At 38.3% G+C, this 72,089-nt stretch overlaps 1 protein-coding gene across 1 annotated transcript; it reads left to right on the top strand.

Moving 5' to 3' along the window:
- Positions 1 to 52,744: 52,744 nt before the first annotated feature.
- LOC147618576 (alpha/beta hydrolase domain-containing protein VTE7-like) lies at positions 52,745 to 57,736 on the top strand. The gene is made up of 10 exons (XM_086775270.1): positions 52,745 to 52,844; positions 53,023 to 53,314; positions 54,352 to 54,449; positions 54,759 to 54,808; positions 55,038 to 55,133; positions 55,249 to 55,338; positions 55,465 to 55,557; positions 55,802 to 55,897; positions 56,938 to 57,003; positions 57,364 to 57,736. The coding sequence occupies exons 1-10, from the start codon at positions 52,745 to 52,747 to the stop codon at positions 57,487 to 57,489; spliced, it is 1,107 nt and encodes a 368-aa protein (XP_086631396.1). The 3' UTR covers positions 57,490 to 57,736.
- Positions 57,737 to 72,089: the final 14,353 nt, after the last annotated feature.

Genomic DNA, 72,089 nt, shown 5'->3' with positions numbered 1-72,089 from the left:
GGTAGTATATACGAGTAAATCTAAGACCTTGAAATTATAAGCATAAATGCTATCTAGATGATGAATGTGAATGTGGTTGATAGGATTTTAAAATTCTGGTTGAGAACTGATGAGTTGATTTGGATTCTGATTGAAAAATAATGATTCCTGAATTTTGGTTGAAATGTAATAAGCTAAGCAAAAACCTCAATGAGGACATTGAATGGAAAGAGTCCCTGTGATGATATTCATAAGTGGAATGACGATAATGACTTCAGCAAATCACTATGAGATTAGTGAATTGTGTTGACAAATTGCTACTGTTAACACGTGACCCAATGGATTAAGTTAAGGGATGACAAATTAAAAATCTGTATAATTGAAATCCCCATGGAGGGCTGTTCAGATGGAAATTTTGGTCCAATAAACCATTATTTTGTTAAAGATATGAATGAGTGTTCTGAATGAATTTTTATCCGATAATGAGTTCTATATGAATAAATTTATTCGATGATTTTGTGAGGAACTGACCAATCTAAAGAACCCCAAAATCAGTTGAATCTAAAATCGAAATTGAATCATAAATAAAGGGACTTAACAAGAGTTTTCGTATGGATAGGAGTATGGGTCAAGGTCGAAGTGGCAGAAATGATAACCCCCAATTCGACGAGGAAGAGCTCCACTTAGATGTTCGTAAAACTCTTCATAGATCGTAGCCTAGACCTTTCAAGGGTGAAGGGAAAAACTTGGGTGAGGCTGTGGAAAAGTTGATCGAAGCAATGGAAGAGTACTTCGATGTCACTGGTTACAATGAGAAGAGCAAAATGGCTCTTGCAAGACTGAAGATAGTAGAAACAGCCAGAGTGGCATGTAGAAACCACTGCGAGAGAAACTGCCTGGAGCAGAATACTCAGACATGGAATGATCTCAAAATTTACCTAAGGACGAGGTTTTGTCCTCCCGGCTTTTTGGAAACAAAGATGAATGAATTCTTAGAGTTAACCCGGGGGAGCAGAACTATTGAATTATATCACCAAGCATTCTCTCTCCTTCTCAAATTCTCACCAACACCATTGGATGAAGAACAACTGATGGGGTGGCTAGGGTCATTCGGGGACTCAACGAACCTTTGAATATCGTGGTGAATAATGCCAAGCTAGTTTCCATGGTTGAAGCAGTGTGGATGGTGAAGGATTTCACCAAAGCCTTCGATGTCAAAGTCCCACCACGGAAGTCAGCACCATCACCTTTTAAAAGGTTTTTAATTCCAGAAGGTGATTCCAACCTTTCACCGCCTAAAAGATATCAGGGTCAAGCCCAAGATATGGGAAGTTCGAGAATGGAAGAAATGTCCTTTTTTGAAACTCAATCCCCTAGAATTCAACTTCATAAGTTCCACGCTTAAACAAGGGAGTTAAATGCTATAACTGTCAAGGATTTGAACATCACAGTATGGATTGCCCAACACCTTTTGGATCAAGGTTTTCAGGGCCGAGAAATCAGGGATCAAGATTCCAGACTCCAGCTCCTTCCTTCCAGAGTAATCAGGTTTCTTTTCGCCAAAATCAAGAAGATCCCAGAAGTAGAACCTCTAACCAACCAGTAGACCCTCTAACCAACCAGTAGTCTCAATCCAAAGTAATGCAAGACCTCCTTCTCAGAATAGGGGAAGACAAAAAGAGATATTTCCAAATCGGCCATCCACTTCCAAGGCAGTAATGCTAGAAGTAATTGAAGAAGAAGAAGAACATGAAAGAGATCATACTCCGCCTGCGAGATGAGGACATCTCGTGTTTTTCAAGTGGAAGAGAATGTAAGATTCCTTCCCAGCCCCTCAAGATGTCCAGTTTCTTCCCCTGCTGTAATCAATCCCCTTTTCAGAATAATAAAAGATCTTGTTTCTACATGTTTGGTCTAGATAGAGAAAATGATCTAGAGAGAGGTAACGCAGTTTTTAGATATTTTTGGACGAAAAAATATCCTTTCTTATTAAACTAAATTCTAGCAAAATAGAAGTTTAAAAAGAATTTCCTAAGGTGCATTAGAAATAAATTATAATCTCCTCAAAACGCCTTTAGTCTAAGGGTCTAGATTTTCTAAAAATTTTGGATTAAGGTTGTGAGGGACCAATTAGATTAATCCAAATGTAGGGAGGAGATAAATTGAAAAAATATTGAAAAACCCCCCAAAAATGAGTAAATACTCACATAAGATGAAGAGTGGACTAAGGACCAAGGAAAATAGTTTAAAAACTTATTTTTGACACCTCGAAATGGGCATTCCCCCTCATGAAGGAGGCACCTTTTTCTCATCATTGCTTTCTATTTTTAAATCAATAAAATGGGATATTTAATCTCTCCTCTCTCCTAATTCAAGTCTAGTTCCAAAAAGTAGGCTAAACTGACCCAAAAATAGTCAAAAATTGACCAAACTGATTAGGAAAATTCTAGAATCAGTTTGTTTGGTTTGAGACTCACTTTTTCCTATAAATAGAAGCCTCTCCCTTTGTAAAAGCTTAATAGTGTTTTATGCAATGTTACTCTACTCCTCCCTAGAGCCAAAAACATTGAACATAATTCACTTGTTTTTGACTAATTCCTCTACAAAGAATTGGTGGCCACTCTTGATCCAAGCAAGAGTAGAACCCTCAATCCCTCAAGCCAAAGAAAAGCTCACAAAACTCCATGTAAGTCAGAAATTCTACTTCTTTTTAATTATATTCTATGATTTTCTGATTTCTTATTTTTTTTAAACGTGAAATTGGATGTTATGCCTTGATGGAAAGGCTTCCCCCCTTCTCTTCATTAAGAATTTCAACCTTTCTTTATCCTAGAATGAGAAACAAACAAAATAAGTTAAACTTTTCCTATTGATTGCTCTTTAGAAGTGAAAATTGATTAGATTAGAGTGTTTTAATGCATCTTGGGGTAAATTCTAAGTAAATTTAGAATGTAAAACTTGAGAAATGGTCAGCCATACAAAGGAAGTTATGGCAAAATTTTCTTAAATTTTGTGGAAATAAGTTTTATCTTTATGTTATTCAAAAAGAGAAATCCCCTCCATTTGTGTATTCTAAAAGTGGTATTTTCATTCTATGCATAATAGAAAGATGCATATTGGAAATATTTTTATTATAAAAATATTATTTTCATTAGAAATAATTTCTATGCATAGAAAGATGCATATTGGAAATATTTTCATAAAAGTGCTATTTTCATTAGAATTAATTTCTATGCATAGAAAGATTGTAAGATTCCTCCCCCACCTCCTTTTTGATGTCTAGTATCTTTCCCTGTAATCAATCCCTCTTCAGAAATATAAAGACCTTGTTTCTATCTGTTTTATCCTAGAGAGAGAGAAATATTCTAGAGAGAGAATATTCAGATTTTGAATATTTTTGGATAGAAAAATATCTCTTCTAATTCAGATGAGTTTCCCTGAAACAGAAATTCAAAAAGAATTTTTCAATGTGCAATTAGAATTAATTGAAAATAGGTATAAAGAACCTTAGCCTAAGGGTCTAGATTTTCAGAAATCTTTAGACTATGGTCCAATTAAGGTTCCTATGGACCAATAGCATCAATCCATGTGTAGGGTGGAGATAAATCCAACTTGTAAAAAGAAAATACCCAAAAATGAGTAAATGCTCACATGAGGTGAAGAGTTGAAAATGTACAAGGTTTATTAGTAAAAAACTATGAGCAATATTAAAAATATGAGATATTTTGGGTATCCAAAAATGAGTAAATGCTCACATAAGATGAAGAGTTGAAAATGTACAAGGTTTATTAGTAAAAAAAACTATGAGCAATATTAAAATGATTCCATTATGACACATATGTAAGGAAGGGGAGTTCTTTAAAGGAGGTGCATATTTCACATAAGATGAAGAGTTGAAAATGTACAAGGTTTATTAGTAAAAAAACTATGAGCAATATTAAAATGATTCCATTATGACACATATGTAAGGAAGGGGAGTTCTTTAAAGGAGGTGCATATTTCACATGCTTGAATGAGTTTTAAACTCATAAAAATTGAGATATTTCATCTCTCCTCTCTCCTCATTCAAGTCTAGTTCCAAATAGTTAGCTTAACTGACCTAAAAATGGTCAAATATTGACCAAACTGATTTAGAAAATTCTAGAATCAGTTTGTTTGGTTAGGAGCTCAATTTTTCCTATAAATAGAAGCCTCCCCCTTGTTGAAAAATATATAGTGTTTATGCATCGTTACTCTACTCCACCTAAGCCAGAAACTGTGAATTCATTTAATAATTCACTAGTTTTTGGAGCTTCCCTCTTTCTTCAATTCCCATTAGTGGCTCCATCAACATACTTAACCAATTGATTGGTTGGGGGCCTCTACCGTGAACAAAGAATCAAGCAATTTGTAAGAAATGGTCGTACTCATGACCCATTCTCAATCCAAATGAAGCTTTTCATAAAGCTTTTCCTTAATCCAAGATTAAGCATGCTTGAGGCCAAATTAATGGCTTTTTTCTATGCTTTTAGTTTATGCATATTGATGATTCAATCCATTATAGATTAATGATCCAATTAGAGATCATTTTAATTATTTCCTTAATGATAAGCTTTATCCCTTAGAAAAAATTGAGATTTATCAGTCATAGCAGCGAAGCTATGGCAAAATTTTTATAAAAATTATGCATAAAATAATTTCATTCAAAGCATAAAAAGAGGACTTCCTACCATATTCTAGGAATTATCATCCTAGATTAATTGAAAGAATTTCATTATAATCATGGAGAAATTGAATTTTAATATCATGCATAAAGGATAATTTTTTTTATATCAAAAGTGTTACTTTTATCATTTTTTATTTTCATGCATAGAAGTATGCATAAAGGATAATTTTTTTATATTAAAAGTGTTACTTTTATCATTTTTAATTTTCATGCATAGAAGTATGCATAAAGAAAAATTTTTTATATCAAAAGTGTTACTTTTATCATTTTTAATTTTCATGCATAGAAGTATGCATAAAGGATAATTTTTTTATATCAAAAGTGTTACTTTTATCATATTGGATTTCATGCATAGAGGTATGCATAAAAGTTGAATATTTTATTATAAAAGTGTTACTTTTAGCATAATTGAATTTCATGCATAGAGGTATGCATAAAAGATATGGGAAGTGATAAGATATGATAAGATGCATGTGGATGTGGATGTGGATGTGGATGTATGAATGTGGATGTATGGATGTGAATGTGGATGTGGATGTGGATGTATGAATGTGGATGTATGGATGTGGATGTGTGGATGTGGATGTGGATGTATGAATGTGGATGTATGGATGTGAATGTGGATGTGGATGTGGATGTATGAATGTGGATGTATGGATGTATGAATGTAGATGTATGGATGTGAATGAGGATGTAGATGTGGATGCATGGATGTAAATGTGGATGTGGATGTATGGATGTATGCATGTAGATGTGGATGCATGAATGTGGATGTATGGATGTGAATGAGCATATAGATTTGGATGTATGGATGTGAATGTGCATGTAGATATGGATGTATATATGTGAATGGAAATGTGGATGTGGATGTATGTATGCATGTGGATGTGGATATGGATGTGTATGTATGAATGTGGATATGGGATGTGGATGTATAAATGAGGATGTGAAAATGGAGATAAGCATGTAGATGTGGATGCATGAATGTGGATGTATGGATGTGAATGAGGATATAGATGTGGATGTATGGATGTGAAGGTGCATGTAGATATGGATGTATATATGTGAATGGGAATGTGGATGTGGATGTATGTATGCATGTGGATGTGGATATGGATGTGTACGTATGAATGTGGATATGGGATGTGGATGTATAAATGAGGATGTGAAAATGGAGATAAGCTTTTAGATGTGGATGTATGGATGTGAATTTGGATGTGGATGTGGATGTATGAATGTGGATGTATGGATGTGAATGAGGATGTGGATGTGGATGCATGGATGTAAATGTGGATGTGTATGTATGGATGTAGGCATGTAGATGTGGATGCATGAATGTGGATGCATTGATGTGAATGATGATATAGATGTGGATGTATGGATGTGAATGTGCATGTAGATATGGATGTATAGATGTGAATAGGAATGTGGATGTGGATGTGGATGTGGATGTATGTATGTATGTATGTGGATGTGGATGTATGAATGAGGACGTGATAATGAATGTATGCATGTGGATGTGGATATGGATGTGTATGTATGAATGCGGATATGGATGTGGATATGGATGTGTATGTATGAATGTGGATATGGGAAAGAAAGTTCTGTTTAACAAAGGAAGACCCTTTTCCTAGAATACTTCTCAAGAGTCCCACCTGTTTTAAGGATTCAGAACAATGAGTTCAGAAGTGAGAATCGATGTTTTGGATATCAAGGTTTTGGTCTTCATTCGAGTACGGCCCAAAAGAAGTTCTTTATCTTTTGGGGAGTATATGAAGTTATCCCCCAGATATTGTGAGCCTTATATCTGAATTCAATGAAAGTAGGTGACTTAGCCTACAAGCTTCTTTTATCTCTTCATCTCAAAATTCTTAATGCCTTCTATAGAAAAATGTGTCAAACCCAAATCATGGAAAGACGGTAAAACTTCAGTGGCAAGTTACCGTTGGCTTCTAAGTTACGCTAGCTCCTTCCTTTATATAAGTCGTAACTTTTACTTGTCGCTCACAGTAATCTTACTTCCATCGATCTCCTTTCTTCTTAATCTCCTTCATGGCTTGGCAACAAGAACTAGTTTTATCCATAATGATTCCTCACCTTCAAGACGCAAGTGAATCTGTGAAGAAGGATTTTATAGAGCAGTATGAGCGCTCACTTTTCCCTCACTTGGGAACTTCTGTAGCGCAAACCAAATGGCGGACCTATCAAAACATAACTAGGGTAACACCCTGGGGTCAGCAGCACTTTCGTAACAATGTCCGCTTGGCCATGGTTATTGAAGCTTTAGGTTTGGGTCCCCGATATTACTGTGTCATGAGATCAAGGCATCTTGGGTTTTCTGAGCGGGTCTTCTTACTGGCATGTTTTCTTCCTCATGAGAAGATATGCCTTTATCCCGTTTTTGGCTTGCCTCTCAGAGGTCCTTTTGTTAGATCACCTCATACCACTGAGATAGGTGCAGCAATAACCAACAGAATTATTCCCATAGATGAGTTACCTTATACTTGTGCAGCTTGTGAGGACTGCTTTTGTGATCATATGATGGACGGGCTTATGGAAGTGTAAAGAGTTCTTCTATCTTTACTGTATAAGTTCCGAGAATGAATAAAGTTTAAATCTTGTTCTTATTTTGAATCTTGCTCTCTTTAAGACGTTTCTTGGTGGTTAATCTTGATTAAAATTTTTCTCTAAGTCTCATATTCGTGCATCTTGCGAAATTATCCCAGTTTGCGAGATGAGGACATCTCGCATTTTTTAAGTGGGGTAGAATGTAAGATTCCTTCCCCACCTCCTTTTTGATGTCTAGTATCTTTCCCTGTAATCAATCCCTCTTCAGAAATATAAAGACCTTGTTTCTATCTGTTTTATCCTAGAGAGAGAAAAATATTCTAGAGAGAGAATATTCAGATTTTGAATATTTTTGGATAGAAAAATATCTCTTCTAATTCAGATGAGTTTCCCTGAAACAGAAATTCAAAAAGAATTTTTCAATGTGCAATTAGAATTAATTGAAAATAGGTATAAAGAACCTTAGCCTAAGGGTCTAGATTTTCAGAAATCTTTAGACTATGGTCCAATTAAGGTTCCTATGGACCAATAGCATCAATCCATGTGTAGGGTGGAGATAAATCCAACTTGTAAAAAGAAAATACCCAAAAATGAGTAAATGCTCACATGAGGTGAAGAGTTGAAAATGTACAAGGTTTATTAGTAAAAAACTATGAGCAATATTAAAAATATGAGATATTTTGGGTATCCAAAAATGAGTAAATGCTCACATAAGATGAAGAGTTGAAAATGTACAAGGTTTATTAGTAAAAAAAACTATGAGCAATATTAAAATGATTCCATTATGACACATATGTAAGGAAGGGGAGTTCTTTAAAGGAGGTGCATATTTCACATAAGATGAAGAGTTGAAAATGTACAAGGTTTATTAGTAAAAAAACTATGAGCAATATTAAAATGATTCCATTATGACACATATGTAAGGAAGGGGAGTTCTTTAAAGGAGGTGCATATTTCACATGCTTGAATGAGTTTTAAACTCATAAAAATTGAGATATTTCATCTCTCCTCTCTCCTCATTCAAGTCTAGTTCCAAATAGTTAGCTTAACTGACCTAAAAATGGTCAAATATTGACCAAACTGATTTAGAAAATTCTAGAATCAGTTTGTTTGGTTAGGAGCTCAATTTTTCCTATAAATAGAAGCCTCCCCCTTGTTGAAAAATATATAGTGTTTATGCATCGTTACTCTACTCCACCTAAGCCAGAAACTGTGAATTCATTTAATAATTCACTAGTTTTTGGAGCTTCCCTCTTTCTTCAATTCCCATTAGTGGCTCCATCAACATACTTAACCAATTGATTGGTTGGGGGCCTCTACCGTGAACAAAGAATCAAGCAATTTGTAAGAAATGGTCGTACTCATGACCCATTCTCAATCCAAATGAAGCTTTTCATAAAGCTTTTCCTTAATCCAAGATTAAGCATGCTTGAGGCCAAATTAATGGCTTTTTTCTATGCTTTTAGTTTATGCATATTGATGATTCAATCCATTATAGATTAATGATCCAATTAGAGATCATTTTAATTATTTCCTTAATGATAAGCTTTATCCCTTAGAAAAAATTGAGATTTATCAGTCATAGCAGCGAAGCTATGGCAAAATTTTTATAAAAATTATGCATAAAATAATTTCATTCAAAGCATAAAAAGAGGACTTCCTACCATATTCTAGGAATTATCATCCTAGATTAATTGAAAGAATTTCATTATAATCATGGAGAAATTGAATTTAAATATCATGCATAAAGGATAATTTTTTTTATATCAAAAGTGTTACTTTTATCATTTTTTATTTTCATGCATAGAAGTATGCATAAAGGATAATTTTTTTATATTAAAAGTGTTACTTTTATCATTTTTAATTTTCATGCATAGAAGTATGCATAAAGAAAAATTTTTTATATCAAAAGTGTTACTTTTATCATTTTTAATTTTCATGCATAGAAGTATGCATAAAGGATAATTTTTTTATATCAAAAGTGTTACTTTTATCATATTGGATTTCATGCATAGAGGTATGCATAAAAGTTGAATATTTTATTATAAAAGTGTTACTTTTAGCATAATTGAATTTCATGCATAGAGGTATGCATAAAAGATATGGGAAGTGATAAGATATGATAAGATGCATGTGGATGTGGATGTGGATGTGGATGTATGAATGTGGATGTATGGATGTGAATGTGGATGTGGATGTGGATGTATGAATGTGGATGTATGGATGTGGATGTGTGGATGTGGATGTGGATGTATGAATGTGGATGTATGGATGTGAATGTGGATGTGGATGTGGATGTATGAATGTGGATGTATGGATGTATGAATGTAGATGTATGGATGTGAATGAGGATGTAGATGTGGATGCATGGATGTAAATGTGGATGTGGATGTATGGATGTATGCATGTAGATGTGGATGCATGAATGTGGATGTATGGATGTGAATGAGCATATAGATTTGGATGTATGGATGTGAATGTGCATGTAGATATGGATGTATATATGTGAATGGAAATGTGGATGTGGATGTATGTATGCATGTGGATGTGGATATGGATGTGTATGTATGAATGTGGATATGGGATGTGGATGTATAAATGAGGATGTGAAAATGGAGATAAGCATGTAGATGTGGATGCATGAATGTGGATGTATGGATGTGAATGAGGATATAGATGTGGATGTATGGATGTGAAGGTGCATGTAGATATGGATGTATATATGTGAATGGGAATGTGGATGTGGATGTATGTATGCATGTGGATGTGGATATGGATGTGTACGTATGAATGTGGATATGGGATGTGGATGTATAAATGAGGATGTGAAAATGGAGATAAGCTTTTAGATGTGGATGTATGGATGTGAATTTGGATGTGGATGTGGATGTATGAATGTGGATGTATGGATGTGAATGAGGATGTGGATGTGGATGCATGGATGTAAATGTGGATGTGTATGTATGGATGTAGGCATGTAGATGTGGATGCATGAATGTGGATGCATTGATGTGAATGATGATATAGATGTGGATGTATGGATGTGAATGTGCATGTAGATATGGATGTATAGATGTGAATAGGAATGTGGATGTGGATGTGGATGTGGATGTATGTATGTATGTATGTGGATGTGGATGTATGAATGAGGACGTGATAATGAATGTATGCATGTGGATGTGGATATGGATGTGTATGTATGAATGCGGATATGGATGTGGATATGGATGTGTATGTATGAATGTGGATATGGGAAAGAAAGTTCTGTTTAACAAAGGAAGACCCTTTTCCTAGAATACTTCTCAAGAGTCCCACCTGTTTTAAGGATTCAGAACAATGAGTTCAGAAGTGAGAATCGATGTTTTGGATATCAAGGTTTTGGTCTTCATTCGAGTACGGCCCAAAAGAAGTTCTTTATCTCTTGGGGAGTATATGAAGTTATCCCCCAGATATTGTGAGCCTTATATCTGAATTCAATGAAAGTAGGTGACTTAGCCTACAAGCTTCTTTTATCTCTTCATCTCAAAATTCTTAATGCCTTCTATAGAAAAATGTGTCAAACCCAAATCATGGAAAGACGGTAAAACTTCAGTGGCAAGTTACCGTTGGCTTCTAAGTTACGCTAGCTCCTTCCTTTATATAAGTCGTAACTTTTACTTGTCGCTCACAGTAATCTTACTTCCATCGATCTCCTTTCTTCTTAATCTCCTTCATGGCTTGGCAACAAGAACTAGTTTTATCCATAATGATTCCTCACCTTCAAGACGCAAGTGAATCTGTGAAGAAGGATTTTATAGAGCAGTATGAGCGCTCACTTTTCCCTCACTTGGGAACTTCTGTAGCGCAAACCAAATGGCGGACCTATCAAAACATAACTAGGGTAACACCCTGGGGTCAGCAGCACTTTCGTAACAATGTCCGCTTGGCCATGGTTATTGAAGCTTTAGGTTTGGGTCCCCGATATTACTGTGTCATGAGATCAAGGCATCTTGGGTTTTCTGAGCGGGTCTTCTTACTGGCATGTTTTCTTCCTCATGAGAAGATATGCCTTTATCCCGTTTTTGGCTTGCCTCTCAGAGGTCCTTTTGTTAGATCACCTCATACCACTGAGATAGGTGCAGCAATAACCAACAGAATTATTCCCATAGATGAGTTACCTTATACTTGTGCAGCTTGTGAGGACTGCTTTTGTGATCATATGATGGACGGGCTTATGGAAGTGTAAAGAGTTCTTCTATCTTTACTGTATAAGTTCCGAGAATGAATAAAGTTTAAATCTTGTTCTTATTTTGAATCTTGCTCTCTTTAAGACGTTTCTTGGTGGTTAATCTTGATTAAAATTTTTCTCTAAGTCTCATATTCGTGCATCTTGCGAAATTATCCCAGTTTGCGAGATGAGGACATCTCGCATTTTTTAAGTGGGGTAGAATGTAAGATTCCTCCCCCACCTCCTTTTTGATGTCTAGTATCTTTCCCTGTAATCAATCCCTCTTCAGAAATATAAAGACCTTGTTTCTATCTGTTTTATCCTAGAGAGAGAAAAATATTCTAGAGAGAGAATATTCAGATTTTGAATATTTTTGGATAGAAAAATATCTCTTCTAATTCAGATGAGTTTCCCTGAAACAGAAATTCAAAAAGAATTTTTCAATGTGCAATTAGAATTAATTGAAAATAGGTATAAAGAACCTTAGCCTAAGGGTCTAGATTTTCAGAAATCTTTAGACTATGGTCCAATTAAGGTTCCTATGGACCAATAGCATCAATCCATGTGTAGGGTGGAGATAAATCCAACTTGTAAAAAGAAAATACCCAAAAATGAGTAAATGCTCACATGAGGTGAAGAGTTGAAAATGTACAAGGTTTATTAGTAAAAAACTATGAGCAATATTAAAAATATGAGATATTTTGGGTATCCAAAAATGAGTAAATGCTCACATAAGATGAAGAGTTGAAAATGTACAAGGTTTATTAGTAAAAAAAACTATGAGCAATATTAAAATGATTCCATTATGACACATATGTAAGGAAGGGGAGTTCTTTAAAGGAGGTGCATATTTCACATAAGATGAAGAGTTGAAAATGTACAAGGTTTATTAGTAAAAAAACTATGAGCAATATTAAAATGATTCCATTATGACACATATGTAAGGAAGGGGAGTTCTTTAAAGGAGGTGCATATTTCACATGCTTGAATGAGTTTTAAACTCATAAAAATTGAGATATTTCATCTCTCCTCTCTCCTCATTCAAGTCTAGTTCCAAATAGTTAGCTTAACTGACCTAAAAATGGTCAAATATTGACCAAACTGATTTAGAAAATTCTAGAATCAGTTTGTTTGGTTAGGAGCTCAATTTTTCCTATAAATAGAAGCCTCCTCCTTGTTGAAAAATATATAGTGTTTATGCATCGTTACTCTACTCCACCTAAGCCAGAAACTGTGAATTCATTTAATAATTCACTAGTTTTTGGAGCTTCCCTCTTTCTTCAATTCCCATTAGTGGCTCCATCAACATACTTAACCAATTGATTGGTTGGGGGCCTCTACCGTGAACAAAGAATCAAGCAATTTGTAAGAAATGGTCGTACTCATGACCCATTCTCAATCCAAATGAAGCTTTTCATAAAGCTTTTCCTTAATCCAAGATTAAGCATGCTTGAGGCCAAATTAATGGCTTTTTTCTATTCTTTTAGTTTATGCATATTGATGATTCAATCCATTATAGATTAATGATCCAATTAGAGATCATTTTAATTATTTCCTTAATGATAAGCTTTATCCCTTAGAAAAAATTGAGATTTATCAGTCATAGCAGCGAAGCTATGGCAAAATTTTTATAAAAATTATGCATAAAATAATTTCATTCAAAGCATAAAAAGAGGACTTCCTACCATATTCTAGGAATTATCATCCTAGATTAATTGAAAGAATTTCATTATAATCATGGAGAAATTGAATTTTAATATCATGCATAAAGGATAATTTTTTTTATATCAAAAGTGTTACTTTTATCATTTTTTATTTTCATGCATAGAAGTATGCATAAAGGATAATTTTTTTATATTAAAAGTGTTACTTTTATCATTTTTAATTTTCATGCATAGAAGTATGCATAAAGAAAAAAATTTTATATCAAAAGTGTTACTTTTATCATTTTTAATTTTCATGCATAGAAGTATGCATAAAGGATAATTTTTTTATATCAAAAGTGTTACTTTTATCATATTGGATTTCATGCATAGAGGTATGCATAAAAGTTGAATATTTTATTATAAAAGTGTTACTTTTAGCATAATTGAATTTCATGCATAGAGGTATGCATAAAAGATATGGGAAGTGATAAGATATGATAAGATGCATGTGGATGTGGATGTGGATGTATGAATGTGGATGTATGAATGTGGATGTATGGATGTGAATGTGGATGTGGATGTGGATGTATGAATGTGGATGTATGGATGTGGATGTGTGGATGTGGATGTGGATGTATGAATGTGGATGTATGGATGTGAATGTGGATGTGGATGTGGATGTATGAATGTGGATGTATGGATGTATGAATGTAGATGTATGGATGTGAATGAGGATGTAGATGTGGATGCATGGATGTAAATGTGGATGTGGATGTATGGATGTATGCATGTAGATGTGGATGCATGAATGTGGATGTATGGATGTGAATGAGCATATAGATTTGGATGTATGGATGTGAATGTGCATGTAGATATGGATGTATATATGTGAATGGGAATGTGGATGTGGATGTATGTATGCATGTGGATGTGGATATGGATGTGTATGTATGAATGTGGATATGGGATGTGGATGTATAAATGAGGATGTGAAAATGGAGATAAGCATGTAGATGTGGATGCATGAATGTGGATGTATGGATGTGAATGAGGATATAGATGTGGATGTATGGATGTGAAGGTGCATGTAGATATGGATGTATATATGTGAATGGGAATGTGGATGTGGATGTATGTATGCATGTGGATGTGGATATGGATGTGTACGTATGAATGTGGATATGGGATGTGGATGTATAAATGAGGATGTGAAAATGGAGATAAGCATGTAGATGTGGATGTATGGATGTGAATTTGGTTGTGGATGTGGATGTATGAATGTGGATGTATGGATGTGAATGAGGATGTGGATGTGGATGCATGGATGTAAATGTGGATGTGTATGTATGGATGTAGGCATGTAGATGTGGATGCATGAATGTGGATGCATGGATGTGAATGATGATATAGATGTGGATGTATGGATGTGAATGTGCATGTAGATATGGATGTATAGATGTGAATAGGAATGTGGATGTGGATGTGGATGTGGATGTATGTATGTATGTATGTGGATGTGGATGTATGAATGAGGACGTGATAATGAATGTATGCATGTGGATGTGGATATGGATGTGTATGTATGAATGCGGATATGGATGTGGATATGGATGTGTATGTATGAATGTGGATATGGGAGTGGATGTATGGATGTGAATGTGGATGTGGATGTGGATGTGGATGTGGATGTATGGATGTGGATATGGATGTGAATATATGATATGTGATGTGAAGGAATCTGAAGTGAAGAGATGGAAAATAATATGATTGGATGAGTACACATATAAATGAAATGTGGAATAAGTAATGTGGATTGTATGAGGGATAATGTGGAAAAATGAGAGTTAATATAAAAATTGTATTTGTAAACTGTTTGTAAATGCTGTTTTATGTCAAGAATGCTGGGAAAGCATTTTGACCGTCTTGTGATTAAGGTCGTGGAGACCTAACTGTTAAAGTTGCAACTGCTGACGGAGAGTCAATGGAGGACATCTCGCGTAGCAAGGTCGGCCGAGGTCTTGACCAGCCTCGGTTCGATTAAAATGGTGAGCTTCCGGTACGGTGGATGAGGGACCAAGGAAGCGGCCTATGAGTGAAGCGCTAGGTCACCTGCGAAGGATCCTAGAGGGTGCTGACCATACGGTGCTCGGGCTCTGGGTCGCCCAGGATACCCACGCGTGCGTCGAGGAAGATATTGGAACAAGGAGTAAGAGTTGTTTTGTGAAACCGGGCATGGATCTGGTTGATTGACCTTGCTGGTCTTCAATGGATGAGTCCATGGCTCTTTATATGGATCTGTTGGTTGATCTTGCTGATCTTCAACGAGAGTCCATCTTGATTTTTATAAGTGATTATATTGCCGAGTATTATGGGCTAGGAACTATGAAAAGGCCCCTGTGTGGACAGGTGGTGAGCGTTCTAGTTGCCAATGATGCCATAGATACTCTGATGAAGGAATGATGGGAAATTATGATTCAACTGGATAAATTGGAAGATTGTGATCAGTGGTACCATGGTTTCATTAAAGGATTGTTTTAAAGTTAGCTGATGCTAAGAAAAAGGCAATTTTCATATTGGGTGTGTAAGTGGTGTGGCTAGTTTTATGTTTGCATGAACTTCCGGCTAGGGGGCCTTGGAACTCTTTTCCTTGGTACCCGGGACAAAACCTAACGAAATTCCAAATTGGATCCCATCACTACAGTGGTTGGGCGGTTGGCTAACCCATGGGATCGGATGGGGTTAGGCTGGACTGATGGATCCGTAAATCGAGACTCAAACTTTTGTTTTTACGATAGATAAAGTAAATCCCGGATAGTAATTGTTCTATGGATAGGAATCAACGGCTGTGCCTCCTTGGTGGGGAAAAAAGCGTTGATCCCAATGATCCAAGTGCAAGTTCTTCCTTAATCCGACCAAGTATCTATATAGATGCAGTCGGATCTGTTTCATCAGTAAGAGTTTTGACTACGTTAGAGTAAAATTTATCCTGGTGGAATCGCCCGTGCTTTCCAGGTAAAGAAAGTTTTTCCGGGTTCGGTTTTGGATAACCGACGGATTAGTCTCTTGTCCGGATATCCGTGGGCGAGGCCCCGAATGTGGGACCCCTGTCCCGCGCGAGAAGTGCTACTTCCGCTGCTAGTACCCCGAATTTGTTGCACGGTGGGAACAGGGATCTCACAAAGATGCATATTGGAATTTTTTTTTATAAGTGTTACTTTCATCAAAATCAATTTTTATGCATACAATGATGCATAAAAGAAATTTTTTTATTATAAAAGTGTTATTTTCATTAGATTCAATTTCTATGCATAGAAAGATGTATACTGGAAATCTTTTTATTTTAAAAGTGTTATTTCTATTAAATTAATTTTATGCATAAATAGATGCATAAAGAAATTTTATATCAAAATTAGATTCTCTTTAATTCCATGTTTAATTTCCATGAATATTTGATAAATGAATAAGTAAATACTCTGAGAGGAAAAATTCTATCATTTCATATTCACTCAGTTTGTAAAGAGAAAATTCAAGAAATCTATCGAAGTCAAAATATTCAGATAAATGATTAATTTGTCCCTTATCGACGGAATTCCTGATTAATTTTTATGCATAAAGAAATTTTATATCAAAATTAGATTCTCTTTAATTTGCATGTTTAATTTCCATGAATATTTGATAAATGAATATGTAAAGACTCTGAGAGGGAAAATTCTATCGTTTCATATTCACTTAGTTTGTAAAGAGAAAATTCAGGAAATCTATCGAAGTCGAAATATTCACATAAATGATTAATTTATCCCTCATCGGAATTCGTGATTAATTTAGAAATCAATTAAGTGATTATTTAATGAATGAAATTTAGTAAATTAGTAATTGAAATATCATCCCCTTTTCGAGAAAGATAATTCAGAAAGAAAAAGAGATGTGAAGTAAATAGAAGTAAAGAAATGTGTGATGTGAATCAGATAGATGTGAATGAGATGTGAATGAAGGGATCAATAGATGTGATGTGAATAGAGGTGATGAAAAAGTGAAGAGATGTGTGATGTGAATCAAATAGATGTGAATGAAGGGATGAATAGATGTGATGATGTGAATAGAGGTGATGAGAGAAGAGATAAATAGATGTGATGAGATGTGTGATGTGAATAAGATAGATATGAATGAAGGGATGGATAGATGTGAATGAAGGGATGGATAGATGTGATGAGATGTGAGGTGATGAGATGTGAGGTGAATAGATGTGATGAGATGTGTGATGTGAATCAGATAGATGTGCATGAATGGATGGATGGATGTGATGTGAATAGGGGTGAAGAGATGTGATGTGAATCAGATAGATGTGCATGAATGGATGGATGGATGTGATGTGAACAGGGGTGAAGAGATGTGATGAGATGTGATGTCATGTGAATCAAGATGTAAATGAATGATATGGGATGTGAGTGGATGTACGTGAAAGAATGGATGTGAATGTATGTGAAAGAATGGATGTGAATGTATGTAAAAGAATGTGATGTGGATGTGTATGCGAAGGAATGTGATGTGATGAAAAATGAAGTGATGTGACATGAATATATGTGGATGTGAAGTGATAGATAGGAATGTATGAATAGATGTGGGTAGTCGTACATGTGAACAATTGGATGGATGTGTATGAATGAGATATGGTGTGGATAGAGGTGATGTGATATAATGTGGATAGAATGTATGTGATGGGATGGTAATAATGAGAATGTATGTGGTGGTATTAATGAACGAATGTGATGGATATGAATGAATGAGATGTGATGGGTATAAATGGATGTGATGTAATTGAATGTTATGGATAAGAATTGATGTGATTTCATGTGAATTGTGATGTGAATGATTATGATTGGATGGGAATAGAAATACGTTTTAAATGGTTGTGGAATTTAAATAATGTGGATTGATATTGGAACAATGTGGAAAGACGAGAGTTTGTTATAGAAACTGTATTTATGTCATGTTTTGAAATGACTATTTTATGTCAAGAATGCTCGGAAAGCATATTGACCATCTTATGATTGAGATCATGGTGGAGACCTAATCTGATTAAGTTGCAAAAGGTGACGGAGAGTCAATGGAGGATGTCTCGCGTAGCAAGGTCAGCCGAGGTCTTGACCAGCCTCGGTTTGATGAAAATAGTGAGCTTCCAGTACGGTGGATAAGGGACCAAGGAAGCGGCCTATGAGTGCAATGCTAGGTCACCTGCGAAGGATCCTAGAGGGTGCTGACCATATGGCGCTCGGGCTCTGGGTCACCGAAGATACCCACACGTGCATCGTGGAAGATATTGGAACAAGGAGTAAGAGTTGTTTTCTTAATTCGGGCATGGATTTGGTTGATTGACCTTGCTCGTCCTCAACGGATGAGTCCATGGCTCTTTTATATGGATCCGTTGGTTGATCTTGCTGATCTTCAACGGAGATTCCTTTCTAATATGTGAATATATTGTCGAGTACTATGAGCTAGGAACAATCGAAAAAGCCCCTAAGTGGACAGGTGTGGCGAGCGTTCTAGTTGCCAATGATGCCATAGGTACATCGATGAAATAAGGACTCAACCACAAATTTTGAGGATTATGATCAGTGACACTATGATTTCATTGAATGATTGTTTTAAAGACAGCTAATTCCTTGAAAAAGGCAATTTCATACTAGGTGTGTAAGTGGTGTGACTAGTTTTAAGTTTGCATGAATATCTGGCTAGGGGGCCTGGGTACTCTTTTTCCTCGTACTAGGGACAAAACCTAAGAAAATTCCTAACCGGATCCCATCACTATAGTGGTTGGGTAGTTGGCTAACCCATGGGTCTGGATGGGGTTAGGGTGGACTGATGGATCCTTAAATTGAGACTCAATTCTATTATAGTACGATAGATGAAGTAAATCCCGGACAAAAAATATTCTATGGAAAAGAACCAACGGCTGTGCCTCTCAATGAGAGAAAAAAAGCATTGGTCTCTATGATCCAAGTGCATTCTTCCCTGATCTGATTATGGGACTTACGGGTGCGGTCAGATCAGTTGAGTTAGTTAAGACTTTTTTGACTACGTTAGAGAAAAATTATCCAAGAGGAATCGCTCGTGCTTTCTGGTTCATGGGAAGTTTTTTTGGGTTCGATTTTGGAAGAACCGATGGATTAGTCTCTTGTCCGGATATCCGTGGTGGGTGAGGCCCTGAGTAAGGGACCCTAGCCCATGTAAGAAGTGCTACTTTCGCTACTAATGACCCTAAATTCGTTGCGCGATGGGGGACAGGGATCTCACAACTGGTATTAGAGCGAATTTTGGCTAAAGTGGATCAACTGAGAGGCCAAAAATGTCAAAATTGATAAAGTAGCAGTAAAAGGTTGAAATTGTGTGATAAATTCATACAAATTGTTATACAGACAGAAGATCATAAATTGGTAATTGGGTCTTCTGATAGAAGTATCGCAATTATATAGAATCCATGACTTGATTGAGGCCTAAAAATGATGGTACATACCTTATAATTCCAAGGGCCATGACTACCCGTATATACCGAGGATATAATTGTAGCTCTTTACTGGCAGTATATACGAGGGTATAACTGCAACTCTTTATTGCTGGCAATATATACGAGTAAATCTAAGACCTTGAAATTATAAGCATAAATGCTATCCAGATGATGAATTCAAATGTGGTTGATATGTTTTTAAAATTCTGGTTGAGAACTAATGAGTTGATTTGGATTCTGATTGAAAAATGATGATTTCTAAATTTTGGTTGAAATGTAGTAAGCTGAGCAAAAACCTCAATGAGGATGAATGGGAAGAGTCCTTGTGATGATGTTCATAACTTGAATGACAATAATGACTTCAGCAAATCACTATGAGATTAGTAGATTGTGTTGACAAATTGCTATTGTTAACACTTGACCCAATGGATCAAGTTAAGGGATGACAAATTAAAAATTTGTATAATTGAAATCCCCATGGTGGAGGGCTGTTCAGATGGAAATTCCGGTCCAATGAACCATTTTTTTGTTAACGATATGAATGAGTGTTCTGAATGAATCTTTATCCGATAATGAGTTCTATATGAATATCTTTATCCCATGATTCTGTGAGGAACTGACTAATCTAAAGAACCCCAAAATCAGTTGAATCTAAAATTGAAGTTGAATCATAAATAAAGGGACTTAACAAGAATTTTCTTATTGATAGGAGTATGGGTCGAGGTCGACGTGGTAGAAATGATAACCCCCAACTCGACGAGGAAGAGCTCGACTTGGACGTTCGTAAAACTCTTCATAGATTGCAGCTTGGACCTTTCAAGGGTGAAGGTGAAAACTGGGGTGAGGCTGTGGAAAAGTGGATCGAAGTAATGGAAGAGTACTTCGATGTCACCGGGTACAATGAGAAGAGCAAAATGGCTCTTGCAAGACTGAAGATAGTAGAAACAGCCAAAGTGGCATGGAGAAACCACTGCAAGACAAACCATCTGGAACAGAATACTCAGACATAGAATGATCTCAAAATTTACCTAAGGACAAGGTTTTGTCCTCCCGACGTTTTGAAAACAAAGATGAACGAATTCTTAGAGTTAACCCAGGGGAGCAGAACTATTGAATTATATTACCAAGCGTTCTCTCTCCTTCTCCAATTCTCACCACCACAGGATGAAGAACAGCTGATGGGGTGGCCAAGTTCATTCGAGGACTCAACGAATCATTGAATATCCTGGTAAAGAATTCCAAGCTAGTTTCCATGGATGAAGCAGTGTGGATGGCGAAGGATTGGCCTTCGATGTCAAAGTCCTGCCACCGTAGAAGTCAGCACCATCACCTTTTAAAAGGTTTTTAATTCCAGAAGGTGATTCCAACCTTTCGCCGCCTAAAAGATATTAGGGTCAAGCCCAGGATATGGGAAGTTCGAGAATGGAAGAAATATCCTTTTCTCGAAACTCAATCCCCTAGAATTCAACTTCATAAGTTCCACCCTTGAACAAGGGAGTGAAATGCTATAACTGTCAAGGATTTGAACATCACAGTATGGATTGCCCAACATTTTTTGGATCAAGGTTTTCAGGGCCGAGAAATCAGGGATCAAGATTCCAGACTCCAGCTCCTTCCTTCCAGAGTAATCAGGTTTCTTTAAGCCAAAATCAAGAAGATCCCAGAAGTAGACCCTCTAACCAACCCGTAGTCTCAATCCAAAGTAATGCAAGACCTCTGCCTCAGAATAGGGGAAGGCAAAAAGAGATATTTCCAAATCAGTCGTCCACTTCCAAGGCAGTAACGCTAGAAGTAATTGAAGAAGAAGAAGAAAATAAAAGAGATCATACTCCACCTGCGAGATGAGAACATCTCGCATTTTTCAAGTGGAAGAGAATGTAACATTCCTCCCTAGCCCTCAAAATGTCCAATTTCTTCCCCTGTAATCAATCCCCTTTTCAGAATAATAAAAGATCCTGTTTCTACATGTTTTGGCCTAGAGAGAGAAAATATTCTAAAGAGAGGTAACTCAATTTTTAGATATTTTTCGATGGACTAATATCCTTTCTTATTAAACTAAATTCCCACGAAATAGAAGTTTAAAAATAATTTCCTAAGGTGCATTAGAAATAAATTATAATCTGCTCAAAAGGCCTTAGCCTAAGGGTCCAGATTTTCTAAAAATTTTGGATTAAGGTTGTGAGGGACCAATTACATTAATCCAAATGTAGGGAGGAGATAAATTGAAAAAATATAGAAAAACCCCCCCAAAAATGAGTAAATACTTACATAAGATGAAGAGTGGACTAAGGACCAAGGAAAATAGTTAAAAAACTTATTTTTGTCACCTCAAAATGGGGATTCCCCCCCATGAAGGAGGCACCTTTTTCTCATCATTGCTTTCTATTTTTAAATCAATAAAATGAGATATTTCATCTCTCCTCTCTCCTTATTCAAGTCTAGTTTTAAAAAGTAAGCTAAACTGACCCAAAAACGGTAAAAAATTGACCAAACTGATCTAAAAAATTCTAGAATCAGTTTGCTTGGTTTGAGGCTCACTTTTTCCTATAAATAGAAGCCTCTCCCTTTGTAAAAGCTTAATAGTGTTTTTTGCACTGTTACTCTACTCCCCAGAGCCAAAAACATTGAATTCTTTGATAATTCACTTGTTTTTGACTAATTCCTCTACAAAGAATTGGTGGCCACTCTTGATCCAAGCAAGAGTAGAACCCTCAATCCCTCAAGACAAAGGAAAGCTCACAAAACTCCATGTAAGTCAGAAATTCTACTTCTTTTTAGTTATATTCTATGGTTTTCTGATTTCTTGTTTTTTTTAAATGTGAAATTGGATGTTTTGCCTTGATGGAAAGGCTTCCCCCTTCTCCTCATTAAGAATTTCAGCCTTTCTTTATCCTAAAATGAGAAACAAACAAAATAAGTTAAACTTTTCCTATTGATTGCTCTTTAGAAGTGAAAATTGATTGGATTAGAGTGTTTTAATGCATCTTGGGGTAAATTCTAAGTAGATTTAGAATGTAAAAATTGAGAAATGGTCAGCCATACAAAGAAGGTTATGGTAAAATTTTCTTAATTTTTTGGAAATAAGTTTTATCTTTATGTTATTCAAAAAGAGAAATCCCCTCCGTTTGTGTATTCTAAAAGTGTTATTTTTATTCTATGCATAGAAAGATGCTTATTGGAAATATTTTTATTATGAAAGCGTTATTTTTGTTAGAATGAATTTCTATGCATAGAAAGATGCATATTAGAAATATTTTTATAAAAGCGTTATTTTCATTAGAATTAATTTCTATGCATAGAAAGATGCATATTGGAAATATTTTTTTTATAAAAGTGTAACTTTAATCTATTTTTATGCATAAAAGAATTTTTTGTATTATAAAAGTGTTATTTTCATTAGATTCAATTTCTATGCATAGAAAGATGTCTATTGAAAAACTTTTTATTTTAAAAGTGTTATTCCTATTAAATTGATTTTATGCATAAATAGATGCATAAAGAAATTTCATATCAAAATTAGATTCTCTTTAATTTCATGTTTAATTTCCATGAATATTTGATAAATGAATAAGTAAATACTCTGAGAGGGAAAATTCTATCTTTTCATATTCACTCAGTTTGTAAAGAGAAAATTCAAGAAATCTATGGAAGTCGAATTATTCAGATAAATGATTAATTTATCTCTCATCAGAATTCTTGATTAATTTAGAAATCAGTTAAGTGATTATTTAATGAATGAAATTCAGTAAATTAGTAATTGAAATATCATCCCCTTTTCGAGAAACAGAATTCAGGAAGAAAAAGAGATATGAAGTAAATAGAAGTTGAGAGATGTGTGATGTGAATCAAATAGATGTGAATGAAGAGATGAATAGATGTGATGTGAATAGAGGTGATGAGAAGTGAGGTAAATAGATGTGATGAGATGTGTGATGTGAGATAGGAATGAAGGGATGGATAGATGTGATGAGAATAGAGGTGATGAGATGTGAGGTGAATAGATGTGATGAGATGTGTGATGTGAATCAGAAAGATGTGCATGAATGGATGGATGTGATGTGAATAGGGGTGAAGAGATGTGAGGTGAATAGATGTGATGAGATGTGAGGTGAATAGATGTGATGAGATGTGATGTCATGTGAATCAGGATGTAAATGAATGATATGGGATGTGAGTGGATGTATGTGAAAGAATGGATGTGAATGTATGTAAAAGAATGTGATGTGGATGTGTATGCGAAGGAATGTGATGTGATGAAAAATGAAGTGATGTGACATGAATATATGTGGATGTGTAGTGATAGATAGAAATGTATGAATAGATGTGGGTAGTCGAACAGGTGAACAATTGGATGGATGTGTATAAATGAGATATGGTGTGGACAGAAGTGATGTGATAAATGTGGATAGAATGTATGTGATGGGATGGTAATGAGAATGTATGTGGTGGTATGAATGAACGAATGTGATGGATATGAATGAATGAGATGTGATGGGTTTAAATGGATGTGATATAATTGAATGTTATGGACAAGAGTTGATGTGGTGTCATGTGAATTGTGATGTGAATGATTATGATTGTGATGTGAATGATTATGATTGGATGGGAATAGGAATACTTATGAAATGGTTGTGGAATTTAAATAATGTGGATTGATAATGGAACAATATGGAAAGACGAGAGTTCGTTATAGAGACTGTATTTATGTCATGTTTTTAAATGACTATTTTATGTCAAGAATGCTGGGGAAGCATATTGACTATCTTGTGATTGAGGTCATGGTGGAGACCTAATCTGATTAAGTTACAACAGCTGACGGAGAGTCAATGGAGGACGTCTCGCGGCGTAGCAAGGTCACGTAGCAAGGTCGGTCGGGGTCTTGACTAGCCTCAGTTCGATTAAAATGGTGAGCTTCCGGTAGGTGTGGATGAGGGACCAAGGAAGCGGCCTATGAGTGCAGCGCTAGGTCACCTGCGAAGGATCCTAGAGGGTGCTGACCATACGGTGCTCGGGCTCTAGGTCGCCGAAGATACCCACACGTGAGTCGTGGAAGATATTGGAACAAGGAGTAAGAGTTGTTTTCTTAATTTGGGCATGGATCTGGTTGATTGACCTTGCTAGTCCTCAACGGATGAGTCCATGGCCCTTTTATATGGATCCATTGGTTGATCTTGTTGATCTTCAACGGAGATTCCATTTTGATATGTGAATATACTATCGAGTACTATGAGCTAGGAGCCATCAAAAAGGCCCTTAAGTGGATAGATGGCGAGCGTTCTGGTATGGTTGCTAATGATGCCATAGGTACATTGATGAAAGAATATTTGGAAATAAGTATTCAATCAGAGATTTTGTGGATTATAATCAGTGACACTATGATTTCATTAAATGATTGTTTTAAAGACAGTTGATTGCCTGAAAAAGGCAGTTTCATACTAGGTGTGTAAGTGGTGTGACTAGTTTTAAGTTTGCATGAATATCTGACTAGGGGGCCTGGGAACTCTTTTCCCTCATACTCGAGACAAAACCTAACCAAATTCCTAATCGGATCCCATCACTATAGTGGTTGGGTGGTTGGCTAATCCATGGGTCTGGATGCGGTTAGGCTGGACTGATCGATCCATAAATTGAGACTCAATTCTGTTATAGTACGATAGATGAAGTAGATCCGAGACAAAAATTGTTCTATGGAAAAGAATCAACGGCTGTGCCTCTCAATGAGGAAAAAAGTGTTGGTCTCTATGATCCAAGTGCAATCTTCCCTGATTTGATTATCGGACTTACTGGTTCAGTCAGATTAGTTGAGTTAGTTAAGACTTTTTTGACTACGTTAGAGAAAAATTATCCAAGAGGAATTGCCCGTGCTTTCTGGGTAATGGGAAATTTTTTTGGGTTCGGTTTTGGAAGAACCGATGGATTAGTCTCTTGTCCGGATATCCATGGGCGAGACCCCGAGTAAGCGACCCTAGCCCGCACAAGAAGTGCTACTTCCGCTGCTAGAGACCCTGAATTCATTGCGTGGTGGAGACAGGGACCTCACAACTGGTATCAGAGCAAATTTTGGCTAAAGTGGATCAACTGAGAAGCCAAAAATGTCAAAAATTGATAAAGTAGCAGTAAAAGGTTAAAATTGTGTGATAAATTCATACAAATTGTTATACAGACTGAAATTCATAAATTCGTAATTGGATCTTCGGATAGAAGTACCACAATTATATGGAATCCGTGACTTACTTGAGGCCTAGAAATGATGGTATTCACCTTATAATTCCAAGGGCCATGACTACCCGTATATACTGAGGGTATAACTGCAGTTTTCTATTGGCAGTATATACGAGTAAATCTAAGACCTTGAAATTATAAGCATAAATGTTATCCAATTTTGAATTCGAATGTGGTTGATATGATTTTAAAATTCTGGTTGAGAACTGATGAGTTGATTTGGATTCTGATTGAAAAATGATGATTCCCAAATTTTGGCTGAAATGTAATAAGCTGAGCAAAAACCTCAATGAGGATTAATGGGAAGAGTCCTTGTGATGATGTTCATAAAACTAGAATGAAGATAATGACTTCAACAAATCACTCTATGAGATTAGTGGATTGTGTTAACAAATTGCTACTGTTAACACTTGACCCAGTGGATCAAGTTAAGGAATGACAAATTAAAAATCTGTATAATTGAGATCCCCATGGAGGGCTATTAAGATGGAAATTTTGATCCAATGAACCATTATTGTGTTAAATTCGGGCATGGATCTGGTTGTCTGACCTTGCTGGTCCTCAACAGATACATCCATGGCTCTTTTATATGGATCTGTTGGTTGATCTTGCTGATCTTCAACGGAGATTCCATTTTGATATGTGAATATATTGTCAAAAACTATCACCTAGAAGCCATTGAAAAGGCCCCTAAGTGGATAGGTGGCGAGCATTCTAGTTGCCAATGATGCCATAGGTACACCGATGAAAGAATGTTTGGAAATAAGGATTCAACTGGAGATTTTGAGGATTATAATCAATGACACTATGATTTCATTAAATGATTGTTTTAAAGACAGCTGATTCCCTAAAAAAGGCAATTTGATACTGGGTGTGTAAGTGGTGTGACTAGTTTTAAGTTTGCATGAATATCCGGCTAGGGGGCTTGGAAACTCTTTTCCCTCCTACCCGGGACAAAACCTAACCAAATTCCTAATCGAATCCCATCACTACAGTGGTTGGGCGGTTGGCTAACCCATGGGTCTCGATGGGGTTAGGCTGGACTAATGGATCCTTAAATTGAGACTCAATTCCGTTATAGTACGATAGATGAAGTAGATCCTGAACAAAAATTGTTCTATAGAAAAGAATCAAGAGCTGTGCCTCTCAATGAGGAAAAAAGCGTTGGTCTCTATGATCCAAGTGCAATCTTTCCTGATTTGATTATGGGACTTATGGGTTCGGTTAGATCAGTTGAGCTAGTTAAGACTTTTTTGACTACGTTAGAGAAAAATTATCTAGGAGGAATCGCCCGTGCTTTCTGGGGGTAATGGGAAGTTTTTCTGGGTTTGGTTTTGGAAGATCTGATGGATTAGTCTCTTGTCTGGATATCCATGGGCGAGGCCCCGAGTAAGGGAACCTAGCCCGAGCAAGAAGTGCTACTTCCACTGCTAGCGACCCTAAATTCATTGTGCAGTGGGGACAGGGACCTCACAGCTGGTATCAAAGTAGATTTTGGCTAAAGTGGATCAACTCAGAAGCCAAAAATATCAAAAATTCATAAAGTAGCAGTAAAAGATTGAAATTGTGTGATATATTCATACAAATTATTATACAGACTGAAATTCATAAATTGGTAATTGGGTCTTTAAATAGAAGTACCGCAATTATATGGAATTCGTGACTTGGTTAAGGCCTAGAAATGATGGTATTTACCTTATAATTCCAAGGGCTATAACTATCCGTATATACCGAGGGTATAACTACAGCTCTTTACTGGCAGTATATACGAGTAAATCCAAGACCTTGAAATTATAAGCATAAATGCTATCAAGATGATAAGTTCGAATGTGGTTGATATGATTTTAAAATTCTGGTTGAGAACTGATGAGTTGATTTAGATTCTGATGAAAAATGATGATTCCTGAATTTTGGTTGAAATGTAATAAGCTGAGCAAAAACCTTAATGAGGATGAATGGGAAGAGTCCTTGTGATGATGTTCATAACTGGAATAATGATAATGACTTCAGCAAATCATTATGAGATTGGTGGATTGTGTTAACAAATTGCTACTGTTAACACTTGACCCAGTGGATCAAGTTAAGGGATGAAAAATTAAAAATCTGTATAATTGAAATCCCCATGGAGGACTGTTCATATGGAAATTCTGGTAATGAACCATTATTGTGTTAAAGATATGAATAAGATGTTCTGAATGAATTGTTATCCGATAATGAGTTCTATATGAATATCTTTATCCCATGATTCTGTGAGGAACTGACTAATCTAAAGAACCCCAGAATCAGTTGAATCTAAAATCGAAATTGAATCATAAATAAAGGGACTTAACAAGAATTTTTGTATTGATAGGAGTATGGATCGAGGTCGACGTGGTAGAAATGATAACCCCCAACTCGATGAGGAAGAGCTCGACTTGGATGTTCGTAAAACTCTTCATAGATCGCAGCCTGGACCTTTCAAGGGTGAAGGGGAAAACTTGGGTGAGGCTGTGGAAAAGTGGAGCGAAGCAATGGAAGAGTACTTCGATGTCATCGGGGTACAATGAGAAGAGCAAAATGGCTCTTGCAAGACTGAAGATAGTAAAAACAGCCAGAGTGGCATGGAAAAACCACTGCGAGACAAACCGTCTGGAACAGAATACTCAGACATGGAATGATCTCAAAATTTACCTAAGGATGAGGTTCTGTCCTCCCGGCTTTTTGGAAACAAAGATGAACGAATTCTTAGAGTTAACCTAGGGGAACAGAACTATTGAATTATATCACCAAGCGTTTGCTTTCGTTCTCAAATTCTCACCACCACTGGATGAAGAACAGCTGATGGCCAGGTTCATTCATGGACTCAACGAACCTTTGAATATCCTAGTGAAGAATGCCAAGCCAGTTTCCATGGCTGAAGCAGTGCGGATGGCAAAGGATTTCATGAATGCCTTCGATGTCAAAGTCCTATCGAAGTCAGCACCATCACCTTTTAAAAGTTTTTTAATTCCAAAAGGTGATTCCAACCTTTCGCTGCCTAAAAGATATCAGGGTGAAGCCTAGGATATGGGAAGTTCCAAAATGGAAGAAATGTCCTTTTCTCGAAACTCAATCCCCTGGAATTCAACTTCATAAGTTCCACCCTTGAACAAGGGAGTGAAATGCTATAACTGTCAAGGATTTGGACATCACAGTATGGATTGCCCAACACCTTTTGGATCAAGGACTCCGGGGCCGAGAAATCAGGGATCAAGATTCCAGACTCCAGCTCCTTCCTTCTAGAGTAATCAGGTTTCTTTCCACCAAAATCAAGAAGATCCCAGAAGTAGACCCTCTAACCAACCCGCAGTTTCAATCCAAAGTAATGAAAGACCTCCACCTGAAAAAAGGGGAAGGCAAAAAGAGATATTTCCAAATCGGCCGTCCACTTCCAAGGTAGTAAGTTAAACGCTAAAAGTAATTGAAGAAGAAGAAGAAGAAGAAAGAGATCATACTCCACCTGCGAGATGAGGACATCTCGCGTTTTTCATTTGGGAGAGAATGTAAGATTCCTCCCCAGCCTCTCAAGATGTCTAGTTTCTTCCCCTGTAATCAATCCCCTTTTCAGAATAATAAAAGATCTTGTTTCTACCTATTTTAGCCTAGAGAGAGAAAATATTATAGAGAGAGGTAACTCAGTTTTTAGATATTTTTGGATAGAAAAATATCCTTTCTTATTAAACTAAATTCCTCCAAAACAAAAGTTTAAAAAGAATTTCCTAAGGTGCATTAGAAATAAATTATAATCTGCTCAAAAGGCCTTAGTCTAAGGGTCTAGATTTTCTAAAAATTTTGGATTAAGGTTTTGAGGGACCAATTAGATTAATCCAAATGTAGGGAGGAGATAAATTGAAGAAATAAAGAAAAATCTCCCAAAAAATAGTAAATACTCACATAAGATGAAGAGTGGACTAAGGACCAAGGAAAATAGTTAAAAACTGATTTTTGACACCTCAAAATGGGGATTCCCCCTCATGAAGGAGATGCCTTTTTCTCATCATTGCTTTTCATTTTTTAAATCAATAAAATGAGATATTTCATCTCTCCTCTCTCCTAATTAAAGTCTAGTTCCAAAAAATAAGCTAAACTGACCCTAAAATGGTCAAAAATTCACCAAACTAATCTGGAAAATTCTAGAATCAGTTTGCTTGGTTTGAGGCTCACTTTTTCCTATAAATAGAAGCCTCTCCCTTTGTAAAATCTTAATAGTGTTTTGTGCACTGTTACTCTACTCCTCCCCAGAGCCAAAAACATTGAATTCTTTGATAATTCACTTGTTTTTGACTAATTCCTCTACAAAGAATTGGTGGCCACTCTTGATCCAAGCAAGAGTAGAACCCTCAATCCCTCAAGCCAAAGGAAAGCTCACAAAACTCCATGTAAGTTAGAAATTCTACTTTTTTAAATTATATTCTATGGTTTTCTGATTTTTTATTTTTTTTAAATGTGAAATTAGATGTTTAACCTTCATGGAAAGGCTTTCCCCTTCTCTTCATTAAGAATTTCAACCTAGAGTGTTTTAATGCATCTTGGGGTAAATTCTAAGTAGATTTAGAATGTAAAAATTGAGAAATGGTCAGCCATACAAAGAAAGTTATGGTGGCAAAATTTTCTTAAATTTTGTAGAAATAAATTTTATCTTTATGTTATTCAAAAAGAGAAATCCCCTCCGTTTGTGTATTCTAAAAGTGTTATTTTCATTCTATGCATAGAAAGATGCTTATTGGCAATATTTTTATTATAAAAGCGTTATTTTCATTAGAATTAATTTCTATGCATAGAAAGATGCATATTGGAAATATTTTTATAAAAGCGTTATTTTCATTAGAATTAAATTCTATGCATAGAAAGATGCATATTGGAAATATTTTTTTTATAAAAGTGTAACTTTGATCAAAATCGATTTTTATGCATAAAATGATGCAGAAAAGATTTTTTTTAATTATAAAAGTGTTAATTTCATTAGATTCAATTTCTATGCATAGAAAGATGTATATTGGAAATCTTTTTATTTTAAAAATATTATTCCTATTAAATTGATTTTATGCATAAATAGATGCATAAAGAAATTTTATATCAAAATTAGATTCTCTTTAATTCTATGTTTAATTTCCATGAATATTTGATAAATGAATAAGTAAATACTGTGAGAGGGAAAATTCTATCGTTTCATATTCACTCAGTTTGTAAAGAGAAAAATCAAGAAATCTATCGAAGTCGAAATATTCAGATAAATGATTAATTTATCCCTCATCGAAATTCGTGATTAGTTTTCAAATCATTTAAGTGATTATTTTATGAATGAAATTCAGTAAAGTAGTAATTGAAATATCATCCCCTTTTCGAGAAAGATAATTCAAGAAGAAAAAGAGATGTGAAGTAAATAGAAGTGAAGAGATGTGTGATGTGAATCAGATAGATATGAATGAAGGAATGAATAGATGTGATGTGAATAGAGGTGATGAGAAGTGAGATAAATAGATGTGATGAGATGTGTGATGTGAGATAGGAATGAAGGGATGGATAGATGTGATGAGAATAGAGGTGATGAGATGTGAGGTGAATAGATGTGATGAGATATGTGATGTGAATCAGAAAGATGTGCATGAATGGATGGATGTGATGTGAATAGGGGTGAAGAGATGTGAGGTGAATAGATGTGATGAGATGTGATGTCATGTGAATCAGGATGTAAATGAATGATATGGGATGTGAGTGGATGTATGTGAAAGAATGGATGTGAATGTATGTGAAAGAATGGATGTGAGTGGATGTATGTGAAAGAATGGATGTGAATGTATGTGAAAGAATGGATGTGAATGTATGTAAAAGAATGTGATGTGGATGTGTATGCGAAGGAATGTGATGTGATGAAAAATGAAGTGATGTGACATGAATATATGTGGATGTGAAGTGATAGATACGAATGTATGAATAGATGTGGGTAGTTGTACAGGTGAACAATTGGATGGATGTGTATGAATGAGATATGGTGTGGACAGAAGTGATGTGATATAATGTGGATAGAATGTATGTGATGGGATGGTAATGAGAATGTATGTGATGGTATGAACGAACGAATGTGATGGATATGAATGAATGAGATGTGATGGGTATAAATGGATGTGATGTAATTGAATGTTATGGACAAGAATTGATGTGGTGTCATGTGAATTGTGATGTGAATAGAGTTCGTTATAGAAACTGTATTTATATCATGTTTTTAAATGACTATTTTATGTTAAGAATGCTGGGGAAGCATATTGACCATCTTGTGATTAAGGTCGTGGTGGAGACCTAATCTGATTATGTTGCAACAGCTGATGGAGAGTCAATAAAAGACGTCTCGTGTGGCAAGGTTGGCCGGGGTCTTGATCAGCCTCGGCTCGATTAAAATGGTGAACTTCCGGTACGGTGGATGAGGGACCAAGGAAGCGGCCTATGAGTGCAGCGCTAGGTTACCTACGAAGGATCCTAGAGGGTGCTGACCATACTGTGCTTGGGCTCTCGGTCACCGAAGATACCCACACGTGCGTCGTGGAAGATATTGGAACAAGGAGTAAGAGTTGTTTTCTGAATTCGGGCATGGATCTGCTTGATTGACCTTGCTGGTCCTCTCAACGAATGAGTCCATGACTCTTTTATATGGATCTGTTGGTTGATCTTGCTGATCTTCAATGGAGATTTCATTTTGATATGTGAATATATTATCGAGTACTATGAGCTAGGAACCATCGAAAAGACCCCTAAGTGGACAGGTGGCGAGCGTTCTGGTTGCCAATGATGCCATAGGTACACCGATGAAAGAATGTTTGGAAATAAGGATTCAACCGGAGATTTTGAGGATTATGATCAGTGACACTATGATTTCATTAAATGATTATTTTAAAGACAGCTGATTCCTTGAAAAAGGCAATTTCATATTGGGTGTGTAAGTGGTGTGACTAGTTTTAAGTTTGCATGAATATCGAACTACTAGGGGACCTGGGAACTCTTTTCCCTGGTACCCGAGACAAAACCTAACCAAATTCCTAATTGGATCCCATCACTACAGTGGTTGGGCGGTTGGCTAACCCATGAGACTGGATGGGGTTAGGCTAGACTGATGGATCCTTAAATTGAGACTCAATTCTATTATAGTACGATAGATGAAGTATATCCCGGACAAAAATTGTTTTATGGAAAAGAATCGACGGTTGTGCCTCTCAATGCGAAAAAAAGCATTGGTCTCTATGATCCAAGTACAATCTTCCTTGATCTGATTATGGGACTTATGGATTCGGTCAGATCAGTTGAGTTAGTTAAGACTTTTTTGACTATGTTAGAGAAAACGTATCCAGGAGGAATCGCTCATGTTTTCTAGGTAATGGGAAGTTTTTTCGGGTTCGGTTTTGGAAGAACCAATGGATTAGTGTCTTGTCTGGATATCCGTGTGGGCGAGGCCCTGAGTGAGGGACCCTAGCCCACATAGCAAGAAGTGCTACTTCCGCTACTAGTGACCTTGAATTCGTTGCGCGGTGGGGACAGGGACCTCACAAAGCTAATCCATACATGTGTGGTAGATATAAGTGAGGAAGATTGTGAATGGGATAACTCCCAAGTCAATAGCCACTCCCAACCTCTTTATTACAAGAAGACACTCCACAATATTAATTTGATATTCTTTTCAAATCCTACTTTGATAGTAAAGATGTTATTAAGCTGCCTAAGCTAAGAATATGCACTAATATAAGAAACCTCTTAGGCGAGAGGTTGGTCACACATACACATGATTCTTATTGTCATATATATACATGAATTGTTTTGGCTCATGACATTGATATGCCCCATAACCCTTTGCACTCCCTTAAAATTTGTGGATGTGGTGGAAGCTCCATTGAAATCAACTGTACTTTGCTTTCATCTATGGAGATACCGTTTTTAGATACAATGTGTCCCAATATAATACCTTGCTTGAACCAAAATCAGCATTTCAATAGGTTGAAAGATATCTGATATAGCTTAACACCTTTGAAATACTTTTCTCAAGAAAGCTAGGTGGTCTATCCACTTGGAGTGAGCACATAAGTTGTTAATGAAGAATTCCAACCTTTTCTATAGATAGTATTTGAAAGCAGGAACATTAACCTATTGAATGTAGTAGAGACATTGGTTAGTCTAAAGGGCATAATCTGATAGGCAAACATGCCTCCATCATCGTGAGAATGTAGTCTTATATTGATCCTTAGGTACAATAAAGACACTTGATTATATCTAGAGAAGCCATTTAAGAAACTATAAGCTTCTTCACCAACTACTCTTTCTAATGCATGTTCAGTATATGGGAATGGGTAGTGATCTTTCTATGTGGCTGCATTGACCTTCTTTAGGTCCACATACACTTGCAACTTGTCATTTTTCTTTGGTACAATGATAATGGGTGATACCTAGTCTATGTGCTTGATTTCATAGATTAACCTTGGCTACAATAAGTTGGTGAATTTCCTCCTACATTATAGTATAATAATTAGGGTGTATCTAATAAGGCCTTTGCCTAGTTGGCCTTAATTCCTCAATAATAGGAATTGTGTGTTGTACCACTTCTAGTAGTATTCCTTTCATATCCGTATATTTCTAGGCAAAGAAATCCTAAAATTCTTTTAGCAGCTATACCAATTCCCTTTCTCCTTCAGGAGTTAGGTCTTTAGCAAACCAATGAACATTGGTTTGGGATCCTCCCAAGGTTCAGCTAAGTGTGCCTCTTTGACTTCAAGATCCAACATAAGAGATTCCTTCTTACCCCTCCTTAGAGAATTGGGCTCTAAGGCAAACTATTTTTTGTTCACCCCCACTGTATATGTTTTGTAGGTTAGGGACTAGCTTTAGGTTCAATACCTCATCTTCCTTGGCCTTCTTTTTGGGATAATATCTTCTTGGCTTCCCACTTTGCCTCGGCCAAGGCCTTGTTTTTCTTCTGCATTTCTAACTTAGAAAGACATGGCTTAGCTTTCATTGGGGCTTCAGGTTCCTCTTGTGCCTTAGTAAAGGCCATAATCTTTTTAAGCTCCTTGCCCCAATTTTCTAAGAATTCTTCGTGCACTTTTGTGGCCTCGACGTATCTTAACCACTCTACATTGGCCTTGTAACATGTTGTTATGTCTAGCCTAGTAGTGCTTTTGCATTAATCATCTTCTTACGCACGTTCCTCTCGATGATGCCTCACTGTCAAAGCTTGTTGTCAACTTTGTTTCAAACTTTTTAGTAGCAGTCCCCACTCTCGTCATCATCATAATGGAATGGAAGACGAGGGTCTATGTATCGTTTCATCCAAAATCCATGTACTTAGTTCCCTGAGTACGGAACACATCAATCGTTTTGACAATATATGCATTTAGTTTTCACTAAAATCTGGAGGCAGAAGCGATGTATACAACAAATTCTCCTCCTCATCTTATTGAGTGCACTCTCTCGCTCGCACACTTGTGCTGACATAGTGTGATTGACTCATTTCCAAAGAGATTACCCTCCATAGGATGAGTCTTCCAAGATTGTAATTCCACCTTTAGAACTTGGGCATCCTTTTATAGGTAGATTTGATCTAAAACCCAATTATGCACCAATTTGGCCTCCCTCGTAAAAGGCATGCCAAGTATGATATGAAAAGAGTCTAGTTGGTGAGAATTTCACTATAAATATGTGATAATAACATAAAAAAGGTTTTCTAATTTGTTTTTTGTAAAATTTGCATGGGTCTTATAAAAGTTTCAATAGTAATTTTTTGTTTTATTCTGAAGTAGCTTTACCCCATTTTTCTCAGCATCTCTTTGGTAGTAGTGCTCACCCCAACTCCACCATCTAGGATCGTAGTTGCCTAGTATCCATTGTGTTAAATTGGGATGGCTGCATTTGTGTCATCATTCTCATAGTAATGCCCCAACTAGTTCACTAGGATTTGTATAAATTTGAGGAAATGTATTAGATATTGTTCTTGGTGTTATATCCTTTTGAGGCCTACCAAGCCTACTTGTATTTCCCTTCTCCATCACAACATATTTAAAAATTATAAATTAGTTCTTTTTATGCACACATATGTATGCGTGTCGGGTAAGTATATACATGTGTACTTGCATGATTGTGAGAGTGTATTCTATAATGCTTATGGAAAAAACCTTAAATATTAGGCACCACACCACTAAGAATAAAAATCTAAACAATCTTAGAGATGTTTTTCAATTATAAATTCATGTAGGAAAGTCAAATTAGAAGATGGCATAGCACTCCTTGACTCCAAAGGAAGTGCACACTGAGAACTAGAGCCAAGGGCTTCCTTGACTCCGAACTAAAAAGGAAGCACACACAAGGCATGAGATTGGGTGGATGTTGTAATGACTACTACTTCACGATTGTGGCATCTAATAAGGAAGAATTTGTAGCTGTTGCCACGCTGTTGAGCCTTAAAGTACCACCAAGAGATGCATAACTAAGAATCCCATTCTCACACTATGATGTGGATAGCCCAACTAGGGCACCCCCTTAATCAACCCTAGCATGGCAAATTCACCAATTTAGACTCTAATACATGTAGTCTCGACCATGAATGCTACTCAGAAGTCAGATTCTAGCCTCCAAGATCCAATCATAGGCACATTGCATTGGATGTTTTGATGCTCTGTCAAGGTAATAACAAGTGGTTGTTTTTTTTTCATCATAGGCATGGATGATGGCCACATGGTTCAGCTTGGATGCGACATGATTTGTGAAGAGATTTTATAGGGAATGTGTTGAAGGTGGAGTTTAGTGGATGAGAAAAGGTGTACAAGTACAGTTCAGTGCACCCCTCTTTCTTTTGGGGGAAATGTGTCATGAGAGGATCTTAAGCAAGGAAAACTTTATGCAGGTATGTGGGCTAGTAGTGTCCCCCCAAGCATCATCTATTACATCATGTGAGCATTGAGGTCACCAAGGTTGCAATGGGTGACAATCACAAGTTGGGCACCTTTGCAGAGACATAAGTTATACAGGAAGTCTTTTCAATTTTTTGTAACATGCTCATCATGGACTAGATGACATCAATGTAATGCCATATTTAGAATATAGAGGGTAGTGTAGATTGGAGAGTAGTGTAGATTGGAGAGCCCATGCCATTGCATCTCTTCTGCATTTATCATCTTACATTAAGCTCTTTACTGCATGCTTAGCCATAGTGATGCATAGAGGGTAGTGTAGATTGGAGAGCCCCATGCCATAGTTTTTCTTCATCCAAAAAAGGGCATCCCAAGAAAGATACAGTTTAGTTAAGCATACATGATGCATTATCTCGAAAGAGAAAATCACAAGGAGATACATCGTCATCCAAAAAGGGTCATCCCAAGAAAGATATTGTTTAGTTAAGCATGTATGCTGCATTATCTCGAAAGCAAAAATCACAAGGAGATACGTCAAGATTTACATGTCAATGTCCATTTAGAGGATATGGATGATGAAGCTATATAAATATTTACCTATTTGTCCTACCTCACCTCTTTCTCATACACATCAATACGATACTCATGAAAAGGGGTTTGGTGATAATGAAGCTACCAAAAAATAAAAATATCAGTGTTCATATAAATAACATTTGAAGCTATAATTTTAATGGACTTATTAGCACATGATGCCAATGGATGAGTGGAATGGATACATTATCTTTCGTGTACATAATTTAGAATGTCTAATATGTTTGCAATAGGGTAGCACTATCTTCACAAAAGCATTCCTTATAAATACAATTCTTTTTATATTTGATTTCAGATGTGTTTCACTACTTGAATATTCTAAACAAAAAGTTTCAATGTGAGCTGATTGATTTAACATCCATTGGTATAGATCTTGTTTTTAACGATGGAAATCTTAGAGACTAGTTTCTTGTGAGATGAACTTGGGCAAGGAACAAAGTACCATTCAGACTTTGCTACAAAAGATATAGGTGAACATCTTTATTATTAGGCTAATAACCATACATATGGAGTAGATTCTCTACATATTCATGCTTTTAGAGAAAAGGACCCATGTAAAAATCTAAACTCTTTAGAAAGCTGCATAGTAGTTGGTTGATAGTTTGTTGGAAAAGTGATCTCATGAGACTAAGTGTATGATTGAAAAATTTAAAGTTCTTTGAGGCAGCAAAGGTCTTTAGCCCAAAGGACTATCCGCAAGATCGCAAATCTTGTTTTGCCATGGGTAAAATATGGATATAGGTTTTGTTGGAGAAATTTGCAAACTTAATGAATGTGAATGCTTGCAAGTTATAATGTGAAGACTTTATGATCAATTTAAAGCATGAATTCCCATAAATGAGTATTCATGTAGCATGGCAGTTTTGTCGACAATGAGGTATGGGATTAAATATATGGTGAAATGAAGAAGAGGTGGCATGCATGTCGAGCCATTGTTACAAGTATAGTGGATTGTGTGAGAGAGGATTCTCCAAGATGAACCGGATTAAACCTGAAGATTAAAACTACTTAGGCTTGGAAACATTTAATATGTTGATGTTTCTTTCTTACAATAGTTGAGCAAAAAAGCTATAGAGGTGGATTGGGATGCCCTATTTCTTTTATAGGATGACATGAAGAGCCATTGTAATCCCGACATTATGACCACTTAGATTGTGGTTTCATTTTTTGTTACCTTATCTTATCTTCTTAAGAATTTTGGAGATGGTGGTTTTTTTCTTTGCCCAAAGAAAAAGACTTACATTATAAATCATCTATGCCATAATAATGGTTGACAAATTCTTAAAAAAGAAAGCGTGAACTATGCTATAAAAAGATAAACCAAAAGTACAAAATATGATTTTTTATCAAGAAGCATAACGTTTTTCTTTATGCTAGTTCATTTCTCATAGCTGTGAGGTTGAGGATGCAGTTTTTCAACTTAGAGTCTTAACTCATTAACTCCACTTCTTCTCTAGCCACTTGTCCATCTTGTTCCAACCACTCTTTTTGAATTTGGATGATTCTCTCATGGAACTCTTCTTTAGCTTTTTCCAATTGTAGCATTTCTTTTTTAATTTGGCTGATTCTCTCATGGAACTCTTCTTTAGCTTTTTCCAATTGTAGCATTTCTTCCATGTCATTCTTTGTGTATTGCGCTTCACATGTTTTGCAGCTTGCTTTGAGTAGTACCTTTGTCTACAAATACAATTCAGCTCTTAGACCATATAGCATGTTAGTAAATGCATGGTTAAATAGGCAGTTATTTTTATTTATCCAAACAGTCCACAAGTATTCAACACATATAACATTCCATAATTCTACATAGCATTTGATTAGTAGCCCTATAACTGAATTTCCTGCCATGAGAGGTCCCAATTCTAAACTGGGGAGATACATTGATTCAAAAGATTAAGAGCTTTTGTATTATGATGACACCCTATGAACAGGTGGGATATTATCTCCGGTTCTCTTTTATATCTTGGTCATAATCCATTCCCATATCCTATTTGCTGTGCTCGTTCATTGGTCCATAAAGCTTTGTGCATTATCATCCATAGCAAACAAGATTTCTTTGCAGGATGATTGGCGACTAGATTTTTGAGAATTTGAATCCCCACTTTTTTTTGTCCCATAACAGATTCCATCTATTATTTAGTTTGCAGTGTAGAGGGAGGCCTTGATATGGGAGGGGAGGGATTGGCAATGGATTGCATTTGGATTTCCAAGAGAATGCTTTATGTTATAGAGGCCCCTTTAGCTGAATTAAAGCCACTCTGTCTGTAGAGTCCATAACTGTGTCCTACTGCCTAGGATGAGTTGAAGGTCATCCCGATAGTTTGTACATCATTTTGAGCTCTTGAGCAGACCACCGTCTATGATTGGAACTATGCCATATATCATCCCAAGTTTTGATACCCTTTTTATGTAGTTTATGTGCATGTTTGTAGAGATGTACTGAGATATTATTTTCCACTGCCATGGAGAACCATATGGAATCCAAATGTAAAATATGTGCATATTTCTTTATTTTGTAATGCAACTTTAGTACATGCTTACATCTATTCTAGGCTTGCCATATAGCTTTGACCATAGGGCCGCCATGTGCTTTAATTCTCACCGAACTGAAGAAGAGCATCAATTCTAGAATCTCTTTCCATTGGTGAAAGTCTGCAAGTTTGAATTTTCCCAGATTTTGGTTAAGGAGGACTTCTCGGTCTTCTTACGGAGATATGAAGTTTATGACTATCCATTTGGTAGCCCCCATGAGATTTGCAAAATCTAGTATGTTTGGTATTCCCAAACCACCATCCTTTTTAGGTCTTGTAGATACATTTCATGCCACTTTGGGGATTTTTGATTCATATGAATTTTCGGACCAAAGGAAGTTCATGCATAATTTCTATAGTTGTTTGAGATCTTAATTTAAAGGGCCCCAGCATGAAAGAAAGTATATGGCAGAGGGGAAGAGAATGTGTTTGAGCACCACAATTCTTTATGCAAAATTGTGTTGCATACCAAACCATTGTCTAAACTTTCTCTACACTTTGTCTAGAATCCATAGCCACCTTTGGTGTGCAAAGAAACCTTGAATCCCATCAAGATCCCAAGCAGTCTGAATATTTATCCATCTTTTATGACCTTGCATCCTGAGTCTAAGAGCCATTGCGGTAGCTCAGACACCATTGTTTTGATTCTAGCTTTGGAGTGGTTAATGATAGATCCTGATGCTAGACAAAACATTTCTAACCATTCCCATAATGTATGGATTGAAGTATGGTCATTGTGTATAAGACCATTAGTGTCATTTTCAAATTGTTACAGACACGTTTTCCCTTTATTGTTAGTAGGTGAATGCCCTGCATGTGCCCCTTTTCCATAGCACTCTAAACCATCCATCCAAGCGTGTCAGCTAGCATCAATAACAAATAATAGGGGAGCTAGTGGGCATCCCTGATTTGGTGAGATTTCCATTTACTATAACTCTGGCCATGGCATTCTCGAATATCACTTGCACCATCTTTATGAAGTTGGGACGACCCAATCCCATATCCTTGAGGGATTGTATGACAAAATCCCTCTCTGTACTCTGTCATAGGCTTTATCAAAGTCAATTTTAAAGAAAAAAAAGTGTTGCTAGGTTTGTTGGGCATGTTCCACTCCCTCCCATAGGGATATAATAGCATCAAGGATATATCTCCCTTTGATGAATCCATTCTGCTCAGCTCTTATCCATTCCCTTTAGGTGACCTGAAAGGCTTCTTGTTAAAGCTTTTGCATATATTTTGTATGAAGTAGAGAGCATTGTTTTAGATATCCCGTTAGAGATTTCCTCTTTGGGACCTCTCTTAATAACCCCTTCATTTATAGAGAAAGGGAGGGAACCATACCTCACTGACTCATTCCACACCCCAAGCAAAGGACTGAGGAGGAATTCCTTATAGGTTTTAAAGAACTCTGCTGGAGTCCCATCAAGGCTAGGGCTCTTACCATTTTTCATGGCCACAATTGCATACTCTAACTCACCAGGAGTAATATCTATTTATAAAGTTCCTACAAGACTTTGGGCATTGCGTCTCTACAAGACTTTGGGCATTGCGTCTCTTCTTTCCACTATTGATACCTTTTCAACATTAAAAATAGAGGAGAATTGATCCTTTATAATTTCCAGCCCCCATTGTTTTTGAACAAGTTCCATTTCTGCTTCGTAGTATGGGGATGTGGTTAGAAGCTGCCATTTTTCTAGAATGGAGAACATCTCTTTTGAGGGTCTATCCACCTTCCCTTCCCACCACTCTCTAAGGAAAAATCTGATATGTGGACATTGAATTTCATGTTATTTCTTTAGTTCCTCTCTTACTTTTCTCAAATTATCTTGAAGGTTTACTTGGCCTTGGTTAATCTTTTGCTAGACTTAAGCTCTTTGTATTGCTTAGCTCTTCTCTTAGAGAAAATATTCGTGACTTCCTTTTAAATGTCTACAAGGATTTTTTGTGAGTCTTTCATTGCATGAGCCCAAGCCTTGGTAGGGGATCTAAATGTCTTGAAATAAGTTGTCCATATTAGCTCAAGATGTTTACATAGAGTCGAGAGTTATAACAGTTTAGGATCCTTATGGAACCAACCTGCACTTACCTTTTGTGTCCCTTGAGAGAAAGAGCACAATATTGGATAGTGACTGATATTGCTATGTTGAAATGCTTTCACTTTGGTATTTAGGTACATGTTGCTAATAGCTGCCAAAGAGTAACATCTATCCAACCTGGCTTTCCTGAGCTCGTTACCTTTTCGACCATTTTGCCAGGTGAAGATGTGGTCACATGACATATCATGCAGGGCATGGATGCCTTTCAAGTCCATCCACCTACCCCGTTTTTCCCCTCTAATAGTTTGCCCCATGTTTAATAATATACCTTGAGGGATTCAACCATGTTGAAGTCCCCTATTAGGATAATTGACTCAATAAAATGCATCAAAGATTCCCACAGTTCTAGTTTGGATATAGTCAGACCCATTGCATGGACAGAAATGAGAACAAACTTCAAATTATTATGTTCCAAATGTACTGCTACCCATAAATTTTGGGGATCAAATTCTTGATGTTTATAAAATGGCATCCAAGAATTGCAAAAACCTATAGATGTTCCTCCACCTCCCTGTTCGTGGTGGTTAGAGGTAAACCACACATGTTTGGATAACAGTTCTAGACTTTTTTTAAAGGAGTTGACTAACAGCTTTTACTTCTTGAAGATAGATTATGTCAACTTGGATGTTTGCTTGATACATCCAGTTTTTAATTATTCTGGCTTGGTTCCCATCTATTAAACCCTTTCTAATGTAAGAGAAGATATTGAAATCTATCACATCATTTGATTTTTAGGTGGGGGCTTAGCCGTGTCTTGTGTTCTTTTTTTCATTGGGAAGCGGAGAAGCCATGCCTCCAACTTGAGGCTACCTTCTCTTTAGGGAAAGCGAGTCAACTTTGTTTTTCCCAGCATTTCTAGTACTTTGCTTAAACATAGGCAAAGATGGTGATTCTTTAATTCCCCCCACAGGTAGAGATTCTTCTTCAACTTGGGAGAGCTCGGGGTCCAAGCTAATCCGGGAGGCGTCTTGGAAGTCCATTTCCTCAACCTCTTCTTCCAGATCAGAGTAGTAGCATGATAAGCTGGCTACTTCACGACAGTTTGGCGAGAAGTGGTACATTTTTTAGCCTCCCGAATTCATGTCCGGGGTATCTGTGGCAAGTTCAAAATCACCAATCAACTGTCATGGTGGCCACATATCTCAGTCGAGATATGTGTTGGCCACGTAGGTTCATGAAAAGGTGCCACGCAATATCTCGGGTGAGATAGATGGCACCATGTGACCGGGCAATCTAGTCAGCATCTCAACGTATCTCGGGTGGGATAGGTGGAGTTGCTGACTAGAATGCCTAGTCATGGTGCTATGCTAACTCAGTATGTATATTTATATCTTGGGCGAGATGAAAATTGATACAAAGTTTCTCAGGTGAGATAATTATATATTTATTATATCTCAGGTGAGATACAAAAATTAAATTAATTATATATTTATCATATCTTGGGTGAGATACAGAAATATAAATAACTATATATTTATCATATCTCGAGCGTGATACGAAAATCGAAATAATTATATATTTATCATATCACAAGTGAGATACGTGAATCGAATTAATTATATATTTAGCATATATATCGGGCGAGATACGTAAATCAAATTAATTATATATTTATCATATCTTGGGTGAGATACGTAAGTCAATGCCATGTATCTCGCCCGAGATACCTAAACCCTAAAATTCCCAAACTTTCCCCTTTCTTTCATTTTTTGTGCTGTCCTTTCCTCGTGTTTTTCTATGCTACTATCAACTAGTCTTTTCCATTGTCGCCATCAATAGATTTCGATTGAGCTGTCTCACCCCAGGAGCTGTTGTTGCTGCCAATCTCACCCGGGCTGCTGTGGTTGCCATGTTATTTTTGTCAATGTCGGACCCGCCCTTTGCTCAGGTAAGTTTAAATCCCTTTCTCTCAAAGATGAAGATCTCTCTTTTTTTTTGGGATCAATAATATGTATATGTAGTAACTAAAATTTGAATACCAATTACATCCAATTTACTACATGAAAATGCACTAGAACTTAAATGTGATTACTAGATAATAGATGTCTCTTTGGAAAAGGTAGGTATGCACGACCTTGAAAACTTGTATGCTGAATGGAGTGACCTATCTTGTAATCATTCATGCGGGATAAAGTGATTCAAATGCTTACTTGTGTGCCAGCAATTCTCTTGTGGAATAAATTACTCTCTTTCTCCATCTCTTAAAGCAGTATTTTATTTTATAATATGTTTTATATTAAATTTTTGATCCATTAAGTATTCTTTTAGGGCTTCAACATGTTGCATCCATGTAGTGTAGGCTTTTGGGTAGCATTATAAAATATTCTCTTTTTTGGAAGTATGCTATGCACATCTAGTGTAATTTTTTGGGATGTAAGCATATTTTATATGTGCTAAATAATTCAACCAAGTTTTATCTTTATTACATTCAATGATGTCTAATTTTTAAGCATTTTCACACTCATGTAAGTTGTGCATTTTCAATTGATATATATGATTGTCATTTGTTCCTTCAGATTTCTTTGTTTGATGTTTGATGTTTGATGTTTTTATGTTTAATAAGTTTTAGAAGATAAGACATTATTTATAATACACTTTATATCCACCTCGAAAAATACAAATCTCCTTTTGTTTTATGATGTACAAATACTCGGACATGTTTCCTCCAAACTTGGGTGTAGACCATATACCTTGGGGCATAACCATTTTTGAGACAATCTAAGGGGGATGAAGAGATTAGATATATTCAAGAGTACTTATGGATAGGGCATTGAGGCCTAGCAAGTCACCATAGGGAGAACTAGTTCTCCTAGTGGACAAGAAGGATATACAAAAGTGTGTGTTGATTATAAGGACTTAACATATTTAATGTAAAGACTCAATATCCTTTGTTGTTGTGAGGAAGAATGAATTTATTGGCTTTGTTGAGTGTGATACTTCATAAAGATAGATATGATGATAGGTTATCATTCGATTAGGTTATTTGAGGGTGAGGTCTTTAAGATAGGTATTAGAACTAGCTATGGGAATTACGAGTTCATGGTTTTTACCATTCAAACTTGCCAATGCACTAGCTATTTTCCAATGGCTATCCTGATATGAACGTTACAAAAGTCTGAGTAGTATGTTCTTGATCCCATCTCTCTTGGGTGTAGCTGCATCATAAAACTATTGAGAATGAGAGAGAGAGAGAGAGAGAGAGAGAGAGATGACTTTTCGGTTACGTGGAAGCAATTTTTATCATGGTTTGTGAGGAACCTCCAAAGACCATCCCTAAGATGGTCGCACTCTTAGAGGCTTCATGCAGTCAACTTTGTGGGACACAGAGACATCCACATCCCTCCACCTTGCATCTTGTTGTATCATTGGGAGCATGCTCGAGACTCTATGTTCCCTCGATGACGTAGAGTCTTTGACAACATGGCTAGAGACAAAGTAGGGTGGATGAATACATCGCGGATTTTCTCATTGAAAGGTATCCTGACATCCCTCTATTAGAGGAGGACACTACAACTGCTCATTCCTGTGAGGATGGGTGAGTCGCGAGACCGACCAAGACCGATTAAGGGGGCTTGGTGCACCCATGCAGCTATTATGGTAGCCCACATTCTACCACGATATGTGGCATATTATGGTGCCTTGCCCCATCATCATGAGATTCTGATCTACTTTGCACAAAAGTTATATGCAGAGTTTGTGTTGGGGCTTGAGGTAGATTATCATAAACGTTTACCCGACGTTGGCCCTGTTGTCAGCAGGTTTTAGGACTAAGACAGGAGGCCTGGTGACCCAGGCTAGGTGTCTCCCACCCTGCACTTTTGACACCTCATGGAGGATTGGAGATGCTACCATTTGCCCCACAGTGCAAGAGCTAGCTGTGCAGATGGATCACTAGTTCCCATCATGCTACAAAGTATATTCAACACGCCGTGGCGCTCTCTTATCGGAGTCGACCCCCACTAGCACGTTATTCTCCCAAACCCTTCTAGAGTGATTCAGTTATGATGTGTATTTCTGCATTGGGGAGTTATCCACCTATATTTTATCTTGTTTGTACAAGGCCCCACACAGTTTCACACCCAGGCTTCTACTTCAGGTTAGGCCAAGAAGAGATTTGGGGTAGCATCACCTTTACCAGCACCCCCTAGCCACATGAGAACATTGTTTGAATTATTTTCCCATTGCTCAAGTATGATTTCTTGTATTTGCCTTAATATTGATCACTTTCACTTTTTAGGATACTGAGCTAGATGAGATTCGACGACAGGTGTCACAGCTCACTCTGGAGTTGTAGGAGTCACACCAGCAGGAGATTGAGCACCAGAGACAGTTAGTTTGTGAGGTGAACGTGGAGAGACAGATTGTATAATACTGCGCAGAGAGCACCACATGAGGGAGTGGACCAGACTTGGGAGAGATGCAGCTCACCATTGTATGATGTCGAGCATTGCTATCTATCCCCTTCCCACCAGACTCTTTGGTTCCATGGAACCGCTTGCAAAGTTTCATCACCCACAAAAGTTGTATGATAATGATGCACCACCTAAACCTGATATTTTTTGCATAGGAGACTCCTTGGGCACTATGCAAACAATAACGGAAGGCAACACACCGTCTGACCTATCCAATGTCCGTTTGGTGGCTGGTGAAACTTTATGAGTCACGGGATAGTAGCCCCATGGAAGTGCTTGCAAAGTTTCAACACCATTGAAAATCGTATGATAATTATGCCCTACCCAAACCTGCTATTTTTTGCATAGGGGACCCCTTAGGCACTATGTGAAAAAATAGCATATGGTAACACACTTTCCTGCCCATCCGGTGTCTGATGGTGGTGAAAATTTGTGAGTGGAAGGGGTAGCAGCTCTATGGACTCGCTCGCAAAGTTTCATCACCATTGGATGCCGTATGATAATCATGGCCCACCCAAACCCACTATGTTTTTTGCATAGAGGGCACTATGCAAAAAATAGCAGGTGGCAACACACCATCCCACCTATCCAGTGTTTGAGTGTGGAAAAACTCTACGAGTGGATGGGGTAGGAGCCCCATGGACCCGCTCGCAAAGTTTCACCAACATCAGACACCGTATGATAATGATGCCCCACCCAAACCTGCTATTTTTTGCATAGGGAACCCCTTGGGTACTATATGCAAAAAACAGCAGGTGGCAACACGCCGTCCCGCCCATCCGGCATCCAATGGTGGTGAAACGTTTGTGAGCAGAGGGGTAGCAGCCCCATGGACCCACTCGCAAAGTTTCACCCCCACCATCGGACGTCATATGATAATGATGCCCTACTTAAATTCACTATTTTTTGCATAGGGGATCCCTTTGGACACTATGCAAAAAAATAGCGGGTGGCAACAAACTGTACTGCCCATTTGGCGTACGATGGTGGTGAAACTTTGCATGCAAAGGGGTAGGAGGCCCCATGGAACCGATCACAAAGTTTCACCACCATTAGACACCATATGATAATGATGCCCCACCCAAACCCACCTATTTCTTGCATAGGGTACCCCCCTTGGGAAAACTGCAAAAAATAGTAAGTGGAAACACACCATCCTACCCATCTGTCATCTGATGGTGGTGGTGAAACTTTGTGAGTAGAGAGAGGTAGAAGCCCCATGGACCAGCTTACAAAGTTTCACCACCATTGGACACCGTATGATAATGATGCCCCACCCAAAGTCGCTTTTTTTTGCATAGGGGACCCCTTGGCACTATGCAAAAACTAGCGGGTGGCAACACACCATGTTGCCCAACATCCAATGGTGGTGAAACTTTGCAAGTAGAGTGGTAGGAGCCCCACAGATCTGTTTGCAAAGTTTCACCACCTTCAGACACCGTATGATAATGATGCCCCATCCAAACCTGCTATTTTTTGCATAGGGGACCCCTTGGGCACTATGCGAAAAATAGCGGGTGGCAATATACCATCCCGCCCATCTGGCGTCTGATGGTGGTTAAACCTGCAAATGGAGAAGGTAGCAGTCCCATGGACCCGTTCACAAAGTTTCACCACCATCAGACACCATATGATAATGATGCCCCACCCAACCCCACCTATTTCTTGCATAGGGTGCCCCCCCTTGGGAAAATTGCAAAAAATAGTAAGTGGAAACACACCATCCTACCCATCTGTCGTCCGATTGTGGTGGTGAAACTTTGTGAGTAGAGAGAGGTAGGAGCCCCATGGACCAGCTTACAAAGTTTCACCACCATCGGACACCGTATGATAATGATGCCCCACCCAAAGTCGTTATTTTTTGCATAGGGGACCCCTTGGCACTATGCAAGAACTAGCGAGTGGCAACACACCATGTTGCCCAACATCCAATGGTGGTGAAACTTTGCAAGTAGAGTGGTAGGAGCCCCACAGATCTGTTTGCAAAGTTTCACCACCTTCAGACACCGTATGATAATGATGCCCCATCCAAACCTGCTATTTTTTGCATAGGGGACCCCTTGGGCACTATGCGAAAAATAGCGGGTGGCAATATACCATCCCGCCCATCTGGCGTCTGATGGTGGTTAAACCTGCAAATGGAGAAGGTAGCAGCCCCATGGACCCACTCACAAAGTTCACCCACCATCGGACACCGTAATATAATGATGCCCCACCCAAACCCACAATTTTTTGCATAGAGGACTCCTTAAGCACTATGCAAAAAAATAGCGGGTGGTAACACACCATCCCTTCCATCCGGTGTCTAATGGTGGTGAAACTTTTCTAGTGTGAGGAGTAGCTGCATCCACCCACTTGCAAAGTTTCACCACCATCGGACATAGTATGATAATGATTCCCCATCCAAGCTCGCTATTTTTTGCATAGGAGACCCCTTGGGCACTATGCAAAAAAATAGTGGGTGGCAACATAGCATCTCGCCTGACTTGTGCCCGACATCCATTAGACCATATCCCCACTGCCCTGTCCATGTGACTCCATGCTCTCTCAAAAAGTCATCATGATGATGGAAGCAATGTTGAACAAAGTGGGCGCTATAAGAGCGATCATAAATAATGTAAAAGTAATACTCTCTAATGATGACTCGCTCCTCGGGGGTGCTTGCTATGCCATCTACTGCCGCCTTTGCATGCCGATAACTAATATGCAGCATGATGGCCACCTAGTGAAGCACACAAGAATGGGAATTGTTAGATTCATAGACAACGTTAATATAAAATATCTTGAAGACCTTAAAAAATACTTGCTCAAAAAAGTAGTACTCTTCCTGGATCTGCTGCAATGGTGCGAATGCGTAATTCTCTACGAAGTCAACCACCAGAGAGACAACTACACCAATAGGAAACTGTTGTGGGCTGGCATGAAACTGATGGTCCTGCCCACTGGCACCGGAATGTAGGCAACGGAAGCTGTGAATGTGCTCATGAACTCGCCACGTGCCGAATGGTGCTCCACTAGCTGTAATCTCCTCAACTGTCCATGTGTGACATAGTCATATTGTCTCCATGTCACCACCTCAACTACTTAAGAATCCTCCTCGCACAAGTGAAGCATGGCCAAAGCTGCCGCACGAGGTACAAGTCCCCCCATGACACAAGCCATACGATGGTAGACGACATCCTCCACGTGTGGGCATAATAGCGAGTGAATAAAGTCCCTCGAGCTATAAGGCACCACCCCCTGATGGCCAAACAAGCCACAAAAGACATCATACAAAAGCTGAAATCTAGCATGGTACCTACAAAGACATGTGTCATGCTGCCTTGAATAGCGCACAAACCAAGGCTTACAAGCCTCAAATGAACGTTGTGGTGGCTGATGGTGACCTCAGGGTGTGTAAAACTAAACTCAAAGTACAACTTTATCTGGGTCATCTCAAGAAAGCAAGCCCCATGCACTATGTACTCCCCATGACGAACCCTATGTCGCAATGACCCATACTACGAAGTAGGAAAAAGAGATTAAGTAAAATTAAAGATAATTAAGATTAAAGTAATACTATAACAAGATTAACATATGCTTGGAATGGAGCTATCTCCAAAGTTGGTGAAGCTGTAAGAATGAGGGAGACTCCAAAAATTGGGTTATATATACCAAGCTAGTTAGCATTTCATTGGTTAAATTAGATTATGGATAAAATCTAGATTTTTACAGTTAATGATATTTTTTTGTAAAATACTAAAAAAATATTAAAAGATAATCATAATTTTTTGAAATGATGAATTAATTATTTATTTTAAGTGACGAATATCATTTTGATTTATTTAATAAATAAAATTTATTTATATAATACATAAAATTTATGTGATTAATAAACAATATTAAAATTTCTTTAGATATATTTCAAGTTTTTTTCCTTCTAAAATTTCTTATTAAAGAAATTATTTTAAAAATGATGTTTTATTTTTTTGTATTAATTAAATCATGAAATATAATGGTGAGGTGGCGGGCTTTTTGCCACGTGGCAAAATTTTGTTGACATGGAACCTCCACGTAAGCATTCCTCATGCTTAAGTGTGAGGTGGCAATGCCATGCATTTATATGATGTGTCATGCTATGTAGGCATAGAAAGTCAACCAAGTTGACTGTGCCATATATGCATTTGATGTAGCATGCCATGTAGGCTTTAGGGAGTCAACCTTGTTGACTAAGATGAGATGGCAAGATGCTTATGTGGACTCTTCTCCATATGATGTGGCATGTACATGTAGAACTAAGACTATGTTACCATAGCTCAATTGCTTGACAAATGGCATACTCTCTAGGCTTGGTGAAACACCAAGCCTAATAGGGTTCCTTTGTTCAAACAATGAAGTTTTGATTAAGATGGCTGGAAAATGGGCTTCCCTTAATCAAATTCACTCCAAATTTTTTTGTTAAATTCATCATGACATGTACTTTGATCCACAAGAAATTGAAGTGCAATGATGGTCGTATAAAATTTATATAATTAAATTATTAAACTTTTACAGGCCCTCTAAGAGACTGAGTGAATTTTCTATAGAAGATCAGAAGAAATTCAACCGTCGAAATTGCAATTTGACAATATGGCCACATTCTATATATATTTGTCTAACTTCTCATCGTTGGATCTTCAATGATGAGCTTCACATTTGCCAAGATCTTGAATAGAAAATCACATGTTTTTTTACAATATAAAGCAATGAAAAACTATTTATAAAAAATAATTAAATTGCCAAAAAACTCCCAATGAATCAAGTTAAGCTCTATGCAATGTGTTACATTCATGCACAAATTGGGATGATCATTGGACTTGGGATGTAGAAGTACTAAGCATTGCATGTGTGACATATACTGTAGTAAAGACAGTTGGAAAATGGAAATGCCAAAACTTCCGTGCAATGAAACAATCACTAAAATAAATTGGATTTTTGATCAGGGGGTGCCATTTGAACACCCACTATAGGTATAATGTGCCCCAAACACCATGCCACTAAATTCCAAACAGAACTATGAGAGACCGGACCTTTAAGTTATGAAGATGCCTATTTTCAGGCTACCTTCAGGGCGCCCAATTATCAAAAGTGGTGAAACCACCCATCACTATCATGAATTTGAGTGTTGGGAACTTCTTCGTCTTCTTCTTCTTCTTCTTCACTTGAAGAATCCTTGATAATCTACGTGAGGTTTGAAATATCTACTAGAAGAGCGGAGAACCTATTAAATTTATTCCTTCTTGGTTGGTTTTTAAGGGGCTGAGGGCGACCTTGCCCTCTTCCTCTCCTCACAATGGACTAAAAACCTTGGTTTTCTCCTTTGGGTTCCGCCTATGTACATGGGATTGAGGCGTGGTGGGAATCTAATTGGGCAGTTTCTAATGAAATGGTCCTTTAACCCAGAGTGGAAACATGCATTGGGAACATTCTTGAAGATCAGGGGTTGATCTAGAGCAATAGAGTTAGGAAGTTCCTTACTCATGTTTATTTCTACCAAAGCTTGTTGGTGCCATCTGGGATTTAGCCCTACATTAGCTCTAATCCCCAAAAGCCTACCAACTGGTTCAAGGAGAAGTTTAATCAAGGGGTATAGATGCATCGACAGGTTAGGCAACTCAACCCAAATAGGACAAAGGGTTGGTTTAGGGCCTACAGGGGAAAAGTCAGGAGACCACACGAAGAGGGATAGGGGAGAATTCCTAAGGACCCATTGGTCAACCCCTAGGGTATAAAGTGCCATCCCTTCTGCTCTAAATAGGAAGCAGAAGTAGTTATTCGCCAAATACTGGGTATTGGTCAACCCCTAGGGTATAAAGTGCCATCCCTTCCGCTCTAAATAGGAAGCAGAAGTAGTTATTCGCCAAATACTGGGTATGGTCTACTATAAGGCCTCGAGAGGACCAACTGTTTCTTATTCATGTCTTTAACACCTCCGCTAGAGGTCGTGGACTATAGCACATACCTATTAGTGCTCTGTACTGGTAAGTTCATTGCCAGTCCTGAACCAGATTAGCAGGGAGAGTGACAGAAAGCTTACCGTCTTTGCATGCTGGATCTTCTCTTCGATCAGCTTTGAAACCTCGGTTCTTCAGAATTATGCTTTTTTGTGCAAATATTTATTAAAACTTCTTTTATCTCTATTCATCATACTGTCCTCCTCAAAATAATGGATAGCAACTTGCAACAAAAATAGACATTGACTCTATTAACGGGCATCATTAACGTGAGTCGTTGAAGCCTTCAAATGTCCGAGGCTCGCCGCTGACGCGAAATTATGAGGTGTGATAAAAAATATGGGAAAAATAATTTTAAAGTGGAAGTCGTGATGTGTTTGAATTGCTCGGGAACTTGGGAGTCGGGAATCGTAACATGGCGATGGAACAAGGGCAGCTTACAAGTAACCGAGCAAGCGAGCGAGAGAGAGACGCATTGCTCAGCGATGGAGCGAGCGGGATCAGCTTACGGGTAAGTTGGTCAGATTTTGTGTCGTGTGTGTGTGTAAGCGACAGACAGAGAGAGCGCGCTTGAACTTACGAGTCAGTCTGTCAGAGAGTTTCTGTGAGAGAGTAACAGAGAGGCGATGGAGCTGCAAGTGAGAGAGAGAGAGAGTTTTTTTTGACCTTGAAACACTTTGTGTGTTGGGACAGTCTGTCCTTTGCAACACTACGGCCAGGGGTGGCAACAACACATCGCCAGAGACGAGTTGCCCCGTGGTGCTGGAACAGATGCAGGGACGCCTCATTTCCCTCTGTATCTACCGCCTGCAACTGGGCTAATTACCGTAAGTACAATATATTCACAGCCTGCATGGCTGCCATCGTCGACCAGCTCGATGCCACTACGGCCACCTTCCCTCCCTTCCTTCCACCTGAGGTCCAGCAGCTACGAGACCCTCGCGCACGTGCATTTGCTTCAAGAATTCAGAGACTTCCTGTACAGGTATCTCATTGACACTAGAGTTCGTTATCATTTGCAGACAAAATGTGCGTGTTTGAGTTCGCGTGAGCGGCATGTGAGAGCGTGTATACATGTGTAGATATGTTTAATGGAGTGTGCACGTTTTTTAGCAGGATGTATACATGTTTATATGGTTTATATGTCTGTTTCATGGAATACATGATAGACACATGCCATGCATACACATCTACGTTAGTATGTCCACATGATTAGGACTATTACACTCAAAAGGAGTCGGACGTCTAAAAGGTTCGACACTTATTATATTTCACTCTTGAATTGGGTTGTGTGTGACAAGTCCCTTGTGGGCAGCGCTCATGGGATGGTCATGTGGCCTAGTGTCGTGTCTTCCACATTCTCCAATGATCAATTTCTATAAAGGAGTGGTTGGGTGGACTGAATTGATTTGGGTCTGCATGTATATTGTGGGCCTCTTACCTTTATATGGATGGCGGGGGTGGTCAACCCAATCATTCCATGCTCGTTATCTATCTTGTGCACACGGTCTGGCGGGGGTGGTCAACCCAATCATTCCATGCTCATTATCTTGTGCATGTCAAGATTTGGCTAGCTCATGTTTGTAAGGCCCCCTCTTATGAGAAGCGCCCATAATTGATGTTTGTAAGGGGGGTGATGCATGTAAGGCCCCCTTCATGAGAAGCACCCATAATTGATGTTTGTAAGGGGGGTTGATGTAATGTAAGCTCACCCCCCCCCCCCCCCCCTCCCTTTTATATGAGAAGCACCCATAATTGTCTTGTGCATAAGATCTTGCTAGCTCATGTTTGTAAGGCCCAAGGGGCTTTATGAGAAGCACCCATAATGAAGTCCTTCTGTGTTTTTGCTTCATGGATTTGATAGGTAAATGGAGAAGATTGTTCTCCTCATCAACCTTGATAGCTTAGCGATCACATTTTCTATTAACTTCCAAAATATATTAGTCGAGCAATTAGTGTAAGTTTTTTCTTTTAAAAGTCCTTGAGATCAAGTTTAACAAAGCTTTTTGGTGCCTTTCACAGCTCTTGTCTAGAGTGGAGGAACACATACCCCAAGCTTGAGAAAGCCAACATCGAATGTTGGGCTTTTGATATCCTTGGTTGGGGCTTCTCATATTCAGGTAAGTATATGTTTCTTTCAAGAAAGCTTTGTTTGTAGCAGTAGGTAGGCAATACAATCGGGCATTCAACACCAAGTAAGGGTTGAATCTATGCTATGCTATCTAGGTGATCTTATTATTGGGCATTCAACACTAAGTAAGGGCTGAATCTATGCTATGCCAATCTAGGTGATTATGTGTATTGCAGTTTTAGGTCTTTTAGTGGTTCATTAATTAGGGAGGTGAAGGTTATTTGCATCTTTCTCTTGTTCATGTTGGATAATTTGTATGGCTAGTGGGGACCCGGAAACAATCTATGTTTTGTTGCAGAGAACCTAGCATCAGTTGGTGTGGCCGCAAAGCGAGAGCATTTATATGAGGTATTTTTGTGTAGTGTTGGTTATCATAGTGCTTATTGATGGACTTTATGCAGACCATGCAAGATAAGCATGCTAAACCACTACAATTGAGTTTTAGTATTGATGTTTGGAGTGAAAAATATTTTGTCTTTCTTCCTAGTTGGACACACAAAAAGAGGGATTTTCCATGGTACTCATGAACTGATTTTGTTGGGTTTTTATTTCTTTTGTTGAAATTCTGTGATGATAGTTTTGGCGATCATACCTTAAGAGACCCATGGTTCTAGTAGGTGCTAGTCTTGGGGGTGCTGTAGCAATAGACTTTACCGTTGCCCACCCAGAAGCTGTAAGCATTTGTAGTGATCAGCTTTTCTTCTACAATTCTTATGTTGAAGGGTGAACAAAGGTGTAGGCAAATTGTTTATATGGGTGTCTTGAGAGCTCCTTAAAGTGTCTTTCAGGTGTCAAAGCTGGTCCTTGTTAATGCACAAGGGTATGCAGAGGGCACTGGCATAATGGCCTCGTTTCCGAGATTTATGGCATATGTCGGGGTGAGTAGATTTTGGTGCTCTTTTTGACCATGTTGGTGATTGAAACACTGATATTGTCTTGTTGATGAAGGGGTGGTCTTAAGATATATATATATATGGATAATTGCTCCAATTATGGTGGTGCAGGTTTCCATGTTGAAGAATGTCTTGTTGCGTACCTATGCGAATACTCTCATCCATCACAAGATACAGTGGCGTTTGATTGTTGATCAAGTGAAAGTAAGCTCCTTTGCATCAATTATCTCACGATCAGCATCACAATTAATGCAAGGACCATTATAGTTATTGCATAGACAAAAGTAGACAACCAACAAATAAAGGGGCTTGGATTAAGCAATAATTAAGCATTGTTGTAAACTAGTTTCATGTGACTCATAGGCAAAAAAAAAAATCCCTTTTTTATTTTGGGTTTAGGTTGTAAAACTCTTGTCGCAAAGTAGAAACTAAAGCATATCTGGTGTAGGTGGGGCGATTGCATTGCTTTATGCCCGGTTGGGCTACGGCTTCAGTTGACTTTATGCTAAGTGGTGGCTACAATGTGGCCTCACACGTTTCAAAGGTACCTTAGTCTCTTTTCAAACACTTTTTTTAGTGGCTACTATCCTTTCATTGATTCAACCTCAATATATACAAGTAGGTGACCTCCACAGGCATAAAGTTTTTTCTTGTATGCATATGTTCATCCATACATATGTGCATATGTGCATATGTGTATATTTGCAAGTGTATGTGAGTGAGTGAGTGAGTGTGTGTGTTTTTATGTGTCGTGTGTGTTTGTATATGCCCATGTGCACGTGTGTATGTATGTGTACATGTGTGTGCATGTGTCTATGTGTGTATGCATGTATACATGTGCACATGTATGTGCATGTGTCTATGTGTGACTCTCTCATATACATGTATAACTATGTGTCTCTCTATCTTCATATACATGTATAACTATGTGTCTCTCTATCTCTCTCATGTATTCTCTTTATGTCTTTGTCACACACATAGACACAACCCTCAATCACACCCATACACTTATACATGCACTCTCTCTCTTCTCACACCTATCTCTCACATACACAATCTCTCAAACACATAGAAACTCTCTCTCTCTCTCTCTCTCTCTCTCTCTCTCTCTCTCTCTCTCTCACACACACACACACACACACCCCCCCCCACACGTACGTGTATGGCTGTGTACGCGTACACGTGTGTGTGAATGTGCTTATATATAATAGTATTAATATAATACTATTATATGTTTACTATATGTATATTGATTTATATTCTCTACTTTTTTGAGTGGGTCTTGCAATTAGCCACATCCTTTGGTCAATTTAAATTTGAGTGTCTCCACTTTGAGAGGCTAAGTGCTACCACCTCCACTTTGAGAGGCATAAGTGCTACCACCTCTACTTTGAGAGGCATGAGTGCTATTGCTATCGTTCGTTCGAGAGCGAGAGCTTGTTGGGCCCTATTCTCTTTCACACCTTAAATGAAAGAGTTTCCCTCACCTGTCTTTGGGCTACGATTTTGCAAAATGTAGATTTTTTGTGCACTCAAATTTGTCTATTTGGATTGATAAAATCTTGGTCTTGTTGGGTTCATCAGATCGATAAGGAGACACTAGTAATATGGGGAGAGCAAGACAAAATATTAAGCAAAGATACCCCACAGGTACTCCAAATATATCATTCCCATTCTACTACAGTATTGTTGAGTCATAGGCATCTTTTTCTTTTTTTGGATATTAGATTGGGTATTGAAATTAAATGCCCTTTGGTAGGTTTGAATTTATACCGGGCATCTTACGATCCTAACATACATGAATGGATTTTGAAAGGAATATTTGAGTCCACATATAAATAGCACAATGGAGTAAGAAATGGTCCTTGGGAGAGGCACAAGCTCAAGTTTAAACCCTCAGTAGCCTATTGTTTTAGGCATCCCTATCACTAAATAAAACACTAATTCACGATCATACTTTTGTTGTAGTAATATGTCTCATGGTTGGCAACCCACTTTGAATTACTGCAGAGGTTCAAGAACGATTTGCCAAATGGAAGACTAGTTTTTGTCAGCAATTGTGGTCACCTTCCCCATGTAGAAAAGCAAGACGCAGTGGCGGCATTGATTTTGGAATTCGTAGAACATGAGGGTTGAATGGATGTTGTGTGGATGCAATCCTTGTAAATAGGTTGCAGTAGTTCATACACTATTATGCAAATGACATGTTTGACCATGTAAATGTAGTCTATAAAGAATTGCTCTATAGCTTGTATTAGTAGCACTAGTTGGCAACCCATGCTTCGCACGTCTTTTGAGATTCCAAATTCAAATTGTACCCAAACCTCCTCAAACCTCTTCCTCCCCTACCCGAACCTCCAAATTCTTGGCACATGGCAGCTTTGTGAAACTCTTCCTTAAAATAATATAGAGATGTGGAGGAAATATTGAATAACAAGAGCTTGCATATTGCTAGGTGTAATGTTTGCAATGGTTCATAACTTGGGAAAGGGTTTTGGATGCTTTGTGTGTTGTTCTACTATGTGCTATGCAACCCTAGCTAGCAAAAGTCTTCTTGCTAGTAGTTGAGTAGGGAATTAAATAAATCTTAAATCAAGCCGTGTTTTCCTTGGCACATGGTATTCTTTAGGCTTTGATGAATGTGGGTTTGACAGGGCTATAGGGTGACTTTTCCTCTAGAAGCTTGAATGGGCTATTCGGTGGTGTCACATTGATGGCCTCAATCAGGTAGCTGCATTTCACGTCACAAATGTGACTGTAGTTTTACTCGTGTTGGGCCAAGCTCAAGCGGCTCTTGCATCTTATCAGACTGCTTGCATCTTATCAGACTGCTTGCATTTATCTCTCTCTTCACGCCCCGCGGCCCGCCGTCTAATAAATAATCCAAGTTAAGGCAATCTTAACAAGTCTTTGTTGGCCCTACTTCGATTGAACTAGGTTGGAGATTATTTCCACATATTGAATGCTTGATTAGCACCATTCATTAGAATACTATTAAAATGAGAAAAATACGCGCAGCGGTCGAGAGAGAGTGCTGCGCCTGAGTGCTGGCGATGGAGTGCTGCGCTTGAGTGCCTACGACACCTTCTCTCTCTCCCCTCGACTGCTGCCCTGCCCAGAGGTTTGAAGCCCTCTGTGTACTTCCTTACTCTCTATAGCACCCCCCCCTCAGGTGCATGGGCACCGAGTGGAGGGGAACCCCTACTCTGCCACATCAGAGAATAGGCACCTGCTCTGGGAATAAGTCATCTCAGCTTGCTAAGAACACACAAGCTGCCTTTCAGTAATTCCTACAATGGCCCCCGGCCATGGATGGCAACAAAGAAACCATGCTGAAGTATGAGCAGGTGTTAGAAGACTTCATGGACACCAAAAAACAGCTGGAAGATTCTAGAGCTCGAGTGGAAGAGCTAAATCTGATGTTGCTGCAGAAACAAGTCGAAGAAGAGGCTCAAATCAACAAGCAAGCTCCAGCTAAGGTAATGGACACATTAGGTAAACCCTCTTCCATTAGGTAAAATAGCTGGAAGATTCTAGAGCCCAAGTGGAAGAGCTAAATCTGATGTTGCTGTAGATTTAAGTCGAAGAAGAGGCTCAAATCAACAAGCAACCTCCAGCTAAGGTAATGGATACATTAGGTAAACCCTCTTCCATTAATTCTGTGTTTTGTCTTCCACCTGAGTTGGTGCATTCGTTGGAAACTGATTACACAGCCCGTTGTTTAGTTGGGTTAATGTTTGGGCCAAGACCACCAGTAGATTTCCTTAGGGGGTGGGTCAAAGACAACTGGATTTCCATAGGTATCGAGGTAGAGATCATCCAAGCCCTCCCACATGGGTACTATCTCTTTCTATTCAAGGACCCAAATATGGCCCTTCAGGTCCTAGGTTCAGGGCAATGGATGTACAGGAACATCTCATTCTATTTCTTCAGTTGGTCCAATAACTTTAACCCTCAAGGTCCAAAACCCTCAGCTTGCTCGGTGTGGGTTGAGCTTCCTAACCTGCCCTTCTACTTGTACCCTTGGCTCAAAAATTGTCTCCCCTATAGGGAAAGTGCTAGGCATGAGACCCAAGAATGACTACAACCCGGCTTGGGTCCTTGTGGAAGTGGATCTAGATAGGCCCCTTATTGATGAGATTGAAATCAATTGCGGTGAGTATAACATCCAACAAAGCATTCTATACAAACACCTACCCAACGCATGCTTCTATTGTGGAAAGCAAGGGCATGTTACCAGAGAGTGTCCTTCAAAATACCCTAATTTGAGTGCCACTAGTGCCCCTAATCTTCCCCTAGCCATCAACCAAGCTCAGCCTACTATAGTGAATAAAAATATGACTGTGCCTTCTCCCCTTGTTCCCTCTTGGACAGAGGATACATTAACAAAACCCTCGGTAACTCCTACATCAGATGTGAATGTAGAACTAACATCTCTACTTGCCTCTCTTATCATTACCCCGTGATATAAGTGTTGGAAAACCATGACAAAAAGGTCTCTAATCAATGGTTCCACACGGATCCTACCCTGTTCAAAATGCCTATTATTCAGGAGGAAGTCAAAAGAATCTGGACTGAATTTTCAGCTGCTGCTGTGGCATTACCCCGGCGAGGGCTTGGAGTCTAGCCATCAAATCTACCCAAGCTCTTTTGATTTGCATTAGGAAAGAGGTAACCAGAATCAGGAAAAATAGAAGAGATCTGCTATATCTGAAACTAAAAGAACTGGAAATGGCAGCCAATAAGGAAGATGCGGCTATTCAAGAAGTTGTTCTTGGTATTAGGGCTGAAATTAGGAGAGAGGAGGTAACCCAGAAGCAGGCCCTTCTTTTCTTTAGAGATTGGTGGGCTAGGAAAGCTGACCTTCCCACTCCTGAGATATTTAAAATGCTAGAAGTCAAACAATGTAAGGATGCAATCCCTACATTGCATGATCCTAACTATCTGGATAACTTCTTTGATGAAGGGGATAGATCAAGAGTCTTCCAGTACTTTAACAACATATTTAGTAAAGGGGGAGGGGTGACCAATGGCCAACTCAAATGCATTGCTCTCATAGGGCAGGCCAAGAAGCCAACCATACCTGACACACTTGCTAAAGAGCTAGAAAACATTATCTCCAAAGAAGAGATTGGCAAGGCCATAGACTGCCTAAAGGTGAGGAAAAGCCCAGGGGGATAGATGGTATGCCCGCTGAATTCTACAAGACGTTCAAGGATCTCTTGCTATCTCCCTTACTGGCAGTGTGGCAGGAGGCGTTCTCTTTTGGGGCGTTGCCTCGCCCGATCAATGAAGGGTGGATAAACCTTATCTCCATAAGAAAGGGGAGAAGAATGACTTGAGAAATTGGAGACTGATTACCATGTTAAAGTGTGCCTACAAAATATCTGCCAAGGCCCTTGTGCTGAGACTGTCCAGTCATCTAAAGAATTGGATCAGACAGGAGCAGAAGGGCTTCATCAAAGGAAGGTACATTCTGGATGCCATTATCACATTGTGGGAGGGTATGGAGTATGCAGAAGAATCTGAACAAGACTACATCTTCTTCAAAATTGACTTTGATAAAGCCTATGATAGGCTCGGTTTGCATTATGTTCTAGAATCCCTTAAACACATGGGTGCAGGTTAGCACTTCATCCAGATGGTGAGTACTCTTTTTGGGACACGACTAGGGTGAACATGTATCAATGTTGTGCCCTCTGACGCTTTCTCCCTGACCAAATCTATACAAGGCTGCCCTCTAGCACCCCTCCTCTATGCTATTGCTGTAGAGAGTCTGAACTGGCTAATTAAAGATAGGATGGACAAAGGGAAAATGAATGGTATCTCTCTTCCCAACAATAAACAACTATGCACCCAAATGTTTGCTGATGGTACTAATGCCATGGTTGCCAATACTGATCTAAGCATTAAGTTCTTTTGGGAGTGCTTGGACATTTACTGCAGGGCTTCTGGCTCAGTCATTAACCATAAAAAAACAGGTATCAGGACCCTTATTAACAAGCCTCCTGACTGGGTGATTCAAGCTGGCTGCAAAGTCCTGGAAGAGGGAGTAATTTTCAGATTATTGGGCATCCCCATGGGATTCAAGGTCACCCTTAAGCAAAGATGGATGTGGGTGCTAAACAAGGTGGAAGAGAAACTTACCAGATGGCAAAAAATGCATCTAAACCTGGTAAGATGGTAATTACCCACTTCATTATCCCTTCTATCATCTACTTTCTTAGTTGCTGGAGACCGCCAGACTCTGATCTATTGCAGTTCATAAGGCTATGCAGGAACTATCTATAGGGAGGGGACCCCTGGATTAGGAAAATCCCTAAATGGTGTAAAATGGTGTGCTTCTGGTACGATGGGCGAGGACCGACGAAGCGGTCCCTGAGTGAAGTGCCAAGACACCTAAGGAGGATCCTGGAGGGTTCTGACCAAGCGATGCACGGGCTTGCGGTGTTTAGGACACCCATGCATATGTCGTGGAAGATATATATGTATGATGACGAGAAACTTATTGTAATCTATTACTAGATCTCGTTGCTGACCTGCTGGTCTCAACAGAGAGTCCAGAGTGATATTGTTTTTCGAGAAACAAGGATTGAATGAAAATTTTGAGTTGTGACATCTATATCCAGTAATTGTTTGATTGACCTTGCTGGTCCTCAAAGGATGAGTCCATGGCTCTTTTACATGGATCTGTTGGTTGATCTTGCTGATCTTCAACGGAGATTCCATCTTGAAATTTTTTTTAAGTAATTATATTGCCGGGTACTATGAGCTAGGAACTATTGAAAAGGCCCCTGAGTGGACAGGTGGTGAGCGTTCCATCTCATCACCTCTATTCTCATCACATCTATCCATCCCTTCATTCCCAGCTATCTGATTCACATCACACATCTCATCACATCTATTTATCTCACTTCTCATCACCTCTATTCACATCACATCTGTTCATCCCTTCATTCACATCTATCTAATTCACATCACACATCTCTTCACTTCTATTTACTTCACATCTCTTTTTCTTCCTGAATTATCTTTCTCAAAAAGGGGATGATATTTCAATTACTAATTTACTGAATTTCATTCATTAAATAATCACTTAACTAATTTCTAAATTAATCATAAATTCTGATGAGGGATAAATTAATCATTTATCTGAATATTTCGACTTTGATAGATTTCTTGAATTTTCTCTTTACAAACTGAGTGAATATGAAACGATAGAATTTTCCCTCTCTGAGTATTTACTTATTCATTTATCAAATATTCATGCAAATTAAATATAGAATTAAAGAGAATCTAATTTTGATATAAAATTTCTTTATGCATCTATTTATGCGTAAAATCAATTTAATAGGAATAACACTTTTAAAATTAAAAGATTTTCAATATACATCTTTCTATGCATAGAAATTGAATCTAATGAAAATAACACTTTTATAAGAAAAAAATTCTTTTATGCATAAATTTTTTTTTAATAAAAGTAACACTTTTATTAAAAAAATCTTTCCAATATGCATCTTTTTATGCATAGAAATTAATTCTAATGAAAATAACGCTATTATAAAAATATTTTCAATATGCATCTTTCTATGCATAGAAATTAATTCTAATGAAAATAATGCTTTTATAATAAAAATATTTTCAATATGCATCTTTCTATGCATAGAATGAAAATAACTCTTTTAGAATACACAAACGGAGGGGATTTCTCTTTTTGAATAACATAAAGATAAAACTTATTTTCACAAAATTTAAGAAAATTTTACCATAACCTCCTTTGTATGGCTGACCATTTCTCAAGTTTTACATTCTAAATCTACTTAGAATTTACCCCAAGATGCATTAAAACACTCTAATCTAATCAATTTTCAGTTCTAAAGAGCAATCAATACGAAAAGTTTAACTTATTGTGTTTGTTTCTCATTTTAGGATAAAGAAAGGCTGAAATTCTTAATGAAGAGAAGGGGGAAGCCTTTTCATTAAGGCATAACATCCAATTTCACATTTAAAAAAAATAAGAAATCAGAGAACCATAGAATATAATTAAAAAAAGTAGAATTTCTAACTTACATGGAGTTTTGTGAGCTTTCCTTTGGCTTGAGGGATTGAGGGTTTTACTCTTGCTTGGATCAAGAGTGGCCACTAATTCTTTGTAGAGGAATTAGTCAAAAACAAGTAAATTATCAAAGAATTCAATGTTTTTTTCTCTACGAAGGAGGAGTAGAGTAATAGTGTATAAAACACTATTAAGCTTTTACAAAGGGAGAGGCTTGTTTATAGGAAAAAGTGAGCCTCAAACCAAGCAAACTGCTTCTAGAAATTTTCAGATCAGTTTGGTCAATTTTTGACCATTTTTTGGTCAGTTTAGCTTACTTTTTGGAACAAGACTTGAATTAGGAGAGAGGAGAGATAAAATATCTCATTTTATTGATTTAAAAATGGAAAGCAATGATGAGAAAAAGGTGCCTCCTTCATGAGAGGGAATTTTCATTTTAAGGTGTCAAAAATCAGTTTTTTAACTATTTTCCTTGGTCCTTGGTCCACTCTTCATCTTATGTGAGTATTTACTCATTTTTGGAGAGTTTTTCTTTATTTCTTCAATTTATCTCCTCCCTACATTTGGATTAATCTAATTGGTCCCTCAGAACCTTAATCCAAAATATTCAGAAAATCTGGACCCTTAGGCTAAGGCCTTTTGAGCAGATTATAATTTATTTCAAATGCATCTTAAGAAATTCTTTTGAAACTTATGTTTCAGGGAAATTTAGTTTAATAAGAAAGGATATTTTTCCATCCAAAAATGTCTAAAAAGTGAGTTATCTCTCTCTAGGCCACAGGTAGAAACAAGATCTTTTATTATTCTGAAAAGGGGATTGATACAGGGGAAGAAACTGGATATCCTGAGGGGCTGGGGAGGAATCTTACATTCTCTCCCACTTGAAAAATGCGAGATGTCCTCATCTCGCAGGTAAAGTATGATCTCTTTCATCTTCTTCTTCTTCTTCAATTACTTCTAGCATTACTGCCTTGGAAGTGGACGGCCGATTTGGAAATATCTCTTTTTGCCTTCCCCTATTCTGAGGGAGAGGTCTTGCATTACTTTGGATTGAGACTGCGGGTTGGTTAGAGAGTCTACTTCTGGGATCTTCTTGATTTTAGCGGAAAGAGACCTGATTACTCTGGAAGGAAGGAGTTGGAGTCTGGAATCTTGATCCCTAATTTCTCGGCCCGGAAAACCTTGATGCAAAAGGTGTTGGGCAATCCATACTCTGATGTTTAAATCCTTGATAGTTATAGCATTTCACTCCCTTGTTCAAGGGTGGAACTTATAAAGTTGAATTCCAGGGGATTGAGTTTCGAGAAAAGGACATTTCTTCCATTTTGGAACTTCCCATATCCTTGGCTTGACCCTGATATCTTTTAGGCGGTGGAAGGTTGGAATCACCTTCTGGAATTAAAAACCTTTTAAAAGGTGATGGTGTTGACTTTGGCAGGAATTTGAGATCGAAGGCCTTGGTGAAATCCTTCGCCATCCGCACGCTTCAGCCATGGAAACTGGCTTGGCATTCTTCACCACCCCACGATATTCAAAGGTTCGTTGAGTCCCCAAATGAACCTGGCCACATCAGTTGTTCTTCATCCAGTGGTGGTGGTGAGAATTTCTGAAGGAGAGCGAACGCTTGGTGATATAATTCAATAGTTCTGCTCCCCTAGGTTAACTATATTCGTTTATCTTTATTTCCAAAAAGCCGGGAGGACATAACCTCATCCTTAGGTAAATTTTGAGATCATTCCATGTCTGAGTATTCTGCTGAGATGGTTTGTCTCGCAGTGGTTTCTGCATGCCACTCTGGATGTTTCTACTATCTTCAGTCTTGCAAGAGCCATTTTGCTCTTCTCATTGTACTTGGTGACATCGAAGTACTCTTCCATTGCTTCGATCCACTTTTCCATAGCCTCACCCGAGTTTTTCCCTTCACCCTTGAAAGGTCCAGGCTGCGATCTATGAAGAGTTTTACAAACATTCAAGTCGAGCTCTTCCTCGTTGACTTGGGGGTTATCATTTCTACCACGTCATTTCTACCCTTGAAAGAAGAGAGTGAAGGCAAATTGAGTGCTGTAGTCCCTAAAGATAATGGCGATGCTGTCCAGAGGAAGTTGACCAAGATAGTGTGCCAACGTAGCATCATGTCCATGGACCTTGGCCTGGTCTCTGCCGCCGCCTCTCCCAGCACATGCGTCAATTTCAACCACCCTTTGTAATCAAAGGAAAAAAATGTCTTCTTTTGCCAAAGTGCTGGTGGGGGGCGGAGAGGTCAATCGAGGACTTAGCCTCATCCTTTTTTGGTGCTTTGGTCTCCTCCATTACTCCAGCAGCAAGGGTATCCTTTTCATCCTCTAGCTTGTCTTGTAAGGTTGTGAATTCCTCCACGGTCTCAACCACAGTTTCCTTGACCAAAGCAACTGTCTCTGTCTGCGATAGATTCTCCAAGGGGTAATATAGCACTATCTAGGTGAGGACCGAGGTTGGACATATCAAGGTCCACCTCACATCGCGTGCATATAATGCCCAAGCATTCATCCATGCTCAAGCCAGCTGTCTTTTCAAGGTCATGAAGAAATAAGTATTCTTCACCTTCCACCACCACAATGGTGCTCAAGAGATTGATCTCAAGCTCTGGCAACACCTTGCTCTCCTCGTGTGGAGAAGATGGCCCTACATCTTCTACTACAGTGGGCTGTTCAGCTATAGATTGTGCACCCTCTGGAAAGTGCTCTGATGCAAGATGCTCTTCTACACTAGCACTCGTTCCTACTGCCTTCACTTCCTTGTCATCCCTCAAATACCCTGCCAACTGCAATGTAGGCATTTCTACCTCCTCATCGGAATTCTCATCTCGCTGATGAGAGAAACGCAAAAGTGGCGAGCCACGAGAGGAACGTAGTTCCTAAATTGACCTTCCCCAACCTCTTCACCTCCTGCTTATTGAAGGTACAGTAAGCTCCTGCGGGGCTACAGATGTCGATGAAGAGTTCAAGGCACTAGGGCGGGCATATTGTTGAATGTACTTTTGCAGCTCAACACGCACCCATCGATCATTGGGGCAATGGGGAAAGGAGATGGAGTGGGGAGCCAAGTATTGCTCCATGTATGCAATCTGCGTCTCATAATGTTGGGACGCAAGGGCGAGCGACTTTTCAAAGTCGACTTCACAAGAGAACATGACAAAGAGCTCGCTCTTGCCCATCCACAGGGTGGTGGAGAGGAACTCACAGAAGTTGTCAAAGTGGGTAGCCATGTGAATGCAAAGAGATAGTGTGAGCTCGTGCTTGGTTTCTATCGTGTGAAAATGAGAAAGAAGGCACCTTTGGCTATTTATAGTTAAAATTTAAAGTTTGGCCTTTTCACACTAGATCGCTAGACAAAAAAATTACAGTTTGCAAAAATATTAAGATTTCAATACATTTTCAAACTCTTTCTCTCACATTTTCATCCCTAATATTATGCTCTAAGCTATCTAAGCCTTTCTTTTTGCAATGCATTGCTATGCTATATTAGTATTCTTTGGTGCCTTCAACAATGACAAAATAGTATTTTTTCCTTATGCAGGTTAATATTTTGTATTGAAAGACTAGGAGTTACAATCTCCTCTCTATAGAAATCAAAATGCTTCTCTTATTGTCTTTGCCATCTGTGAGTTAGAAGATAACCCAAATGACCTAATGTAATTATATTCAAGTAAGACCACCTCCCTCTCTACCGTGTATGTTTTCGCCAAGGAGTTGTCGACGAATAGAAATCTAGTGATTCCATCAAGTGAGGGTGAGCAAGCTGCTCCAAAAGAAAAAAATGATTTCTTGGAGCCTGCTACAAAATTACAAGCATGTCATCTAATCTAAAATTGTTATAATGTCTTCATTTTTTGCCCCTCTTGTGACATTTACTTCATGTTGATCTCCATCTCCTTGTTGACTTAAAAGCTTGTCATTGCCTTAACCTCGATCCTGAAACTCTTGCCCCTTACGTGCATCAAAACAAAGGCTATTTTCCCATATACTCAGTTCATCTTCAAGTTCTTCCACATGCCTACTATGTGTTGGTAGGGCTATGCACCTTGCTGAAAATTCAAGGTCCCCCATTTGCCACGATTCTGAGACCATGGTTGTCCCCTCCTTACGCTTCCCAATCTGTAAAAATATAGAAAGTGGTACAATAACCAGAAAGTGTAAGGGTTAACTCTAGACATGTAGTGGAATCAGATATACCTTTCTTCTCATCAACTTGAAAGTTGACTCTTCCACATTGTCAAATCCCATGATGCTAAAGTGTTCATGCAAGTCTGCTAGGCTCCAATGCTTGCTTGTTGCCACTCGCTCAATCCATCCATTTTGCTTCATCACAGCTACCTCAATAGGCATAATTTCTTCTTTTGAGGCTTGAAGTGGGATCCATGTCCTGTGCTTTTGCATCCATCTTTGGTAGTGCAGACGCATGTACAAAATAGAGCATGCCTTCAAGAACCTGAAAGACATTGTAGAATCTACTACATTGCACTTGTACACATCACCTTGATGTGACCCCTCATTAACCTCCCAACCCTCTCCTAGTAATCCTTGAATGAGGTCAGACCATACCTCCTTACAAAATATACATTGTTTTTGTTTGGTGCATTGGCATGGAATGGAACATGTGCACAAAAACATGTAAAGGACAAAACCAATTTATCCCTACTGACCTAGATGCCTTTGAAAACTTGAGTAATGTCTTGATATCACTTACCATCTTAAACTTTAAGCATAAGATGGTCCAAGTATCAAGTTTGGGCCATTCGGGATTGTTAAGAGGGGGGTTGGGGATCTCTTCTAGCTTGCCAAATAAACCTATTTTTTTATCTACAAAATATGAGTGAGAAAAGAAAAAGATATTGTTTTGTACAAGATCACTTGGGCTTTGAGATACAAACATTGCCTCTCCAATGGATGCATGCACATCATAGAAAACTCCAGTGTGAGGCTTTGGAGTGGTTATTTCTCAACATAATTAGAGGGGAAAATATTTGCAGAGAGACACAAGAAAATGGAGTGTGAGGCTTTGGAGTGGTTGTTCCTCAACATAATTAGAGGAAAAAATATTTGCAGAGAGACACAAGAAAATGGAGAATCATAAGAAAATTTGAAACAAAAAATCCAATATTAGCATGTTGTTAAAGCTATTTTTATGTTACACTGACAATTTGAAGGAAACCTTGGTCGTTGACCTTGAATGTACAGGTCTCCAAGGGTATATACATGTTGCACTATGGCATCCAGTCCTTCCTTCTTACTATGCTTGAAGCCTTGTGGCTGCCCCTTCCAATGATGTAGCATATTCCCCAGTTGTTTGATGCACTCGATGTGGTCCCTTAGAGCTTGACCCAAGCCCCAACCCTGAATCTTGTTGGAGCCCAAACTCCATTCTCATCTCTTGTGTTATGCAGCACAAGCTCTTCCACTTTCTCCCTAGGTCTTCTCACATTACTGGATGGTAAGTTGGACAGAGCATTGGCTCTCCCACACAGACCTCAGGCTACCAAACTTGCTCTCACTTGCTACACATGAGACGAGGATCTAGGTGGCCTGCAAACTGAGCATTCATTTGGGAGACATGAGCATCAATCTCCATGGAGAAATTTTCCAACATGACCAGATCTCAAGTCATTCAAACCTTGCCGGGCGAGGTCAAAGTCTATGTGTGTTTTGCAACAACACACATTCTTGTCTTTGAGTTTCTTCACATACCATGGCTTACAATGCTCAAAGCTCCTTTGCCCAATCAAAACATCAAGGATCTCATCCATAAACTTGAGATACAACTCCGTTACAAGCCATTCTTTAGAATTCAAACAATTTTTACTAAAGCCTTAGAGAATCACAGACAACCACCTGGTGTTAGGACAACCACTGACCTGCGTTGTGTCAAGCAAGTGTATGACGTGCTCCTCAAACTGCTTACGTCCCGTTCGCTTTTTGTAGATGTCTTTCTTGTTTGGAGAAACTCTCATGTTCTCATGCCAGAACGATGTCACTCTAGCAGTGAGTTCCGTAGTTAGGCTGTCTTTCCTTTTCTTGTGTTTTGTTGAAGCCCACAGACTTTTCAATTCTGGATCATCCTCCATTACTTTTACTCTGCATCCAACCGTTGGAGCAACGTTGGACCTTCTGATTAACAACATCTTCTCGACGTTGTATATCCAAGCCATTTCTTCTTTGTTTCAGGGGATACTAGCATAGCTAATGTCACCCTCTTTGTAGCTAGTTGATCTAAGTTGTGCACCCATTTCACTTTTTCTGTAGGCCATCTCTCAAGTGGTTAGAAAGCAATGTCTCTTGTGCGTGCATCTCCTAAGGTGTTGGCAGGGTTGTCACTATGAATTTTAGGGTGCAAGGTAAAGCTTCTAATGACACGAGACTTGTACTCATCTAAATGGCCTGATGTTGTTGCCGTGAATTCTCCCACCAATCGATTGGCCACAGCTCGTGTTCTTCGCTCCGATGGAAATGTTTGAATGTATCCATCTGCAACCACTTCTTCCTGCTCTGCTGCTCTGCAAGGAGTCTTATGTCTTCTCATTGTTTCTCCCTCTGCATACATTGCAAAAGTGTCTTGCATTGCCGCTTTGAGCTGGTTTCCTCGTCTGTGCCATTTCTTTCCTTGTCCTGCAATCAGCTCCTTGTTCAACGTTCCTATCTCGCTGCCTTTGTCTGGTCCTCTTGCAAGCCATGAAGAGCTGCATATTGCCATTTCCATGGAGACGATTAGACCGATATCATCTAGCTTAAGAGACGAGCAAAGCAAAGAAGATAGAGACCACCGAGATGGTGAGGCCAGCCAAGCAAAGCGATTAGATAGAGACCACTGAGCTCGTCAGGTGAGCAAAGCAAAGAAGACAACTTACTAGGGTAAAGAAGATAATTCCACACCAAATCGTGCAGCTTGTAGGGTAGGGGGACGAGCTGCATCTTGCCATTTCTATGGAGGCGATCAGACAAAGACCAGCTAGCTGGTGAGGCGAGTAAAGAAAAGAAGATGTCTTACAGAGCAAAGAAAAGAAGACAAAGAAAATGAACACAATACCTTGCAACATAGGAGGCTGTAGGTTCTGACAAAGCGTGGTAGGTTATGTACTTTATTCAAAACATTCACCAGAGCGGGAGGCCTGAAAATTCGAAAGTCCGTGGGGTATTGAATTTTCACCCGCTGTGGTTCCCCCCTCCGCGGCGATACACGTCAGCAAAATCTTGCCCCTAAGCAAGTGGAATGTGGCCTAAAATGCTTCAAAACACCAATAGGCCAAAGGGCACGCTATCGGATTTGATGGTATGCAATGTGAAATACAATGACCCCCCTTAACATGCTTATGAGTCATATAGCAAGGAACTGCAGGGAAAAAGAAGTAATGAAAAATTGTAAATAGTGTTGGATTTATTAAAAGATCTTTGCACATGCAAAAATTGAACATTTTCAATTTCTTCCATTCCAAGGTGAATCAAGATACCGATATCACCAACTATCAGTGTTTTAAGGCCATCGTGCACTAGTCCCACTAGTGTGGACTCCATTTTTTCAATTCGTTTAGGTTTTCAACAAACCAAAAAAATGTTATGGAACGTGCCCTCGAATGGGTATGCAAAATTTTAGCACAACATTGGAGGTCCCTTAAACCATACCAGCTGTTCTCAATTTGATGTGTCGTATGGTTGAGGAGAAGCTCACGTAGTGTACTTTAGAATGATTACTTGGTTGCATGTATGTGCAGAACAAATTTTTTGATGTTTTTGCATAAAGTGTTATAGCATATGCTATTTAGAACACATACCTCACATGCCACATCAAACTTGTAACAATTTAATGATCAGATTATAAATTTTACTTTTGTGTTTTTTTGGTCTCATATTGAAGATTGGAATGTGTACTAATGCTTGGATACCAAGTTTGTCAAATTCCATTGAGCAATGCATAAGTCATGGGTCAGGCAAGTTACCTATATACAAAAAATTCCTTGAACCTCACCAAAAATGGCTACACCCAAGCATGCATTGACCCAAAATGCATGGTTAGAGAGTGAGAGAAGGTGAGAGAGAGAGAGAGAGAGATATAGAGAGAATGATAGTGAGATAAAGATAATGATAGAGAGGGGGTAGATGTTAGAAAATGCATGGTTAGAGAGTGAGAGATAGGTAGAGGGAGATATGAGAGTAATAGAGAGAATGATAGCGGGATAGAGAGAGAGAGAGAGAGAGAGAGAGAGAGAGAGAATCTATCCCTCTCCTCCCTCTCTCTATGTTTATAAATATCTCTCCTTCTAACTCTCTCTCTCTCTGGGGCATGAGAAGAGGGAGAGAGGAGTGGAGGGGCCATGAGAGAGAGAGAGAGAGAGAGAGAGAGAGAGAGAATAGAGAGATAGGTAGCATGGGAGAGGAGTTGGTTGCAGTGAGTTGGGGGGGTGGCAGGCCCGAGCCAAGCTGGGCTGGGCTAGGAGTAGGGAGAAGCAAGAGAACACATGGTATAGAGAGAGAGAGATTGGTTGTCAAAAAAAGACCGATCCAAAGCTTGCTCCGTGCCCACCATCCCCCAATTTGGAAACCTATTTTGGCTAGGGTGAAATAAGATTAGGAAATCATGCAAAAGAATGATTGGCTTTTAATTTTGTAAGGGCTATTTTTTGTATTGAAGGCTAAATAAGAAATTAACTAAT

The sequence above is a fragment of the Cibotium barometz genome, chromosome 35 (assembly GCF_041138505.1).
Source record: "Cibotium barometz isolate CiBa-2024 chromosome 35, ASM4113850v1, whole genome shotgun sequence".
Taxonomy (NCBI): domain Eukaryota; kingdom Viridiplantae; phylum Streptophyta; class Polypodiopsida; order Cyatheales; family Cibotiaceae; genus Cibotium; species Cibotium barometz.
Note: the sequence above shows the minus strand (reverse complement) of the source record. Positions and strands in the feature narration are given on the sequence as shown.

Coding starts and splice junctions, on each gene's coding strand:
- LOC147618576 (XM_086775270.1), top strand. CDS start 52,745: ATGGCGATGGAACAAGGGCAGCTTACAAGTAACCGAGCAAGCGAGCGA. Junction 54,450..54,758: donor TTGGGGCTTCTCATATTCAG/GTAAGTATATGT, acceptor GTTTTGTTGCAG/AGAACCTAGCATCAGTTGGT. Junction 55,134..55,248: donor CCGTTGCCCACCCAGAAGCT/GTAAGCATTTGT, acceptor AGTGTCTTTCAG/GTGTCAAAGCTGGTCCTTGT.